Source organism: Physcomitrium patens, chromosome 7, assembly GCF_059467195.1.
Source record: "Physcomitrium patens ecotype Gransden chromosome 7, ASM5946719v1, whole genome shotgun sequence".
Taxonomy (NCBI): domain Eukaryota; kingdom Viridiplantae; phylum Streptophyta; class Bryopsida; order Funariales; family Funariaceae; genus Physcomitrium; species Physcomitrium patens.
In genome coordinates, this window is record NC_143416.1 from 14,452,271 (window position 1) to 14,523,608 (window position 71,338).

General features: G+C 34.5%; 8 protein-coding genes across 19 annotated transcripts; 2 read left to right on the forward strand and 6 right to left on the reverse strand.

Annotated features, from left to right (window-relative positions):
- Window positions 1-11,521: 11,521 nt before the first annotated feature.
- LOC112284541 (uncharacterized) lies at window positions 11,522-14,003 on the reverse strand. Of its 5 annotated transcripts, none has more exons than XR_012217867.2 (4): window positions 13,793-14,003; window positions 12,516-13,678; window positions 12,105-12,301; window positions 11,522-11,973 (listed from the first exon to the last, which is right to left on the reverse strand). XR_012217867.2 is itself a non-coding variant. In XM_090252078.1 (4 exons), exons 1-2 carry the CDS (start codon window positions 13,127-13,129, stop codon window positions 12,840-12,842), a joined length of 189 nt encoding a protein of 62 aa, XP_090108204.1. In that variant the 5' UTR covers window positions 13,130-14,003; the 3' UTR covers window positions 11,522-11,973; window positions 12,105-12,301; window positions 12,516-12,839. The 5 variants fall into 5 exon arrangements, 1 of the variants encoding a protein (XP_090108204.1); XM_090252078.1 differs by having other exon boundaries at window positions 12,516-12,998; window positions 13,100-14,003; XR_012217868.2 differs by having other exon boundaries at window positions 12,551-14,003.
- An 8,164-nt stretch (window positions 14,004-22,167) lies between these two features.
- On the reverse strand, window positions 22,168-25,063 carry LOC112284701 (chaperone protein dnaJ 49). The gene is made up of 3 exons (XM_024524792.3): window positions 24,879-25,063; window positions 23,849-24,766; window positions 22,168-23,514 (listed from the first exon to the last, which is right to left on the reverse strand). Exons 2-3 carry the CDS (start codon window positions 24,671-24,673, stop codon window positions 22,915-22,917), a joined length of 1,425 nt encoding a protein of 474 aa, XP_024380560.1. The 5' UTR covers window positions 24,674-24,766; window positions 24,879-25,063; the 3' UTR covers window positions 22,168-22,914.
- On the reverse strand, window positions 24,992-26,423 carry LOC149988572 (uncharacterized). The gene is made up of 3 exons (XM_090252083.1): window positions 26,103-26,423; window positions 25,863-25,913; window positions 24,992-25,047 (listed from the first exon to the last, which is right to left on the reverse strand). Exons 1-3 carry the CDS (start codon window positions 26,355-26,357, stop codon window positions 25,042-25,044), a joined length of 312 nt encoding a protein of 103 aa, XP_090108209.1. The 5' UTR covers window positions 26,358-26,423; the 3' UTR covers window positions 24,992-25,041.
- An 837-nt stretch (window positions 26,424-27,260) lies between these two features.
- LOC112285075 (uncharacterized) lies at window positions 27,261-32,222 on the reverse strand. 8 transcript variants are annotated; one of them, XR_016504236.1, is made up of 6 exons: window positions 31,651-32,051; window positions 30,693-31,065; window positions 30,170-30,259; window positions 28,661-30,011; window positions 27,951-28,025; window positions 27,261-27,398 (listed from the first exon to the last, which is right to left on the reverse strand). XR_016504236.1 is itself a non-coding variant. In XM_090252079.1 (6 exons), exons 3-5 carry the CDS (start codon window positions 30,970-30,972, stop codon window positions 28,693-28,695), a joined length of 1,689 nt encoding a protein of 562 aa, XP_090108205.1. In that variant the 5' UTR covers window positions 30,973-31,065; window positions 31,651-31,747; window positions 32,104-32,165; the 3' UTR covers window positions 27,822-28,253; window positions 28,661-28,692. The 8 variants fall into 8 exon arrangements, 7 of the variants coding, with proteins under 7 accessions (XP_090108205.1, XP_024381367.1, XP_090108207.1 ...); XM_090252079.1 differs by lacking the exon at window positions 27,261-27,398 and adding an exon at window positions 32,104-32,165 and having other exon boundaries at window positions 27,822-28,253; window positions 31,651-31,747; XM_024525599.2 differs by lacking the exons at window positions 27,261-27,398; window positions 31,651-32,051 and adding an exon at window positions 32,104-32,222 and having other exon boundaries at window positions 27,822-28,253.
- Window positions 32,223-35,303: 3,081 nt separating this feature from the next.
- Window positions 35,304-36,738, reverse strand: LOC112284392 (large ribosomal subunit protein eL42). The gene is made up of 5 exons (XM_024524142.3): window positions 36,695-36,738; window positions 36,386-36,497; window positions 35,953-36,020; window positions 35,600-35,674; window positions 35,304-35,429 (listed from the first exon to the last, which is right to left on the reverse strand). The coding sequence occupies exons 1-5, from the start codon at window positions 36,695-36,697 to the stop codon at window positions 35,370-35,372; spliced, it is 318 nt and encodes a 105-aa protein (XP_024379910.1). The 5' UTR covers window positions 36,698-36,738; the 3' UTR covers window positions 35,304-35,369.
- Window positions 36,739-42,385: 5,647 nt separating this feature from the next.
- Window positions 42,386-44,077, forward strand: LOC112284991 (uncharacterized). The gene has a single exon (XM_024525417.1). It carries the CDS (start codon window positions 42,386-42,388, stop codon window positions 44,075-44,077), a length of 1,692 nt encoding a protein of 563 aa, XP_024381185.1.
- A 3,023-nt stretch (window positions 44,078-47,100) lies between these two features.
- On the forward strand, window positions 47,101-48,820 carry LOC112284198 (large ribosomal subunit protein uL5). Its single transcript, XM_024523773.3, has 5 exons — window positions 47,101-47,149; window positions 47,643-47,750; window positions 47,939-47,981; window positions 48,138-48,333; window positions 48,545-48,820. The coding sequence occupies exons 1-5, from the start codon at window positions 47,147-47,149 to the stop codon at window positions 48,738-48,740; spliced, it is 546 nt and encodes a 181-aa protein (XP_024379541.1). The 5' UTR covers window positions 47,101-47,146; the 3' UTR covers window positions 48,741-48,820.
- Window positions 48,821-55,013: 6,193 nt separating this feature from the next.
- LOC112284328 (uncharacterized) lies at window positions 55,014-56,814 on the reverse strand. The gene has a single exon (XM_024524039.3). It carries the CDS (start codon window positions 56,435-56,437, stop codon window positions 55,388-55,390), a length of 1,050 nt encoding a protein of 349 aa, XP_024379807.1. The 5' UTR covers window positions 56,438-56,814; the 3' UTR covers window positions 55,014-55,387.
- Window positions 56,815-71,338: the final 14,524 nt, after the last annotated feature.

Sequence of the window (71,338 nt, forward strand, 5' to 3'; positions counted from 1 at the left end):
AATCGTGATATAAATTAAGTTCTCCTATCTGATATAATATCCTTGCATAATCCATAATAGCGATAGATACTGTCAAAAAAGAGCTTAGTTGTTTCTTCACCTGTAATAGATTTTGTACATGGTACAAAATGTGCCATCTTAGTAAAACGATCTACCATCATCAATATAGAATCATAAGAACCTAAGATTGGAAGATCCATGATGAAATCCATAGAAATAAAAGACCATGGTTGTTCTGAAATATGTAATGGTTGAAGAAGTCCATAAGGTCAATGAGAAAGAGTTTTCGATCTTGAATAAATGTCACATGACTGAACAAAGTCTTTCACACCCTTCTACATTTGTAACCACCAAAAATCTCTGGATATAAGCTCCAAAGTCTTATTGTATCCAAAATATCCTATTGTTGGAAAGTCGTGACATTCTTGAAGAATCAGTATTTGTATTTTTTCTTTTGAAACATATAATTGACTTTTGAAATAGAGTAGGTTATTTTTGAACTCAAACTTAGAAGTATCTTGATGCTTAGAAGAAAGTTTCTTGATATTGTGAACAAGAAGATTAAAAGATATACTTGATTAGATTTATTTCACAAGGGTTGAATCAATAGTCAATATTGATTTCATTATTCAAAGATAAAAATGCTCTGGCTTCAAGAGAATTGTTCTTTGTTGATCAAAAGATGCATCTCTTTCTTTTGGTGTAAGATAAAAACATCTAGAAAAGGTATTTGATAAACCTTTTTATTTTTTGGATTGATATGTGATCTTGAAATCAAATCTTGATAAAGACATGCTCCAACGGGCTTAGCAATGATTCAAAATACGTGCTGACATGAAGTACTCAAGATTCTTGTGGTCAGTATATATGATGACTGAATTGAAAGTGCCTTCTAGATAATGAGGCCATTCTTGAAATGAATCCATGATTGTAAGAAGCTCTTTGTCATGGATTTCATAGTTAATCTCGACTGCTGAAAAGTTTTTGGAATGAAAAGCCATTGGATGAAGTTTATCATCTGTTCTCATTTGTGATAATACGACATCTAAAGCAAAATCTGATGCATCTGTTTCTATAAAAAATGCCTTAGAAAATTTGACGTGATATAAGATTGGTGTAAAAATAAAGGCCGAATTCAAAGTTTCAAAAGACACTTCACCTTCTTTGCTCTACTCAAGTTTATCTTTGCAAGTCAAACGTGTAAGTAGAGCTGTAATTTGAAAGAAGTCTTTGATGAAGATCAGATAATAGTTGGCAAAGCCTAAAGAGCATTAGACATGTCTTATCGTTTTTAGAATCTTCCAATCCATAATTATTTGAACTTTTTTAGGTTCTATCATAACTCCATCATTTAAAATGATGTATCCTAAGAAGTCAACTTGAGTACTATGGAATACATACTTTTTTATCTTGGCAAAGAGTCCCGCATCTCTTAATTTTTGTAACACACGACAAACATGAAGTTCATGTGCATCTGTGTTCTTAGAATAGATCAAGATGTTGTCCAGATAACAGACAAAAAAACCATTGAAAAACTCTTGAAAATCATCATTCATTAAATATTTAAAAGTTGCTGGTGCATTTGTAAATCCAAAAGGCATAACATTGTATTCAAAATTCCCATACCTAGTTTAAAACATAGTCTTCCATTCATCTCTTTCTTTAATATGTATTAGATTGTATGCTCCTCATAGATCTATTTTTGTGTAGATATTAGCTTGATTTAGTTGATCAAGAAATCCAGATATCAAAGGTAGAGGATACCTATTCTTGATGGTGTTCTTATTGAGTCTTTGATAATCAACATACATCCATAATAACCTATCTTTCTTCTTCACAAATAAGATTAAAGCTCTTGTTGGTGATTTGGAATGGCATATGAAATTCTTGGCCAATTTTTCTTTAATATATTCCTTGAATTCAACCAATTTATTTTGTGATAAACCAATATTGGTCCAAATGGTGGTTGTATTCCTTTTTGAAGGTCAATTGAGTAGTCATAGAGATGATGTTCTGGAAGAGTATCCACATTCTTCTTCTTCAAATATATCTTGAAATTCTTGATATTGGCTTGGAATACCACTTGAAGTCTTCGCATGATTAGAAATAGGTGTGGCATAAATGACAAAAGGTGACCCTCCTTTTGCAGCATGAAAGAAAGCTCTTGTACCTATAAACATAGGTTTAATTGTATTAGACTTATGACTTTCTACTCGATTAATTTCACTCTTAATTATGCTTTTAAAGAAGCAAAGGTACAAGAATTCCAATCTATAGAAGTATTATACTTTTCTAACCATGATAAATCTAAAATGACTAGATTAGAGGGAGATCTAATTATATTAAAGATTACGCAACTACTATGACCATTTATTACTACATCTATAGGAAGTGTTTCATGAATAACATCTCCAGAAGACAATAGATGACCATCTACGACTTTTACATGAACATGTTTGGTTTTTTGTACCAACGGTATTTTATGACTTTTAACAAATTCTACGTATAAAAAATAAGCTGAGGTTCTTGAATCTATCAAGGTAGAGGCTTTATAATTATTAGGTCCTGAATACATATCTATTATAAAATAAGGAGATGGTTAAGACCTTCATTAAAAATTGTACAAGATTCTTGCCGCACTATCCCTATTGTAGCTAGACAAATTTGTTTTTTGACACATTGTCTTCTTTGACAGATGTGCTCTTCATTTTGTGATTTTGTCACTTCTTTGGACAATGTTGAGAAGTGTATTTAGGTTCTCTACAATATAAGTACAATCCTTTTTGACGGCAATGAGTCTTTTCTTACTCGATAAGAGGTTTAAAATGTACCACATCAATTTACATATCCTTTACTTTTAAAAATATGTGTTGAGGAGATGTTGGCATTACCTTTGAATTGTAGTAACATTGAGGCTCATTTGTGCAACTCTTACATTGAAATTCAAAAAGTCGATTGTCACATTTTACAACAAAGTCAATTGTTTGACTCAATGTTTGAGAATCAGGTAAGTTCAGCATCAATTTCTTTACTTCATCTTACAATCCATAGAAAAATTGGCTAATAAGTGTAGCATCATCCTACTTGATATCAGTTGCAAGTTGTCAAAATTGTGAAGCATATAACATTACAAATTGATTACTTTGTCGTAAAATACGGATCTTATTGGTTGCAACATGAAATATATCATGTTCTCCATATATGGACTCGAATTTCACCAAAAATACCTCCAAATTATCTAATATTAGATCTCATCGTTCAAGAAAAGATGAAAACCACAATAGTGCTGAATTTTAATATAGAAGTATACCAATGAATCTAACTTCTGATCCTGAAGTTGAATAGCTTTGATGTTGAAGTTCAATGACAAGTTGTACTTGATTGATAAATCCTCAAAATTTGGATTTTGTACCATCAAACTTCTCTAACAAAGTAACTCTTGGTTCTCTAATACTTGAAAGATGTTCTACCGTGGGTGGAAGGATATGATTTGGTGTAGATGTGGAAGCAGCTCTAATCATCTCTATATCCTCACTTCCTGCCATTCTTGTTGATCCTTGTGGTGGTAAGCTAAGTTGATGCATCGCAAGCATCAACTCCTATAATTATTCTTGCATTTGTGCCATTGCACTCTTCATTTCAACAAGCTTTGCCATAATAAGATTCAAAAAAATATCTAATATCACTCAAGATAAGTAGAAGAAAGGACTTGAGAACAAAGAAAATACTAGGAACAATATCGGTTTAGAAGAAGGTAATCCGCAACTTTTGTGAGTTAGTAGTAATTTTTTTAAGGAAAATAGAAAATAGATTGCTAAAAACAGATTTACAACTTAGGATAGAGTTTATTAAGACAAATTTCCATGATGAATATTTTTTTTGTTAACTTATACTAGATGATGGTTTAATAAGAGTAGTCCTTATAGTCAAAAGATAAGAAAAGAAAAATAAAGATTAATAGTTCTTAAAAAATATATAATAATAGGAAAAATAATTTTTTTACGAAAAGTTGAAAGCAAATCAAAGAATAGGAAAAGAAAAAATACAGTAGAAGAAATGAAAATCCAAAAGGAGAAGGAAAAAAAAAAAAAAAAAAAAAAAAATAGGAGAAGATGATGACAAGGGTAAGAGGGCTGCGGCAGTCTCTTTACCAATAGGGATAGGGGCCGCCCCGGATCCCCCCTCTCTCTCAGATTTTTTCCCGTGTTGAGTTCGGGAGCTCGGACTGCAACGAATATTTCTTCCTGTTCCTTTGTTTTTTCCACCTGTGTTTTTGTTCTCTTTGTTGCTGCAGGTTTGAGTTCAACGGCGACGGTTGCTGATTTCCTCTGGAAGTTGCATTAGAGCGACGGCGGTCAAGCGCACGCTCGGTTCGACTTGGAAGCTGCACTGGTGCTACGGTGGAGATCGGCGTTTCTGTTTTTCTTTTCTTTTCCCATCTGTGCGGATAGCTGGTTCAGAGGCAGTGCGCAGCGGGGACTTAGCTACGGTTGCTGTTGTCAGCGGTGGTGGAAGATCAGCTCTCTCCTTGTTTTTTGTGCTTTGCGATCTAGGTGGTCGGTGGTGCCGACGAAGGTTTTGTTTGTTGGAGAAGTTGCAGTGTTGGCACTTCGGTGGTTGTTACTGTTGGTGGCTCCTTGCGGTCTTTACAATGCCATCAACACATTATGAATTTTTTTGTGTGCGGCAGTGCCGTTGATTACTGGTGGTAGTTAGGCCTGTACCAGATTGTAATTGTGATGATCGGTGCTGCGGCTAGAGCTATTGCTTGTTTTTCAAGTTTCCAACTCGTTCTTGTCCCTGACTTCCTTGGCGTCGACCCTCTACCTAGCGTTTGGCATTCGGCGAGTATGAGTTCCAGCAGCACGAAGAAGAAAAACATGTATTGGTTGAGGAGATCTCACTCACTACATTAAGCTTTCATTAGGAGGCATATCGTGCATGCCATTGATCTACTTCTAATTAGTAAGGTGGTAATGCAGAACACCGGAAGGCATTTTGATTACCATTGCTTATAATAAGCGCTCTGTAGTAGTATAGGAGAGCACAATAGTCTGGAGAAATTGGGGTACTTGTTACAGTTTGGTAGGGCGATTTGATGAGTCAAATTTGGTCTATTTTTGGAGTGAAAGACTCGCTTGTAGCAAAACCTGCTGCAGCCAAGGTTGAACAAGGTTTTCAAAATAGACTAGAGAGACAGCTCGCAGCATGGGGATGGTATAGCTCTTGGATCGATGAGATTCTAATTCTGGAGGTGACAGTACCAAAAGAAGCTTTGTGCAAATTTGATTCACGTTTTGAACTTGGAATACCTCCAGATGCAGTATACAACATCCTCACTGATCTCAGCAATAAACGTGTTATAAAAAAAAATATTGAGGAGGTTAAGTACCGCAAGGTGTTACAAGATGATGGTCACCACGGCTTGTGGGATTTGAGCAACTTGCGAGTTGCACGTTTTTGTGGCTTTCTAGCACTTGAATGCCTGTGTTTTGGTGGATCAGGGTAGAAGCACACATATGGTGATATGTCAATACATTCGTAGGTGAAATACTAGCTTGCCAAAATAAGAATTGAAGGCACCTGGAAAATCGAGCCCCTATTATTTGATAATTCTGGCACTCAAGTTTGTCGGCTAGTGGCTGCGATTCGGGAGTTAGTGGCTGATCAGGCTCTCACGCGTGGTGGTTGCAAGCTCATATTGTTGCTGTATTCAACAGCGTTGGGCTCTTTGCTTGATTCGGTTGGTGATCTGTTGTGTTCGGCATAGTCGCGGCAGCCAGGGATCACCTTGGTTGCTGATTTGTTTTTTAGTATGTGTTCGCTCACTCGTTTGATTAACTCCGCTGCTTGGGATTCAATGGAAATTGCCTCCACCTCTGTTCTTCCTACAGCATTCAACCTAATCGTGTTGACTTTATCGAGGTCGGCTGCGGAATTCAAGTCTTCGTCAACATCTTCTCCGAGGTGGTGGAGCGGCGGTGCTGTCGTCTGCATAATTCTCTTGTTTTTTTTGTTTGCGGCGGAACGCTGTTATGAGGGTGCGGTGCTTCAAGTAGCGGATTACGGTTCAACTGCCACAAAGCAATCAGAGGCGAAATTCTCTCTTTCAGCAGTAGAACTACGCAGTGGCAAATTTCTCCATTTTTGTGAGGATTCCTGAATGGTGACGTCGCAAGTAGAGTAGGGTTGAAATTTTAGGTTAGGAAAATTTAGGTTAAAACAGATGGTTTGTGTATGAATTTGTTTATGAATGAATTTTCAAAAATTAGATGAAAACTGTTTAGATGAAAAATCACTTAGAGAGAAAACTCCACCACAAAGAATAGCTCATCTCTATCTTCTAAAGTTCATTATTAATTTTAACAATTAGATTTTATATTTTTGATCTATTTTAAATTGCAAAATGGAATTTTAACTTCAAAATCTTGAGATTAATTAGGAAAATAGAGTGATTAGGTTTGAGAGGTTTCTAACCATAGTAAAATTAGAGATTAGCCTTAAGATTGAATATTATGATTGTGGATTAATCCAAGATATAATCTCTACAAATTAAAAAAGAAATTCTATTAAAATATTAGTTTTAATTTTCAAAAAAAAAAATTAAACCAAATCAAGATAAAAAAAAATCATAAATCTTCTAAATTTATTATTTTAAATTTTTTTTATTAATCATTTAATCTAATAATTAGAAGTATCTATCTAATTATTAACCTAAAAAATACAATAAAATTTATCATTAAAAACTAATTTGGATTCATTAATTAATCATTTTAGCATTAAAATTAATAAAAATATGATAAAAATCATCCAAGTGATTACAACTAACCATTAGAGCTATTTAATTATACTCACACATAGTTCTTTGATGTTTGGTAAATATTCTTTCACATCCATTAACTTGTCTTCATAATGAAGTTCTTGCTCAAATAACTAAATCATCATGTTAATAAAAAAAAATACAATTTTTGTCATAGTTTTAATAATGTAATCTAATGACATCTTCATATTTTAATAATTTAATATCATTAAAAAATACATATTTGAATAAATAAATTTTAAAATCAAAAAAATCAAGTCAATATATACATCTAATAAAATTTCTAATATAAGACATATCAATAGAACATGAACTTATACATCTTTTGATATCTTCTTTTTCATAATCTTCTTTCTTAAATGCTCCAAAACAAGGTGTTTTTTCTATATCAATTCCCACAAAGTGTTTTTCTTCAATATTTCTTCAATATTTGAAGGTAAATATGGTCTTTTTTTTCTTCAAATCTTTTTAATAATTTTCCTTTATTCATTATACCATCAAATAGATCTTTTTTGAAAGAATCTTAGAACATGTGATTGCAAATGAATATACATCTACTTCAAAAGTACAAATCTTTATTAATTCCATTGTGATTTTTATTACCTTTGAAGCTTTGTAATTCAAATTTCCATACATATGATTATTTTCTTTAATTTTGATTTTCTTCCTACATTGATCTTTAACCAACCAAAATCAATCAACTTAGCAATTGCATATTGAAAACCATTGTTAAATTTACCATCATCTATAATATTGAATAGCATATTTTTGGCTTTAGATCTTGATGAGCAATTTTCATGTCATGCAAATAATACATCCCTCTTGTAATTTCATAAATAACATCAATAAGAAAGTAATATGGCATTGATCTTTTTTCCTCTAATATATTGTTTAAACTTTCTTGCATCAATTCCATTACCAAATATATTTTTTCACTTGAGTTATTCATTGTTGAAGACTCACCACTTTCATTTGTATTACTATTTGTAGCATAATATTTGATCAAGTTTGAATGGTTTGAATTAGCTAAGATATCTACTTCTTACATAAAGATTTCATTAAAAGCAACATTTATTATTTTTATTCTACTTGAAAGTCTAAACAACCTTGATTTATGAATTTTTTTATAAGAACCATCATTTATAGCTTTCACAAGCTCTAAACTTTTTATATCACGTGATAATTCCAAAAAATTCAATTCTCCACCTTCTATATATCATAAGTCCATTAACCTTATTAATAGATAGTTTTCTAATCCATGATCTTCAAATTGCACATCTTTACTTATACACTCTAATCTTTTGTGAAGTTCTTTACCATCATGTTTTACTTTTTCATAAGTAGAAACATCAAACAATATTGGTATAATGTCTTCCAACTTTTTTGGACTTTATTTTTAAAGTAGTTCAATTGTAATAAGTTTTTAAGTGCCACAATAACTCTCTAAACATTTCCTTGCTTTCCTTTTGAAAGATACTTACTTCACACCAACATTGTTGTATACACTCTTTTATCAACATGTATATCCTTAATGTTGTATATTAAAATTCACAAAATAAAATTTCATATATACCTCTTTTATTAATACAAGCTCTCAAGCCAACAAATACTTTGATAATATGGCCAAGCAGTTTGTATATATTTGCATGTTGATTTCTATTTAAAAAAACTTTGATCTTCAATAAAATTTCAATTTTTTTATTATAGTTTTGGTATTAAATAAGCATATCTCTTATGCAAACTTTTCTTGCTTTGAATACAATCCTAATATTCTCTACAAACTTGTTACAAAATTCCATAACTATTGCAAATTCTAATACACAACAAATAAATAACATCCATATTGTTGAAACATACTTTAAAAAGAACTTCACAAGATTGGACATAGTAAATGTTTGAATAATATGTGTAATTTGTCTACAATCACATGAATACAACCTCATTAAACACTTAACATCATTTAAATAAATTTTTATCACTAAAAATACTTATTAAGATAGCAAATAAATTTTTTAATATTTTATATATGAAAAAAAATAAAACAAAAAAAATAAAATAAAATAAAATAAAATAAGTAAATCTTTAATTAAATTTTTGATTCTTTCAATAAAATTTTACCATCTCTCAATGTTTTATGTATAATGAATGTTCACATATACAAGTGAAATAATTCATAATTGTTCATCTCAAATCTCTCATCATCTATACAAAATTATTATGATTAATATTCATACCTTAAAAAATTAGTAATATTTAATTCTTAAATATACTCTTTTGATTACTCAAATAACCATAGATTCTTGAAATCTTATTTGGTTACCATAAAACCCTTACAAAAAAATAATATAAATATTGATATAATTCATTTATATGTCAATCCTTCAATATGTTTTATACAAACTAATTCATATCTTTGATAAATATTAAACTAGAACATTTTTCTATAGCACCATGATAATTTTGTATCATGTTAGCTTGTTTCTCCAATTCATTGTATTTCCTTAATTACATATTATACCAATGACTCAATTACAATTTAAAACATGCTGAAATATATATATATATATATATATATCAATCAAGCTCTGCATCACAATTATATCAAGGCTTATTCTTTGAATAAACTAACTTCAGAATCCAACCTATACAATCAATTACATAAACTTCACCCTTCACCCAAGTCTTCTATGTTTTACAAATCTTTAAATATTATCTAAGTCTTGTGCTATACAAACACAATCATTCACTCCAACAATATTACACTCAATCAATTCATCCAAGAGGTTGGACACATCAACTCAATATGGAGTTGCAATACTTTCTCTATTCATATGATGATTTCATATGGAGCGAACTGTTCTATTTTACACGTGTGGCGGAAGTTAACCCTGCAAATGAAGGCTTAAGTAAAAGCTGCACATGAAGGCTTATTGGTACACGCCTTAACGGCAACAAGCAACTTCTTCTTCAGTGGAGGGACTGACCTGGTAAGTGTTCATCAAGACTCTTGCCTTTCTCAAAGGAGTGCCATCATTTCTGAAAGCGCCAGTTTATGTTGCCTCGTGTATACAATCTTGAATTCTAAGCACGATTATGCAATGCAACTTGTACATATTTGGGATCCAGAGAGTCTGGATTCCATTAGACATCAGTGCGATTACACGCTACGGGTGTGAGATCAATTTCCGCTTTCATTTCATCATCTATGCCACCACCCACGGAAACAATGGTGAACTCCACTATTTGGTTAGTATTAGGAGATGCCGAGGGTGAGGTTGTGCTATGGCGCCTTGTGTCAAAATAGTTGAATGTGTAACAAATATCAATAACATCGACGCTTTCAGTGCATCTACAAATTACTTCATAAATCAAATACTTTTGAATAAATATTTCTCTAGCAATGATGTGAATCTATGATCTTCTGTGATGGCATTCATTTCACTGTACAGTATGATTTCATGGCCCTTATCCACAGGATGCACAATAAATCTGCAACGACATTCATTTTGTCGTTCCAAGCATGAGTTGCTGAACGGATTGAGCGAAAGCTCACGATGCCATTGCGACTGACCGAGCACACTTGATTGTTCACGCACTTGCATGGGATACAACAAGCATGAGCTTATGCAATACGATTGTGCCGATCGAGCCTACTATCTAGCTTCCAAGCATAACCTCGAGCACTATATTCGAAACATAGAAAGCCATCGTAACAATCTCGGAACCAGAAAAAGAGAAAACCACAGGATTATTACCATCAACGGCTCCTCGATCTCAAGTTGCTTTCATGCGGCATAGCGAAGTCACGGCGTGTATGTCACAACAGCTTAAAGCAATTCGAAGCGAGGAGAGAGCACATAGTTGCGAGGGTTTCGCGGCGAGAGCGAGGGGAAGTGAAGGAGCAGGGGGGCCGAGGATGTGTGTTGGGCTGGATGAAAAGGATATTGATGAATAATACCATCCAATAGACCGTGTAGTTGTGTGCGGTGCATGCGTTGAACGGAGCCATCCTACGTGGCAACCAACGAAGCCCATGCTTCAGAGGGGAAGCTCGGGGACTTCGCCCCCAAGACCGTGCTGTCTGTCAGTGCCCCCTTCATCATGCTTCCGAGTTGCTGAGCTTTATGTGGCCTCCGTGGATGCGTTCAGGGCTGAGTTGCCCAGTCCCGGCTGTAAGACGTGTTGAAATCTCGACGTTAGGAGATGATCTCTACACCTGATTGATTAGTATTAGTTCCAATCGTAGTTGTAGAGTTTCTGCTCATTTTCGATCTATTCCCCGGGCTTAATGGGTGTTCCTTGAAGCACACCAGGAGTGGAAAGAGGGGGTGCACCAGTACGACTCCTGAGGGTGTGCTCTTGATCAAACTGTGATCGTCGCATAGCTCGAGATTCCGAGGGTGTAGTGGCAATCACTCCTATGCAACCCTTGATACCAGAGTCTAATATCAATATACTTTACCATGCATTACGTAACTATAATCATTCGATTATGTATCCACCATTGACGAGATGGTGTAGAATATCTCAGGGGAAAAATGTGGGAGGTTGTGAGCGACATCCACATTGCATCATATTTGCAAGCATTGGGCATGCAGTGGCAAAATTTGTAGCTGGAAATGGCAGGGCGTTGTAGAGACTCTAGCTGCAGCATTGCGGTAGAGACTACGCAAGCTAAGACACCACCAGTGCACTGAATCAGGCGATCGAATCATGACCCGCTGGCTGAATTTCAAGAGTGACGTTTCTGTGAGCATAAAGATGGTGAGAGTCATTCAGCAGGGCAAACGGCTACTCATATTTCTCTTAGCAAACTAGCAGAATGGTAGAGTGGTAGATAAATGCGGTCACTACCAGCACACGTTACTTCCTCGGAGTAGTATGAATGCCTCAAATCTATGTTTCCTGCGTGATGTTTTCTGTCATGCAACGTGCTCTTGTCGGTTGTAATGATCTCAAAGGAAGCTCCAGAAGCAGCCAACATTGTTCTACACTGCATCCAGTTGCTTACACGACTGGCAGATGCCTCACTTCTGCAATTGGAGACTTTATTTGAACTGCATATTCGAGGCCATGCCGTGTAACTGCGACGAGAGCTTTAAGATTAGCCCACTGCGCGTTCATGTACGCTTCATCCCGTCATCAGCCATTCGCTGCCACTAGCACCAAGACATCGTAATCGGGCCTCTGGTTAACGTCGCAGCGAAATGGTAATGGACGAGGCACAACTGATTGTAAAGAATTTCATAGTTTGCTTCAATGTTGGATTTCTGAGCAGGCTTACCTTCAGCTGTTCTTGCTGCTTGAAATAATGGGCCATCATTGCCTTGTGCGTATCTGCGTCAATTGGCTGCAATGGTGCAGCTAGAACTACGTGCCAGAAGCGCTTCACAAACCACAAATTCCATCTTCAGTAACAAGAGACAAATCTGACCTCGAGAGACGCTTACTGGTTCCCGTTCTGAGCAACTTCACAATTATCTGTTCCACATTCACCAGTCCTATTGATGAGAACTTCATACAGATTTCGCAATAATACAACAAATCCTGGTAGCCTTCTCAGATAATGAAGATGAGCATACGACCTTAATGGTTATCTTGTGTTGCACACTACGAAAAACAACGTAATTTGTGCCCAGCCTCTCGGAATATGCTTTGCAAAACGGTTCAAAGAGCATTTTAAGCGTTACTTTACAGTGGTGTGTCTCAGCAACAGGTGATTGGGGAAACCTTCGTCTTTTCATTCTGGCCAACGTAATCTTTTAAACACTTGTCTCACAATAGTTATTTGCCTGCCCACCATAAACCTGTAGTATCTGGATCCAGACTTTCCTTCACTGATAATTATCCACACGGAAGAAGAAAATTGGGAACACGAAGTTTTGGGAAACCACAAATGCTTGAGACTCCAACTCAATATCAACACATGGACGCAAATTAGGGTGCGTTCAAGCTCTCAACAGAATGTCCAATTTCATGCACAATGCTGATTTCATGAATACGAAGAGGAAGGAAAAGATTAGAAAAATGTACACGAGGATGTTCCAGAAATCGCTTGCTGGACAACATCCCACTTGGGTAATCCTAGAGGAAAACAAATCGTGATAGCACCACGGATGAGATTGAGTTGGTCTTTTAACATTTGTGAGGTAACATACGTCTTGGCCATTACTTTTTCCTGCCATCTTTTACAAATAGCTGAGAACAGTGTGATTATTCGTGAAATGATTTAAAGGCTGCTCTTCCAAACGAGATCGGAAATGAGACAACGAGGAGTACCTTGGAAACAAGAGCGACGGCGTCCGCCATCGTGTTAGTAATTTGCTTGGACACTTCAGGATCGCAGGCTGTTACAAATCCATAAAAATTCAAGTATACACTTCATTTCACATTACTTAGTTAAGGTTGAGCGAGGAATAATCAAGCAGGTTGAGGATGACCATTCACAACGCAGAAAATACACGTCCATCATTTCAAGTTCGATGGAACAGCGGAGTAACAGGCATCGCTAGAAAGATGGAACTTCTCAGAAGAGTACTTCGTGAAAAGGAGCAATCACGACTGCAAAGTGCCGACCGACTTTAGAATTTGAGAAACAGGGTCTCATCTCCTGTTCGGCGACAGTGAGGATCTTCGCTGTAGTGAGGACCTCGAATTTTCTTCCCCTTCTGTGTCTCATCATCGCTGGCCTCATCATCATCGGGATGTTTGGCGGGCCCATAGAGAGCAAGCCTCTTGACTTCACCTTGGAAGCCTAGGATTCGCACCTGCAGATTGTTAAACGACCACAAGCTCTCTTACGACACTGTCCACGGATGCTTTTGCAGAAGCTTCAAATAAAAACTGCATGTCGTCCTTCTGCTTCACATGCAGCAGCACCATTATCGAGGAATTTGGATGCGTGTTTGCCCTAAAGTGAGATGGAAATCCAAAATATATGGAAACGCTAGTCAAATGGGTCACGAGAACTACCGAGTAAATGCTACTGGAGACGAATCAAGGAATGGTGCTCAAGCCGATGTTAAAGAACAGATTTGGTGAAAACAAATTCGATTTTTTTAGAATGCAAGAATCATGCAACTGTGCAATAGTGGCAAGGTATATAATTCTCTATTGCATGAATAAAACCACCAATCATACAGTTGGTAATTAAATAACCAATTCCTTCTGTAGCAGGTATAAAACTGGCCAGCGCAAGACCTCGAAAAAGCAATTGGGGCTGGGAACTTCGAAGAAGACACAATACAACAAGTTCGCCAAATCTCTCTCTTGCAGTGATGCTTTGGCAAAAATAGACAGTAATAACAATAAATACCATCAAAAAGCATTCCAATCCAGTGTTCGACAATTTAGCACAGTAATTGAACTGTGAACAAAAATATTCGAATGCAAAGACTCCTGCGACAAGGAATTTATAAATTAAAGAACGCAGTCGCCAAGAGAATAGACGACCTGTGACTGTGCAACCATTGCTGTAGGCAGGTAACAACACAAAATAACGAGCACTCCGTAGGGTCCCCTAGGGTTGCCTCAAAACATAGGATTGTAGTTAAAATAAAAGTCGACAAATCTTATCATAATTGTGACAAACAACATTTGAAGATCCACCGTTGCTATCAATTTGTTGAAACCACCGCTAGTTATTGCATTGAGACAATGAAATGTAAATGATGGTAGAGAAAGCATTGTAAAACTTCTAATAACTATATTGTATAACAAAGCTTATGTAATTGCATAAAAAAGGAAAATAAGTAAATAAATAAATAAATAAATATTAAGAATTCTATAATAAAAAAATAAAAAATAAAAAAGTAATCTTGTATTTATTTTTAGTAATTACTGATAATAGTTGCATCACACCAATGAAATGCAATTGCAAATAGAGCCAAGTGATTTAAATCCACAACCAAGAAAGTCCTTGCTATCAATTAGTCACTGATTTTTGGAGTTGTAAACCAATAAATTGTATTAATTTTGAAGCTTCTTAATTAAGAAATTAATCAATGTTTTTATTAGAATGCTAATACCTCAAAGATCAACAAATCAAAAAAAAAGGTAAAAATAGTTTGTTATTGTCTTTAAAGTTTTGTCTTTTTAAAAAATATATGACTTCTATTAATTTTTATACAAACATATATTTTTATTGATTCAAATATCAATAGGTTATGGATGGATGATAATACATGGATTATCAATAGATTAAATATACATAGAGAAACATATATATATATATATATATATATATATATATTCTAAATAGATAAATTATATCTGATTCTAAATTTAATCTAATTTGCTATAAAATAAAGATATAATAAATTATATTGAATATACTTGATATAATAGATGTCTTTGATATCATTATTTAAAAGTATATATATTTTAATAACTAAAAATAAGTAGAATTAGGTAGAAGTAAGTTAAAGTGAATAGTATCTTATTAAAAGTGGACTTTATAAGTATTTATAAGTAATTGGTAGACTGAAAAATTGGCCAAAAAGTTGGCTATATTTTGCATATGTTAGCCTTTTGTATTATAAATTGGCCATGTAGTGCACATATCAAAAACTTATTCTACAAATTAAATTTGTGTTATATGGTCTATGAAACATTGTCATTTAATTTTTTACTAGATAGTATATGTGTAGAGATAAAGATAAGGTATTTTTTACTCTTATTAATGCCTTTCTTCTATTCTAGTCATAGTTCAAACTTCTTTAGTCTCTTTATATTTGGCTATAGTCATTCTACCTTCTAACTTGTGTATATCTTTTAATTATCTATTTTCTCTTTTAAAGTAATACAAGAGTGTATTATTTTTTAAAAGTTTTTAAAGATTTATATCCCTAATATTTAAAGTATTCAATTTACATAAAATAATATATATTATATTTTAAATTATTACAAATAGTAAATTTTAATTATTAAATTAATATATTTAATAAATTATTTAATTTAGTATAATTTTATCAATTATATTGATGTATATATATATATATATATATATATATTAGTGCATGGAAGAAGACAAAGAATATAAGAGCTAAAGATTTAAAAAAAATCTAGTTTTGTATATTAATTATTATAATTCAATTCTATTATAATTTCTACAAGATAAGTTATATTATTTTAAGAATAAAATTTATCCTTTGATCCAAATTATAATATTTTTAAAATTAATATATTTTGGTAATTAATATATATAATAAATAATTTAATATAAATAAATAGTAATAATAATAAAAGTTATTAAAAAGCATTCGAATACATTGTATGTCACTTAAATATAATAGCTGAATTGTTAAAAAGAATATTTAAATATAAAGACTGGTGCATTAAGTAATTTTGAAAATTAAAAAATACAATTGCTAAGAGAATAGATTACTTATAATTATACAACCACTAATGCAAGCAAATAAAAACACAAAATAACAAGCACTTAGTTGGATCCCTTAGAATTGCCACATATCCATTATTACTAAGATCTTAATGATTTTTTGATTATATTTTAGTCTACTTTATAGACTCAAAATTTTAAAAAGATCATTTATAACACAATATTAAGTTACTTAAAATCAAGATTTCAAAAGGTTTACCCACATGTCAAATATTTTGCTATTATTTATTAGAAGCAATGATTACTATTTAATATTTACTATTACCAATGAATAATATATCCAAATATCATATGACTATTTTTATTATTTAAAAATTTATGGACAAATAATGCATTGCAAAGACTTAATGTAATCATATTTTAGAAACCTAGTCTTTAGGTGTATGTTTGTTATAACTAATTTAGATCTCATGGTGTCAAGTAAGTTTATCTAGATTTCTAATTTAGTTATATATCATATCCAACAAGGCTACTAAGATTTGATTAATTTCTAAGATAAGTATCTTATTTTTTCTCCTTCTAAGCATCAAAAGAAAGAATTCTAACTTTGATGAGGTTGTCAAGTATAACAATGCTGAGTGCACTTGCCTGCTTATTTGTCATTATAAATTAAATATTTCTTTGGAGCTTATAATTAATATAAAAAATAGATTGAATATCATTTGTTGCTAAATTAAATTGCACAAACTCAAACAAGTAATCAATCACAAATAATGTGCTAAATCTAACCTTCTCTAAATTTAATTTGTAACCAAAATTCTTATACTTGACTATACTCAAAATTCTTTCTAATTGCCTTTACTTCAATCTAAAACCAACCAAAGAACATAGAAACAATGACGATAGATCTTGTTGAACAAAGTTTTTCATTAGTAAATTTTTCAACTGTAAAGTTTTCTTTCTAACTCTAAGTATAGTTGAGATTTGTTTCATATAACTCTATAATGTAAGCATTATGATATTTAATCTATAGTAAGACATAGATCTTTTTTTTCGACACTACTGCAAAAATTCAAAACCAAGGTTGGTATAATTAAATGATTTAGAATGACTTATCTAGCAATAGAATGTAAAAAAATATGGTAGAATTATGTAATTAATATTTTCCTCATAGATAACTTAAATATGTAGTTAAGTATTTGAGCCTCATTAAGACTCACAAGTGGTGTATAGGATATTCTAGAAAGGCCATGAGCCTTTTTCTTAACTTTTAAACTACCTCTAAGGTACTACAACCCAAATAAAACAAATATGTTTAATTTTATACTTCCACTACTACTACTACCACAACTGCTGGTTGTTGGTCATTCTAGTTTTTCTTAATTTATTTTTTATTTTTATTTTTATTTTTTAAAAATTAAATATTACCATCATATTCAAAAAATAATCAATTCCTATAAACATGGAAAAAGGCCTTTAAATCTTGTTTAGACTCTTTATAATTGCTTCCAATAATGATAAAATAATTTTAATAAAAATCTTCAAAAAATATTCTAAGTTTTATTAATAGAATCTAATTAAATTCTAATAAAATCAGAAAGAATATTTTAATATTTTTAAGATGGTAATATCAAATTTAAGCTACTTTTTTATATCTTATAAGGAAATTTTAATTTAAAAAATTAATTAAAATCAACAAAAAAATCTATTTTTTTACATAACTATGTAAAAAAATCATGATGTTTTTTATTTTTTATTTTTTATAATTATTATTTATTAATTTCTAAAAATTAATAAATATAAATAAAATACCATTTTAGACATTGATTTCAAAAACTAAACACAAATTATTACAAAGAAGTAAAATCACTACATTAATTGGAATAATTACTTCCAAGACTAACTAAGGTTCTATTTATATAATGTTTTTACTTATCAAGACTCTTATAACTTACAAAACCTTCTAAATTTTAATTATTTTGTAAAAAAATTATTTAAATCTTATAATTTGATATTTTTTATCTGAAAAATATTAAAACATTATTTTTAATAAACATTCTATTGATAGGATGTATTGATAGAATTTATAATTATTAACAATTATTTCTATAAATATATGTTTTTAATAGTCAAAATTAATGTTTAGTTAGTTGGACTAGTATCTATATTGACCTTTTATCTACATGTATTATTCATTCAAAATCTATAAATATTAATCACTGGATTGGAGAAGCTTAAGAAAGAAACTTATATCTTTTAGTTATTTATGTAAAATATAAGATTTTTTTATTGATTTAAATTTATTTTTTAAAAAATCATCAAAGCAAGGAAAATTAGTCTTAAACTAATATTGTAATTACAGGAACATTTATGAAAATTTCAGAATTTATTTTTAAAAAATTAGAGCATATTTTAAAGACTTTGGTAAATATAATTTTATCACCTTATGAGTCTATTATGAAGAATTTGAGCAAGAATTGAAGGCCCTTTAAGGTGCCTATAATAATTGGATTTTTTTGAATACCATAGTAAATTTGAAATAAATAAATAATGGTATAAAATAAGACAATCATCGACTAATATATTAGTTATAAGAGGCAAAGTGAAAATATTTCATATAAGTTTTAGTACCTTGATTTTTACTTTACTAACATTATAAAAGCCTCTAATAAGACTTCTATTTAGTAAAAGAATTCTACTTTTTATTCTTTTATGGGGTTCAATTTTATTTTTTGGTTTAAAAGATTAATACCATAATTGCTTTAATTTAATTTCTTTTTAATTTTGGTCTCTAAAACCTATGGAAACAAAAAATAAAAAATAAATGGTCACTAGCTTTAAAAAAATGATTCTCTCATAAATAAATGACATACCTTTTTATGAGCAATATGACAAGTATTCACCACCACCTTTTAATAATGGCAAAAACATCAAAGTATGATCTAAGACTTAAACAATTTTTTTTTGCTACTTGATTCAATAGTTTTATATTGAAATATGGTCTTTTATGGTCTTAGATTGCTTAAAGAAGATCATTTAGTTCATTATTTTTTAGGATATTAGGAAAAAAAATCTATTTATAAATTCATGAAACAAGTGTCATCAATCAATATTTGTACTATTATTTATATAAATGAAATCATTTGTCTCAATTTTTAAACTTGGATATATATTATGTATTTTTTGAGTAAATTATATTATATTTTATTGTTTGGTCATAATCAAAAAATTTCAAATTCTTATATGGCATCTTCAAAAGACATCTTTATTAAAGGATTCTTCATAGATTCTATAAGAAAAAATATTACTTTGGTAGAGAATCAAAAACTATTTTTTCTTTCCTTCAAGAACTTAAAGAGTCTCCCATTGAACTTAATTTAAAAATCTAAAATTATTACTCTAAGATTAAGTTTTTTTAAACAAATAATTCAATATAGCACATATAATTGTAAAAAAAAATGGTATATAAAGAATAGTAATATTGTCTAATTATATTTGACAATTCAAACTTTTATAATTTATTACAAAAATTGATTATTATAGAATTCTTTTATCCATAAAATATGCAATGAATAAAGATTCTATTTTTCTTAAAACAATATTTGTATCAACTTCTATTTCTATAAATATTTATTTTTAGAAAATAACTTTATATGAAATTATTATTTATTTTTAAAAAATAGATTATAACTTTATATATAATTAATAAAAAAATATAAATAATATTAAGTTATTATTAGGAAGAATTTACCTTCTATTTTTAATACTTCTTAAGTTCTATACATTGTTTATTTTTATATTTTCATTAGAATTTATTTTCAAAATTAATATTATTTTATTTTTGATATCATTGGAACTTAGCTCTACTTTAATATGCACAATTTTACATGTTGTCATATTGTGGTTCACCTACCATGTGAAAATAATGCATATATATATATATATATATATAATTTATTATGTAATGTAATGAGAGCCATGTTATTAGATTTTAGTTGATTAGAAAATATGATTAAATTGCTATTTTGAAGTAGTTAGTTTAAAAAGGCTATTATTGAGGTTGATTTTTATGTTGATAATATTTTTATATATTTAGAGCCACCTTTATTAGACATTGGTGACTCCTAAAATCTTGTTTTATTTCTTTAATTTGGTATTTAAGGCACATACAATGTAAAACTTATTTGAAAAAGGATTAGAGGAGGATTTTTTGTATAAAAAAGGATAATTAGGCCATCCATATGGATGAATGAAGATGGATGATAAAAATCTCCATTCTTATTGGCCAAAAGTCATACCCAATGGACTTCAAAGAGATTGCCTGAGGCCTTATTAGGAATTAAGGTTACTCTTTTGAGGACATTTGAACATCAAAGGTTAGGATCATTAAATTTAAGATTTTGAAAATGGTTTTGGTATAGATTTTGTGCGATTTGGAATTTTTGAGAATGAGATATAGGCGCTTAAAGTCAAGGTATTAATTTTGTACCTATTGTCACTCTTTAGGGCATAGCATACACATATGAAGGACTTTTGAAGATTAAATTAATTAATTGAAAATTGATTTAAAGGACTACATTTTGCATACAAAAAACAAAAGGTTTAGAATTGATTTAGAGGAGCAATGACTACTTAAAGACAGTGCTTCCAAATTGAGATTTGTCAATGAACCAATTTCATGAAGGGTTCAGTTCTAGCCATATCTCAAGCATTTGGATGAATCTTTGGCTAAAAAATTTCACAAATGTGTAATACTATGTTATAAAGCTACATACCAAATTTTGTAGCATTTGAATTTTGGATTTTGAGATATGAAAAAAATAGTATTCAGGTGCTTGTAAATTAAAGTTTAGAGCACCTGCTAGGGTTTCTAAGATACTAGATGATTTGTAATAAATTTATGGTTCATTTTTTTTTGTGATAAAGCTTAAGAATAAACGCTACATTATCTAAAAATTTGAAAAAATTGAATGATTGGATCAAGAAATATGAAGTTTAAAAGTTTGGAGAAAAAAATCTTTTACAACTATATATATATATATATATATATATATATATTGAAAGGATTTTGCTACAATTTGAACATTTTATGCAAAGTAAAAGGGTTTTTGAAAACCAAGACTTTATATATATGTTAAAGATAAAGATATGAAGCTATGACAAAATTATGATATAAAGATGAATTTTTGAAAGGAAATTATGGATTTTCTTTGAGATTATTGAAAATCTAATTTATTAGTAAATGATTAGTTACGACTTGATATAGCAAAAGATAAGGCATTTCTAAATGTTTTAAAAAGCCTTATGCACGAACCTTCTTAAATATAAAGGATTTTTACTAGTATAATATCGTTTCATATTGTTGTGTTTATTTGTCTTCTATATTAAGAATAAATCACTTATTAGAGCTTGGTCAATAAGTTAATGTTAAACTCTCTATAGCTAGATACCCCGTGTATTCCCAAATCATAAATCACACCATACAACAACATTCAACATTAATTCTTATAATGTGTGAAATTCTAAATTTTACAAATAATATAAATAAATAAAATCAAACAAACTAATTTAAAATTATTTACAACCATATTCTAACTTGTATTAGATGAGACTAAAATTGCAGCTAAAACTAATTAGACTTATTTATAGCTTCACATTCAAATTAAATAGATACAAAGCTATTCTTTTTGCCCATAATTATGTACCATTTTCATGTATTTGTAAGACATCAATTTGTACATATATACTCATATTAAAACATAAATTTTTAAATATTTTTTAAAAATAAAAGTTGAATTGAATGTTATTTAATTTTAAAAAGACAAATTTGAATTGTTTTACTAATAAAAGAAAAATAAATCAATCTCACTCAACAAACCTCAAATAGGAGTGTTAATTGCACCATTTAAATTCTTTGAATGAACTTTCTTCTTCTTCAAGTACATACTAAAAAAAGATTCAAAAGGAAGAAAAGCTTTTGGTGGTGTCAACTCAATGCTCAACCCGACAGTTGAAAATAAACAATGTAAAGAGGCTTCATCTGCCACTTGCATTTAGGTGGGTTGCTCAGATAGTTTGAGACTACAATGGTATTTCATATTTCAAAACACTAGAGAGTATATGACAAGTAATCCAACCAGAATTACGCTCAGAGCTTCTACCCATAAGATTAAAACCTAAAATACCTGGTGAATGAGTCACACTCACCTTCGAGAATCCGGCCTTACTCCAACCATTCAGATTATGGTCTGATCAGCCCATGGTGACCATCTCAATCTCCAATATTCGGTATACAGAACGCTTCCTCCATACGAATTATTTGAAGACTATCAGGCTGAACGCCTACCGACAACGTCATTTGACACAAGTTTCCACTAAACAATCCATCAGGCTTTACCGCTAAAAGCTGTCGATACAGAATGCCACCTGAGTATCGAGGCAAAATGTTCAGTAGAAATTGCAGTTTGATGCTACCCATTCGATCACTGAAGAAACCATCACCATCGTAGAACGCAAAACAGTCCGACGAGCACGGACCTGCTATGGTTTCCACAAGGGCCAAAACGTCCAACATTCACTGCATCGACCTGGTGCGCTGTGTAGCAACACCCTCAGAGATCCGTCACTGACGGAAGGCGGGTCGAGCAGAGTCTTTATTCCACCAAGTGCTCCCTACGCTCTGGTGTGCCATGCAGAATAATCTCAAAAATGACCGTCATTCCTTTAGTTGCTAAAGCTTACCACATACATGTACATGTCACGACCTATCGAACCGTTTCAGTCGGTCGCAGTTCGGCGTCTCCGACGATTGACCCCACCTTCTCATGCCCAGCTCCATTCGACAATTCTGTACAAGTATGTCTCTGTACTCGCTCTCTACCTGCCCTTCCACTTTGCGTCGCGCCGCACTTCCCGGTGGGTACTCCTTGTCGAAGTTGTGCGACTTCACGTAGTAATGCACCTCATGCTCCGCCGTCTTGCGTTGGATCTGGTACGGAGCTACTGACATCAAGTTGAACACCGGTTGCGAGAACGGGAACAGAGACACGATCAACAGAATCAGGATCGGTAGAAGCTGTAGCAGGCTCAGCAGGTTGATGGAGTGCGCCTCTCCTCGCTGTGCCTGTGTGAAATGGGGGGCCTGTGTCCGCACGAATTGTGCCCTGCGGGAGTTGCCGTTCGGTTGTTGCATGCCGAAGAAGAACGAGTTGAATATGTCATTCGCATCAAACACGTCCTCGTAATAAACAGGTGCTCCTCCGTACTGCCTAGCGCTATGTCTGTGCCTGACGTGCTGGATATCTTCGTCGGGCCCATCCCTGTCAAACTTGTCTCGAAGATCCGCATCGCTCAAAACCTTTCTCATACACCGATGCAACACAAACACAACGTCACGTTTCGATGAACATCGTACGGAACACTAATTCTCTCCAACCTAACACCCTCACTAAATCTTCAAATACGAGGCGTCACATGCTCCCAAACACGACACACTCTTGAGCTACCAGCATCAAGTTCAAAATTACATACCATACAGAGTAGGGTATTCGTCACATCATACAACTAAAGAAAGCACGACCAATTATGCTAACGCCAGCAAACTGCATTGCAAATGTACTCGTGGACCAAGCGCACACAAACACGCTGTCAGAATAACCAGCCAGTCCGTACGCAGCCCCTTCTGCACCAACCTGAAATGCTTTCGACACTGATTTGAATGCCTCCTCCGCTCCTGGTGCGCTGTTCTTGTCCGGGTGAACCTTTAGCGACAGCTTCCGGTACGCCTTCCGCACCTCCCCTTCCGAGCACGTCTTCGTCAACCCTAAAATCTCGTAGTAATCCTTCGTCCTCCGAATGCGACGAACGATCTCGATCTGTTCGGGCGTTGCATCCGACACCGACGTGGTCGACCTACTGCGAGGAATCCCGCTCCTCCTCCCTTCCTCATTTCCATTCGCCTCGCCCTCCGCGTTCACCGATCTACTCCGAGGCACGCTATTCGCCCTCCCCTTGCCATCGTGCACTCCGTTGCCTGCTCCTGCGGGGAACTTCGACTCCCTTTCGCTCCCAGAGTTCTTCGCCGCAGCAGGTTCTTCTCCTTCAGCCAACTCCCGCAGGAATGCATCCACTTGAGGATTCGGATATATCCGCTTCGCCATGTTCAAAAACTTCAATGCGCGAGCTTTCTCGCCCGACTTCATTGCACTCTCACCCATCCGCATGCATCGCAAACCCTCGTCCTTATTCCCCTTACCCTCGTCCTTATTCCCCTTGCCAACGTGCACTCCGTTGCCTGCCCCTGCGGAGAATTTGGACTCCCTTTCGCTCGCAGAGTTCTTCGCAGCAGCAGGTTCTTCTTCTTCCTCCAACTCCCGCAGGTATGCGTCCACTTGAGGATTCGGATATATCCGCTTCGCCATATTTAAAAACTTCAATGCGCGAGCTTTGTTGCCCGACTTCATTGCACTCTCACCCATCCTCATGCATCGCAAACCCTCGTCCTTATTCCCATCCATAGCTGGCCCTCCGCTCAGAGCCAACTGCAATATCTCTTGAACGAACAGTTCTCAAAAAAAATCCACGAAGCTTTCTCTCGACCGCTCTTTAACCTGCACGACACCGCAGCCATGTAAGGGCTTAACACCTTCGCCGACCTACAACAAGCCACCAAGAAGAATTGCACGTCACGACTAACCACGAGTCTAATTCACGAAGCAGTACCTTTGTCTTCCCCTACTCGTCCATCAGTGGAACGCATCCATACCACGGCAGAACTGATGCCCGCACTTTGCTCTGCCGGCCGGCTGTTGACAAGAGCTGTGCTTTCTCTGGTCTTCAGTGCAAAATTTCGATCTATTGATGAATTCGCTCACCAAGGGGGCACTTACCCCTGTCACCAGAACACCCTACATGCAACAATGTTAAGCAGATGTGATGACACGCATCGCAATTAGCAATCCCAAAGCATGTAGTAGCAGATTCTGATTTCTCAGAGCGAATTTTATGTAGTGTTCGGAAGAAAAATGTCAACTTTCCAATCTGACAGAGGAACTGAAAACTTAAGAAGTATAGGAAGATGTAGAACATGGTGAAACAAGCAGCGACACAAATAAAACTGCAAGAATGTGAAGCACTCTAAATGCAAAGACGTGAGACATTACATGAAGACCGAGATTGTGACCAAAACCTCGCGAACTCTGATATCGGATTGGAGAAAGGCAGCGAAGTAATTGTGAAAACAGTAATCCGCTGTGGATACAGGAGGATAGGGAAAATCCTCTGATGATTTAGTTTCCAAAAAGCCTGCTGGAATAGGTTGATGCCTTATGGAAGGCCATATTTCTTACTAACAAAGAATATTAAAGCAGAGAAACTTCTCATTCGGGCAGTTCAAGATTGAGCACTTCCTAGATCTAAAAATCATGAAAAAAAAAATAGATAAAATAATATTGAAAAAACAATGACCATAAAATAGACATCTATAAATCCCTAATTTCACGAATTGCTACACCAGTTTAGAAGAATGAGATCGAAATGAACAAGTATGGAAACCATGCTACACATCATGCGCAACATGTAGCTGAAACAATATCCTCCACCAACTTCCAGAATCTATAATCCACAACTACAAACACATTCAGTGTATCCAAAGTGCAACTCGGTATTTGCAATCCAGAAAAAGAAGGCAGTACACACGAATCGTACCTGAAGCGACCGCAAAAGGGCGGCTGCGTCTACAATCAGTGGATTAAACATCTGCTCACCGCAACAATCACGAATCTGTAAAACATTCTCAAAATCTCACCACGAATCGAAACCAAACCCCTCAACAATGACCAAAATACTGCCTCCCTAGCTTAAAAAATAATTAAATTAAATTAAATTAAGCCCTATGAAAACGAAAATAGTAGCTTCCTTCATATTCGGGACAATTCGAGTCGAGACCTGGAAAACGTAAATACCAAGCGAATACTGAGCCAAAACGGGCGCTGAAAAGCTGAAAGGGAAGCATGCACACTGTAGGAAACGAAATCGCGAAGCAGCAGGCCTCACCACTGGTGCTATCGGGAGCGTTCCTGCGCTCTGCTCCCCTTCGACGATGGCGTGCGAGGGGCAACGCAGCCGCCTGGCGCGTCCACCGCAAGCCCAAGGAGAGAGACGAGTTACCGGGCCTGGACGGTTCAGGTTCGGGCCAGGCATGGCAGTCGAGACGCACAGTGGGTTGGTAGGGTCCAGACCTACTTGGACGCCGAGGTCGGTGTTGTGTGGAGGAGCCGTGCAGGTTCGAGATTTTTGGGTTCGGATCTGGAATCCTGGAGCCAAGAGGTTCGGCTAAAGATTCGGAATTGCCTTCGATGGGTTTGATGGGGAGCCGAAATGCGGTCCGACTATTGGTCTGGAATGGGCCAAATTTCTATGGGAGAGTTGCACTTTTTTAATATTTCCATGTTGATTGAAATAAAGAAATTTTTAATTTTATAAAAGAATATAATACAAATAGATGCAAAGTCCTACATTCAAGAACCAAGGATTATGTGGCTATCTAAAACATGACACTAAGGTTGAAAATTTGATGATTGGATAAAGTGCATTGTAACATCCGAAATTAAAAGTGAAGAAATAATATACAAACATCAATTACATTACATCATGATCCTCTCTTAGGTCTAAATTGAGTTTAATAAAACAAGCATGATTATACACTTCATTTGCCATAACAATACTTTACTAATTAGTAAATATTTTTATTATGGTTGATTTTTTAAAGGAGAATATAAAATCAACTCAAGAAAAATATTAATTCTACCCACTTTTACTCTCATTGTCAAGTTATGTATTCCTCACCAATCACTCAATTTTACATCTTTTGAGTTTGTTTCCTCATTCACAATTTACAATTATATTATGTGATTCTAATGCATATCCAATGAGTGGCCAAATCAATTGAGTTTTTTTCTCTTTTTGTGACCTTGTTAATCAAAGAGAGTGATTTTTGGAGTGCAGTGAATGAGCAGGATGATAAAAAGCAGTAAATGCAAAGGTGGGTCAATTTAAGATTTACTTGGGTCGATTTAATATTCCCCTTTTTTATTTAACACTATTGGCGGTTACAAAAAATAAATTTGGTTCTTCTATACATAATACAAGCCTAGTAATAATGACAATAAGCAAAACAAAATTCCACTTATTCGTGCGTGCAAAAATTGTCTCTAACCGCTAATCTAGCCAAATTTACAGCACCTGCATGCACTTTCATGTTTTTAGCACTAAATCATATTACTTCCAAATTGAATTACTGTTACAGATTCAACTTTGGATTCAAACTACGTTATTGGCAATATTAGACTCAAGGATATTGTAATAAAACTTAAAAGAACCTAAAAACAAACTATGCCATGTTTATAAATTTATACAAGTAGAATGCTAAATCTGATACAACATAATGTTACATGCTTTAACTATTGTTATCAGCTTTTATCTTAATATATTTAGGAAGTTTATATCTAACGTAATATATTATGCACGGATTTGATAAGATTTTTACATACAGATCACGTTTCTGAGAGTTTTTTTTGAAAACGTCTATGAACTGTCTATATTTCCCTCATAAGAATGGTCTCTAAACATATCAAGCACAAAACACACAAATGATTATCAAACAAATTGGGCAGTAAACTAATTATTTGCGGAAGCATTGATTGATGAAAAAAAATTGAGCTAGAAGTATGAGTTCATAAACTCAGGGATCAAGCCTAAGAAATCTATAGAAAATGTGGAAGCAATGAGCATCACCTCGTAAGAACAGACTGTTGAAGTAGATGAGGATTGACGCCTTGCTGGAAAATGAATAGAGGAATCCAACTTAACCTGTGATATAAACTGGAGCTTTCAGCTGCAATTTGAACTGCAGAAAATCAATGCTGCGCTGTATCTTTGTGTGATTGAGTCTCCCTAATTCTCTGTTTCTGTTCTATAGACTTCTAAACCGTGTCTGAAATGCTTCATAATCATCATTAAAATACTCATCATTCCTCCTAGGTCTTGCGGTCTTTCTCCAAAACAGGTTGCTCGATTGTAAGGAGACTTAATTTTAAGCTACATATCAAATGCACAAAGTTAAAATAAGCAAACTGAAGGCAAAAAAGAAAAAAGAAGAAACTTAAACCAGATAATGAAACATATGTTATCAAAAAAATTGATGTATCGATTTTTAGAAGACAAAAACAATTATAATGTAGGAAGAAAATTAACAATAGCACACAGCTTCCACTTCATGCAGTGCTTAAGTATCAGTCTATTTTCTAACGTCTACTGATATGTGGGTGCCTTGAACCCAATCTAGCGGCAGATATAGTATAAAACCGAATTTAGAAAGAAGAAGCCACGTAAGGTGAAAATTAGGTTGAAAGCCCAAGTAAGACACAATTGCCTTTCTTCAAAACCAAGGCATCGGCCTCAAATCATTAAAATAAAAATAAGAGGTGGCATTCGCACAAGGTTACCTTCTACTGCTTGTGCATTAGTGTCCCTTTGATCAGACGTTAGATTCCTTGGTGAAATCCCCACTTCCGGCTGTATTACTTTCAGTCACTTGGTTCAATATCTCGTTCTTGGAAACTTCATCTTCTATCTTAGATTCCTCCACTGTAGACGCATCCATATTTGCGGTCACTGCACTGTCATGTTTTTCCCTACGCTTCACCTCTTCGCTAGAAGAATCACTTGAATCTTCAGCATTTTTGCTATCAGTTTCCAACTCTGGCTCTTGTTGCTCTGCTTGCTTGGTTTCTAGAGAGCTATCACTCTTCTGCTCAGTAGTTGTTTGTAACTCAAGGTCCTCAACCTTATCATTTTCCTTTTCTTCATTATCCTGATCTTGTGCCTCCTCCTTTTCATTTGCTGTATGCTTCAATTGGGAGGTTTGAAGCCTCTCTGCATCTGCCACCTGATCCTGATTATCACTCGTATCCATTTGGTCAGCATCATCTTCTTTCGGTTGCACATACTTGTTGCTCTCATCCTCAGACACTAGAGTTGAACTGTCACTTCCATTAGCAGCCTTCTGAGGCTCCTTCAGGGTTTGGGTAGCATCAGCCTTCTCCAAATCCTCTTCGTCTTTTACTGCTACGTACTTCTGAGTTCCAGACACAGTGTCATTTAAATCTAAGGTCTCCTGTATTTTCTCTTGTTCTTGAGAAAGTGTATGAATTTTGACCTCGGCCTCATTCTTTGATACATTTTGCTCTTCGGACCGAGGCAAAGTGCCGTTCTGCTGGTCCAACTGTGCATCGATTTTCTCTTCTGCCTTCTCTTCTTCACCTTGCTTCTGAGTCAAAATGTTTTCTTCCGTCGGTTCATAGCGAAAATGTTCTCCTTGTGTTTGCGTATCAACCATCTTCTTCAATCTTTGTTCCTTGGCTTCAACTTCTAGAGAGCCCTTATTCTCCTCCAAGTTGTCTACATTCAACTCAGGGTGCTCTTTAAATTGAGCATTTGGATCCACTTGTTCATCCTCCACTTCATCTTGAGTGCTCACGTTGCTCTCTGTAACTTCCTGGTCAGAGATTCCGTCGTCTTCCTTCAAGTTGCCTGTTGCAGGGTTATCCCTCTCCTTCAAACGACTTCGTGAAGTGTCATCAGCTTCAACTTCATCCTGTTTATCAAGCTTGGCTTTGAGACCAGAGTCAGCATTATACGCTTCCATATATGTGACCTCCTCAGTTTCCTCCCCTTTCTTGTCCTCGTCACCAGCCAAGCTTTCCTTATTCTTGGTGTCTGCAAAATCTGTTCCCACATCACGACGCCCATCTGCATCGTCGTTCGCTTGTGCTTCCTCCTCGAGGCTCTTTTCATCTGCCACACAATTTTACTGAGACACTCTGTGTTTCCTACTGAAGTGAGACCTAAGCTATAAATAAATCTTTCAAAAACCAGCAAGAAACACATACAGTGATACTACATACCGTCAATGACCTGTAAGAGGAGTTTTTCCACAACATTATATATATTACCTTTGTCAGTGGTTTGACCTATATCCATTCCATACAAGGCCTGCTCTTTGATCGCGGGATCCTCCCCAGATTTGGACCAAACTAAATTCTCTGCTGACAACCCCCCAGCATTTAATTCAAGATTCGCAAACTCAACTAAAACGAGAGATACAAGCCAATTACGGAGCGGAAAAACTTAAATAACAAAAACCAGTAAGAATGTATAGTCGACTCGAAACAAAAGCAATGTAAATAACGTAACGAGGCAATAGGGATCCCGGAGGAATTCGCTCACAAACCACCAGCGATAAAAGCACTCTATACTGAGCAATGAAGGCTCAAGCTAACCATAATGATTAAATCAAATCCCCTAGAAAGACAGTTTGAGTCTCTACTCAAACGCTACTGAACCCCTATCCATGCTGCTCATAAGTGGTAAATTCTTCTCCAATTCATAACCTCACCAAAAAACTTGGACGAAGTGATAGTGAGATAAAACTATCTCTGAGTACTTGGTGATCAGGTGAAGAGCAAGATGCAGCACCTTCAGATGAAGACTTCGTCGTTGTGTCATCTATCTCAAGCTCCCAGTCTAACTTCCCAGGTTTGTCTCTTGGTTTTAGCACCTTCCGCCCTGAAAGTGGCTCTGGAATCGTAGCCTGTAAGGATGATCTGTCCTGCCCATCGGAAGGTGAGGATTTCTGGATGCGGCTCAGCTCATACACCACCCAGGTCAATATAACTGTAAGTATGGCGATCTGTAGAACATGCTTTACTTTCAAGCCCTTCGCCCCTTGGTAGCGCGGAGAGTGGTGACGATACATTTTGAAGTCAGAACTCGAAAGAGTCAGGCGATCCTCTGCGCACTCCTAAGACTTTATGGTATCAGCGAGAATGCGAACTTTGTCTCATAGTCTCTGTAATCGCCAATATACAAACCCATCAGCTTCAAGCTATGAAATAGCCACAACTTCTAAGACTTACAGACTAACTTCGTGTCACAAACAGGCTCCATTTTTGTAGCAAAAGGCCCTTGGATATTCACAGAAGTAGAAAAAACTAGCGATCTATGTTCCAACCGAGCACCACGATTTCCTACCCTAAGCAAAGAACATGGTCCCCAAGTCCCCGGAGATCCCTTTCAGTAAACACAAACCAACTTTCATGATTGCGCGATTTGAATAGCAACTAACAACCACAGCGGCAGAATCACGCGAGGCATCTCCGCAACTTGAGAGCGACAACTCACTCAAGTCTGTGCTTCGCGCATTCAGCAACCGCGTCGACGGGTATAATGTTCAAACCTACAGAAACACTAAACCTAAGAGAAAATCCTCAAACTGAGTAGCAAGTCCAATCATTGCTTCAAGCTCTACCTCTGGATTCGAGAAACGCTTGCAAACATGGCACATTTTTAGGAGAAAAAAAAAAAAAAGTGCTCAAATTCTCTGCATCATTTAAAGAGCATCCTCGACACCCCACAAAACCGTGATGGTATTTACCGCCCAGATGGCTCATTCAAATGCTCCAAGCTCACGAAAGCCAAACCGACGGCTAAAACGTAGTAAGTGTACTCGATTCGCACAATCTCCACACAGCCTGAGATGTGAAGGCACACGGTGAGGAGGAGTGAGCCACCTTCTCAAACCGAAGTAGTAACACAAAGAGGGGTGCGCACGATCTACAAAGAGGTGACAAAAAGCCAGCCTTAGAAAAAGCAAACCGACTTAACAAGTGGCACTGCACAATCCGACGTGCACTGCTCACTCCCCTAATCTTGCACCACACCAGAAAAATTAGGGGACTCCGAAAAGTGGTCCGCATTGGCACGATACATGCAAACTTGGGAGAAAATTCGGAACCACCGTAGCCATGATAATGCAATTCCAAATCCTAAAACTCAACCCGAGTGTCTAGATTGCCAAAACAGAAATGGGCTAATGTAAGCAACCCACCCTCAGAATTAGCCGGGAAGAGATCCAGCATTGGAGTGCTAAACTCGCTGCCTGCGCTGAATTCATTTCACTGGGCGTCACGAGGTGGGACACTGGTCACGGGGTTGTGTTGGTACCCTGTTGTCTGATGCTTTAAAGTAGAAGTTGGAGAAGGTGATGCCGTGGTGGAGGGACACTTTGTGATCAATGGCATGGGGTTTTGCTTCTAACCACAGTTTGATTTTTTTTTTTGGATATATATATATATATATATATATATACATATAATTTATTTTTATTTTTTTTTGTTATTTTCTGGATTATGGTTGCGTGCAATCTCCACTGCTCTGCTCCATACTTTCAGTGAGAGGCATGTCTTTCTGTGTTCGCAAGTTGCCAACTACTGTCTGCAGTTGTTTTCATTGATGCTCAAGCTTATTCAATTAATCATTTAACTCCAAAGAAGTGTTGTTATTACAACTAGTTCTACAGTATTTGTACACTTCAAAAATTCATGCTACTTAGAATATTTGGTTCTATTCTCTTCTATACAGTCCTATCTTTGAATTTCCATTCCATTTAGTATCTTTCAGTTTTATTCTAGTGTGCTTGGTCTTACATTGTGTTGAGATCTTTGTTGCTATGGATTTAGTAAGGTTTTAGATCTTAGAAAATCTGGTCTTGTTTCAAAGGAGGTATTGGAGAGTGTGTTGGTTATGCATTTGTATTTGATTTTGATTACATACTTTGTGATTGGTTTGTAGTACTTGATGTGGTGTGTATACCAATCATGCTTATATAACAACTATCATGTGATGTGGTATCACATGCCAAATCTCATTGGATGTATGTGATTTGGTGTTTTTGTTTTTGTTTTTTTCTTTTTTTAAACAACATTGCAATAGCGAGATCACAATGCAAGGGTGTGGAGTGCACACTATCACCTTGCAATGCAATAAGCAAATTCAATATAAAAACCAAAACACAATGTTTAAATATCATGCATTATATGCATTAATCATAATAAATGTATGTATGTATGATTATAATATTAAAAGATCATTGATTTTAAAAATTCATATATTCTTCTTTTTTTCAAATATAAATATATTTTTTATATTAGCAACAACATATCTTTGTTCTATAAAAAAAGTAGTTTCACTTTGTGCTTTTCAACACAAAATAAGACAAACATGATTTAATTTGCAAACAATGTGAATATTTTTGTGGAAATATTCTAAGTCTTGAAAATTTTAATCATAATATTTCATTGTAAATATCCAAATTTTAGTAGTATCTTAGAGATTCTAGAGGTGGATCCACCATGATAATTGCCCTAAGTCTTTCTTGAGGATTCTATGGTGGATCCCACATGAACCACTACCTTAACCTAAATTCTAAAAAAAATCCAAAAACGACTCCATCTACATATCTCTATATGCAAATAATACAAATATCCTATCCATGCCATGTTATATCCTTTTCTAACTAATTAGGAGCCCCTTTACTTAACTTAGATTATAAAACACATGTAATTGAAGACGAATGCCATAATGATATTGTTGCAAAATTATACTCATCCAAGTTGATATTATTGTAATTAGACTACTAAAATGTATGACAAACATAAGAGTCAAAATCTTCAATCCTTATCAATAGATAAGACATAGCTAGAAGACTTCTTACAACAAGAACAAATCCAAACTTTTCAAGGAAGAGTTGAAAGAGGTGGCATCAAGTATGCCATATGCCACTTACGTTGGCATTAATTACACAAAAACATGGTAGCAACCTCTTTCTTCTCACCTCATACAAAACAAAGAAGACCAATTGGTACAAACATAATCCCATGACCAATATCCTACCTCATGACTAATATCCAATCATGTTTATATAACAACTTTTGCTTTAGTGAATTGATTGTAATTTGTATTTGGTTTAGATTATATACTTTGTGATTAGTTTTTAGCACTTGATATATCAATGTTTATATGAAAAATCATAAAGAACTAATTTTTTAGTAAAAGAAAAAGAAATAAAGTTTCAATGAAGTATATCTTTAATATTTTTAAATTGCTTAAATAAGACCACAAAAATGGTGACAAGTGAAAATAAATAAATAATCAATAATATATTTTTACATTACTATTATCAAAGTACTTCAATTTATATCAACTATTAATTTGATATACTTAGCAAAATTATTGCACAATATTTAGGTGTTCATAAGGTCTAATTTATTAAAAATATCTTTATATATACATATATGCATACATATGTACATATGTTTGTATTTTATTTAGTGTCATTTTCAGGTATTGCTAATCAAAAAAATTTCAGCAATGTATGTTGTGTGCAAAGCAATATACATTTCTTTTACTCCAAACATTCAAAAACAAATGATTTCAGCAAATATCCTTTTAAATTTACCAAAATAGAAATCACAAATATTAAGTGTCAAGATGCAGCTGAAAGATTTAGTTCCTAGTTAGAAGAAACTTCATCAACCAAGTTTCTACAATTAGTACAGAGCAACATTCTCTTATTTACCGAACATGCTAAGGTTTATTCCTGACTTCAACCAACTAGAGTGACTTGCAATGGTTGAAACCTGAATGATCAGAATCAGTCCAACTTGCGGCGAAGGATCACACTCCTGAAGCGTGAGTCTAGCAGCTATGAATACCCACAATGTTGGTAATACAATATTCAAAACTCTTTGCACTGTTCTGAAAAATGACCAATACTCCACAAATCGACCACAGAATGAGAGGTCATCGAATACAACGTAGGGATAAGCAGTATCATGATAACTCATACACTAGGAAACAACAAATGGATGACGTGAAATCAAGAAATTGTGAGAGGAACAGTTGCCTGACAATGTCCTGGACTAGACTCTCTCGGGGCGTGGAGCACACAAAACAATAATTCTATTATTCCATTATTGCGAATGTGACAGTGGCATCTTTGTCCAGTGTTCCAGAACTTACTCATTTCGTACGGCTCAATAAGGCTTGGGGTTCGTCAATGTCTCCTTTCTAGGCTAGCAAAGAACTCTACGTTGTTTCAAAAAGAACGAGAGTCCCGTAAGCTCTTGGATTTGATACTGAAGGTTACCCATTCGATGCAAATCAAATCAAAGAACGCATAAAAAATTTCCATCCTTCTCACACCAGAAAATGATACACACGTGCTTCAAACACAATCTGAAAACATAATTTGCAACTACTGAAAAGTATGTTCCTGCTTCATAATTTCTCGGAATACAAAGTAAAGCATTATATCTAAAAGAGTTGTGTTCCTTTCCCCTTCTTGTCTCCACCAATCTCGAAGTGCTTGCATCGCTGTTGATTACATAAAAACGTGCGCGTCAGGCTAGTGAATAGCGAGGAAGAGGCAAGAGATAATAGAATGTGAATAAAATAACTTGAGTCCCAATTATGCATAGAAGTCGGACACTTATTCCTAGGCAAATGTAAATGGCCGAAAACTAAGATAAAACGGATTAAATCACCTTAATGGGATGTTGTGTCACGTGCTTGCAAGCCTGACACTGCAACCTCAGCACAATCTTCTTGGTAGTCTTAGCCTGAGATTCCAAGACAACATAAATCGGTAAAAAGATACACGAAAGCATAGTCCAAATATAACAACATTTGCCCCACATTTGAAACCCCGAAACTCCAGGATTATGAGATAACCGGCGCTTTATCCGAACTATTCAAAAGCCTTTAAACCAAACTGGACTGCAATACCTCATGCTTAAAAAATTGCAAAGAAGACGAATTATTTTGTAAAAACGAAAATCAAAATAAAGAAGCCACGGAAATGCATCGGGATACATTGCGGTTGTGAGGCAAAACAAACCTTCTTGTGAAAGACTGGCTTCGTCTGACCTCCATACCCAGATTGCTTCCTGTCATAACGCCTCTTACCTGAGCAGTCCAAAAAATATAAATATTGATCATTTCACGTTACTTGAGCCTACAACCTCAATGGATCACATTCGCGAAATTTTATCAGCAGATGGTGACACATGACACCTCCTTCTGACGCACAATCGAACATCTAGAACAAAAACCTTTTACACTGCAGCGACTAGACAAAGTTGCCCCTGTCTCTAGCAAATGGGTTGCTTCATCATATCTGTACTCCAAACGAAAAACGATCTCCTACAAGTGATCTAAAGTCTTCACAAAGTGATATAATCAAAATGCAGATATCACCATTGCACCCGCTGCATTGAAGGCTAACAGATTGAATTTCACTGTAAATGGCGAGGACAAAATCAACCACCAACCTTGTGCGTACAGACTATCCTTTCCCTTCTTGTACTGAGTGACCTTGTGGAGGGTGTGCTTCTTGCACGACTTCCCAGGACAGAAGGACTTCTTCGTTTTCGGAACGTTCACCTAGCAAATCATGCAATCCTCAGTGAGGATCATCAACAGTAAAACCTAACAATTGCCAAAAACAACTATTCACACAGCTGACATTGCATGTCCCATCCAAATCACAAGGAGCAGCATCGAAGATGTAACACCTTTGAAATAATCCTAACTAACAAATGCACTGAGTCCGGAGCAGAAGGAATGGATGGAATGCTAACCATGGTGACCGCCTTGCCTCGCCAACACAGAAGCTTGACGTGCAGTCAGCCAAAGAGAAAGACAGTGACTGAGGTCTGTGGTTTGAGGGCCAAAGTTAGGGCAAACCCTTAATGATTATAACCGGACCTCACACAAATGTGTTGATCCGGGTATCAAGCCACCTCGTTTAACGCAGTCTGGGAGCCCTCAGACTTCAACGTTTTTCATCCATTTCGTTTTTCAGCTGTCTGGCCAGCCCTAAAATAATAAAAATAAAAAATCCCCGGTCTCTGGGTATAATGCTCTGACATATTGAAAAAAATATATTTTTTGAATAGATATCTATTACATATAATAATAATAATAATAATAATAACTTTCTATATATTTGCATTTTAAAAACTCATATTGGAGTGTCAATTTTCAAATAATAGTTTTTTACAGGTTTTTAAATATAAAAATTATTATTTTTTATTAATATTTATTAGAAATTATTTATTTTTTAAAACAAGAATAATGATAATAATATTTTTAATCAATTCTTAAATAACCATATTATTATTGATATTTTTAATACTTAAAAGATATTGATACATTACTTGTTTGCAACAAAAAATATTCACAATTGAAAATTATATTAAATATATTTTATAAAAAAATTGGAAATAATAAATAAATAATAAGTGAAATTTTATTCTTATACTTGCTTATAATCTTAATATATATTTTTTTCTTATTTTTTTATTTCCTCATGTAAATAGTCTATGATTGGATTTTTAAGACAATACATAAATAAATTTTTATCTTATAATATCATTTTTTAATTAAAAAGTATTTCAATTATATTGCATCAAAAGAAACTAGTATATTGACATTTATATAATACATATATTATAATAAGTTTGATAGACGTAACATTAGAAGAAAAAAACCATAGCTAAGAACGTATTTGAATGACCTTATTACATATGTAGAATTTTTTTTAATATATATACATGTTTTTAAAATTAAAGAAAATAAAACCTTGCAATAATATTTTTAAAGAGTTTTTTTTTTTTTTTTTTTTTTTCCTATTTTATTTGATAGCCATATAAGTGTTGTAAAAAACTCCATAACTTCAAGGTGCAATAAGATTGTCATGTTGTTATATAGTACATCATAAGTTCTAATTGAGATCTAACATATTTAGATCATTATATATCTATTAATTGTATTGTTCAAAATTATACAATCAAAATTAATATATTATAATTGATCTTTTAGCAATGGTTATTTATTATTTAATAATTCAATTTCTTTCTAAATTTGTAAAATTATAGAAATATATTTAATTATATTCTCACAATATTTTTCTTGAAGAATTTGTTTATTTGATGTTTAAAATAATTAAATTGGATTACCAAGATTTTTTGTGATTTTGAAAAATTAACCTCTTTTTATTTCCATAAATTCAAAATCATCAAAAATATTTTTAACTTTGAAAACTCTCAAAAATTCAAAAACAATTCATACCACTTCAAAAAAAATACTCAATTTTTTCCCTAAAGTCTCTTCTCTAATTTTATTCTTTAATATGCAAACAAATCCCAAAATTTCCATACATTTATAGTTTTATATCTTAGGATCTTATTTCAATTCTAATTTATAATTGATCCTCTTTTAGTATCAATTCTTAGATTTTACTATAATTTTTACTACAAATTTTTATTAACTTTCTTTATAAAAATGTTATAATCTTTTTTTTAATCTTATATATATATATATATATATATATATATATATATATATATATTTATGATCCTACAAAGTAAGTAAAAGCTTTTTTTACAAAAATACAATATTAACACTAAATGATTTTACTACCTTCTTATCTTTTTACTTATGTTTTATTACAATATTTTTCAATTAAGCTCTTCTATAATAGACCCTATTTTTTTCTCTTTTACCATACAATTGTGTTACTACACAATAGTAGGTGGCTTCAAAGATGACATAATATTCAACTTTTATAGAAGAGAGTGCAATTGATGATTAAAGTTTGCATGATAAAGCTATTGATATTGATCCCAATTTATAAAGGATTTCCAACATAGATTTGCATGAGTCAACATCTCTTGCCCAATTTGCATCAAGAAAGATGACGAGACTTCTTTTATCTCTCATAAAATAAAATATTTTATAATCCATTAAATCTTTGAAGTACTTTGAAAAAAAATTGCAGCTACTAGATGAATAAATTGAAGGATGTTCATGTATCTTAATATCTACCACTACAAATCATATGTCCTATCTATTGTTTATTATATAGAATAGTCTCCTAACAAAACTTTAATAAAATTTTAGCTCAACTACATGTGTCCCAATTTTGTGTTGGTGTATTGTAGCTAAATTCTCAAGTACAATCTTGTATCTCTAAGGTCTATCATTTCAAAGGTGTTTATTAATTTTTCTTTGAATTTTTGAATGTCAATTGTGTCATCACCAATGATGATGATGCCACTTTTATAGAATAATATTATGGTATGTTTTCTATTATGTATAGTGAAATATACATTAGAGTCCTTATTATTCTTTTGAAAGCTTTGAATTCATATATAATTGTTTATTCTACCATAACTAGCTCTAAGAACTTGCCATAAGTTGTACAAGTCTTGTTCTAACTTGTAGACTTTGTCTTTGACTCCCTTTTCTTTGAACCCTAGAGATAATGTTACATAGACTTCTTCTTCAAGTTTGACATTCAAGAATATTGTCTTTATATCTAGGTGTTGTAATTTCTATTATATTTCAAGTGGTTTTTGACATGATCAAATCCAAATAGTATTTTGTCAAATATAAAGTCACATATTATGAATATCTTATAATACAAAGGATCAAAAATCCTATCAAATTTTGTTTGGTCATCATATCCTAAAAATATACACCTAGCAATTTTACTCTTAAGTTTTGAGTGGATTTTCTTTGAAATGTGTAAATAGGAAATAGAGTTGAAAACTCATAAGTAGTCTACATATAGTTTGATTTTACTATAAATTTGTTTTAGAGTTATACCATGATTGGCTCTAATAGAACTAAAAGTAATTAAGTGGTTAGCCATTTGAATGGGCCTTAATTCACAAATATCTAAGCAATTAGGAGACAATTGACATTTGGTGTGTTCTTTCTATCAATGTTATATTTTAACATTTATTAACTTCATTTCATTGTAAAATACAAGTCATGGTAAGTTCTTTTACTATTTTGTAATTAATTAAAAATTTGTTAAATTTGTATGACAAATATTCTCTATCTCTATTTTCTCTTAAATTGCATATTCAATTTTTTGTCACTCTTTCTACTTATACTTCAAATTCTCAAAATTTTCCAAAAGTTTTATTCTTACTTTGTATAAAGTAAATCCAAATTTTAGGAAAGTAGTCATCAATAAAAACAACAAAGTACTTAAAGTCTCCTATAGATAGTATCTTCATGAATCCTACTAAATCAAAGTAAATGAATTAGAATATATTTTTTAATATGATGCATTGAAGCTTTTGAAAATTTCTCTTAGTATTATCATTTCCCTAAACAATCTTTGCAAGTTTCTTAGATTGTATTAAAGAATGGCAGTCCTTGCATTTAATTAGTTTGTAAAAAATATTATAAATTGATATAATGCAAGTGATCATACCTTTTATCTTGTAATTATATATTTATATTTATAGTAATTAAAATTAGCTTCAAATTTTTTTATTTTTTTGTATAATTAATAAAGCCTTTTTTTATATGTTCCTTATTCTTGTAGCTATCACTTTCTTTTTGTGCTCATTATCTAATATCAAACATTATTTATTAGTGAATACAACTATTGTGCCATTATATATTAATGATGCTATTGATATCAAGTTTTGGATTAATGTTAGTATATATATAATACCATATAAGCTTATTGCTCTAAATCTTAAGTTTATATTTGTCGATCCAATAGCTTTGGTCTTGTGGGATTTGTTGTTTGTTGTCTTTATTAATTTATTTGAAGTTTTTTGTCTATCAATTAGAGATTTGAAATTTTTGCAATAAAGTGGTTGCTAGTTCTTGAATTGGCATATTAATTTTTATTTTGATATTCAAAAAAATTGGCCTCAATTGTCTTGTCAATATAACTTGTTGATGTTGTGACTATAATATTTATTCTATAGTCAATTGTGGCCAATATGATTTGGTTTTCTGCAAGTGTAATAGTAATATGGTCTAACATTCTTATATTATCCAAATTTAGGAAGCTGAGTCAAAAATTGATTGTATTTTTGCTCCCAAATAGCTAGATGGTCCTCTTGGCTTGATTTTGAGTTGATTGATCATCTAAAGACTTGGTCTTCCAAAAACTTGTAATATTCCTTGAACAAATCTTCTTCTTCTTCAACCACCTACTTGTCCTCATCTCTCAAAGAAAGTGTGGTGAAGTTGTGCTTCCAAAGCCTCCTCTTGTCTTAACTTTTGTCTCTTTATTGCCATTTAATGTATGTTTTAGCTAAGAGCTTATCTATAATTTCTTCAAATGTGGGTTGTATCTTGTAGGTAATGCCCTTCAGCTGGTTGTTACACAAAAAGTCACACAAAAGGGTGGTGCAGGTTGGGTAGCACCAACAAAAGCCTGTAGCATTCTATATGATATATGTGTGATACTCAGCTGGGCTCTCGAAAATGCATGTTTATCAACTTCACATATAGCACAGTGCCTGTTTCTGCAAAACGAATCAAGACTGCTCATAGCGATCACGCTGAACCCACTTGATGTTTGAATCTCTCGCAAACTGAGATCGTAGCTTTCAATCTTAGACTGAGCTCTGAAAGTAACACTGGATGATACCCCACATAGTATTCCAGCATGAAAGATGCGGTTTGCTTGGCTGATGACAGTCGGATGATACACTCAGAGAGATCCAAATTGTGTGGCTATTGCGTTTTAGGGTACAGCGGTCGTCACCGTTCTCCTTGAAGTTCGTCATCACGCATTCCTTGGATGATTTTCTTTCGTCGCATCTGGCAACACTTTCCGATTACCGACAACATACCTTGGGTGTAGCGGTCACGAGCATCGACCAACAGACACACAAACCAATGTCGTCTCCACCCGCGATTGGAATCCTAAGAAGCATTAAAACGTCTGGGATCATGGTGTCGCAATTCCACATATCTACCAACACGCCTTGTACTAGGCACGGCTTCGCAGACGCTGAAACGAATTTCACTGGCATGATCAGTCGTTGACAATTGGATCAGAGATATTCCGCAGCAAGCTAAGGCCATGAGGGATCACTTGGCCAATCGTTAGAATGTCTTCAATAACAATAAAGAAACACGTTTTTCTTGTGTGTAGCGACCTGCGTGCGCCTGGCAGTTCGTGAAGCACAAGAATCCTAACAATCCTGTGCATATATTTAGGAACGATCAGTGATCTCGACAACTCAGCGTCTGTTGCCGTCCGCAGACGATCGAGTAGTAGTTGAGTAGAACCCAGATTTGCATTGTGTTTACTGGTCGACTAGGACTGGATTAACCAGCTGAGACAGATCCGTTTCATAGCCGCAGTCCAGACAACCTCGCATTTTGCAGTTCTGCTTGTTTTCAGCATTTGAACCTTTAGTTTACTAGAATCGGAGTGGCATTTGTCGAAAGCAATCTTGACACAGTGAGCAGTACTAGTGGCTTCCCCTGATAAGCAAGGAGCCATGTCGGGTTTTACGGAGACAACGTACAATAATCTGATCACTCAACAGAGCGAGACGCAGCAACGGCTGTTCGCTGAGTATACCGGCAATGGGCAAGATTTTGACATAGTGATCGTGGGCTCAGGGATTGGGGGCGGAATACTAGCTGACGATATAGCGGATAACAGCAATAGATTACGCATTTTGGTGATCGAGGCCGGCTCCTATCTCTTCCCCACCCACGTTTACAACGTCAGTCGATTTCCAAATGCATCTGTGGCGAGCAAGTATGGCGTACAGAATTTCACGCAGACGGGTGACGACAATACCCAGTACTACATTGGCGAGCAGCCGCAGCTTAACCTTGGTGGACGGTCAATCTTCTGGTCTGGGCTTATCCCCTCGGTGCAACCGTGGGAGCTTCAGTTCTTCCCCCCGAATGTGCGATCGCGCCTCAGTGCAGACCTCAAGGAAGCTCAGAACAAGCTCAATGTCTCTGTGACGATGGGCAACACGGCACAGAACATTGTGAAAGCTCTTCAACAAAGCCCGCTCGCGGAGCACTTCGATATCAGGGAGACACCGCGAGCGTTGCATCAACCCTATCTGACACCATCCGGCGCTCCAGCGAAGGAGTTCTTTCTTGAACCAACCGGGGTATTCAACACCGCGGAGCTTCTCATCAACCAAATTGGCCTCAAACCCCAGGACCCCAACGCCGCTAACCAGAATCGCCTTCAGCTGCTACTAAACCACTACGTCGAGTCTGTGGAAAAGCGAGGTGATGGTCGCTGCACATTGCAAGTGAAAGACATCATCGGAAAACGAATTCGCCAATTCACAGCAAGAGCCGTGGTGCTGGCGGCAGGTTCACTCGAAAGCCCCAAAATCATACGCCGGTCGCCTGTTTTCAACTCCTTATCGCAGGCCATTAAGGACATCGTCGGGCAAGGATTGACAGATCACCCGACGACGAACTGGATTCAAGGAAATGTGACGCACATCGGCAACACTGAGATCCCTCGCAACGGCCATGCGAAGATCGTCTTCTACTCGAGAGGCTTGCGGGAAGCGGGTCCTGGGAGCCCCATCCGGTACCCATTCAACATTGAGATGAATGTGAACCACGAGTACTGGCATTTGCGTGAGAATGATCCCACCAGCCCAGAAGTCTCCGTGGGCATCAAAGAGTCCGTCGTTGAGATTAAGTTCAGCTTCGGCAACCTCCTCGACGACGAGAACACGCTAAACCTGTCCTCAGGAACGACATATGTCCCCCAGATCCAGTTCAAAAACCTGAAGTGGATGGACGACCTCTCCCAAAACCGGTTCAGGAATCTAGCAGGATGGAGGAAGACTAACCCGGAGATATTCGCAGTGCTCAACGACCTGGTATACAAGATCTTCTCGCAATTTCGCAAAGACGGCGCACCAGCGTCTCCTGTGGGATACTTGGGCCAAGACGGTCGCGGGTTCGGCTATGGCACGGTCCATCACTCAGTCGGCACGCTGCGCATGCCGGCGACGAATCGGCTCGACAGCGGCGATTTCAGCGCGCCGTCGGTGGTGGACGAGGATCTGATGGTGCGCGGGCACCCTGGCCTGTATGTGTGCGATATGTCCGTGCTACCCTACAGCTCGTCGGCGAATCCTGTGCTGTCGCTCGCCGCGTTGACGTTACAGTTGTCGCGGCACCTGCGCAACACGTTGTAGCACTTGGACCCTTCACCGAGCTTCATTTCAACATCGCTAGCATCCCACTGCGAAAACACTGCAAGTAGTGAAAGGAGGCATCGGGAAACATCCAAACCCAGTTTCGGATTCACAGTTCTGGTTCCATTGACAACGATGCCTTCAATGAGCCCTATGAATTAGCCTTTCCTGAATGCCAGTTTTCTTCCACAATTTTGTGAGCTCTTTTTTGTTGCCATGGAACAGAAATGTGGTACATTACATGAGGATTAGCAGCATTCAATGTGGCGGGTTGAAGATTTGTTTGTCAATTCTACATTAAGACATGCCATGTAGACATATCCATTTGGGTTTTGGTTTTTGTGAAAAAAATGTTTTGACCTTTGCGTTGCATTTGCGTGAAGCACTCGTTGAGCAGATCGATCAGCAATGTTTTCGGTTGGATGGTTACTTGTGGGAAAAGAGCTTGCTTTTAACCATTTCTTAAAAGAAAATGATATCAAAGTTTTGAATTCTTTGAAAACAATATGGCTGTGTTTTACTTGTATGTTTGTCAGTGAACAAATCATTAACAATAAGGTAAAGCAAAACATATAAACTATCAAAATTTTGTTATTTGAAATGCTGTATTTTCTAGAAAACTCTATTGAATATTACAAATGCAGTCTTTAAAAACTACTTGCATTCTAAAATACAAAATTAATTACAAAAAATAGTATTATAATTTTCAAGAAATTTAAAAACATCAAAAATACTAACATAGTCCTTAAAAAAAACACTTGAGAATTGTCGCACTAATGATATGAATTCAACAAATGCCCTTTATCTTAATAACAAAATTCAATACAAGAAATGTTTTTTTACTTATATAAATTAGAAGTTATAGAAATATATTATAAGATAAGGAAGGTAAATAATATTCAAATGTTAAAAATAATTCTATTTTTAAATACATACAAATGAAGTTATAAATTATAAAACATAACAATGTTTGAAATTTTAAAATTTTGAAGAAACATGGTTTCATTAACTTTTCTACAAAAGAACTTGCCACATATTTGTATGCACAATAAACACACACACACACATATATATATATATATATATATAGACATACACACATACATATATGATGTGATAAACAAAACTTGTCTTATATGAATTCAATAACAAGTAAAGAGTGCAAATTATTATCTAAACAATTCTTTACATTACACAATAGACAAATACATGTATCAAATATTTACAGTATTAGCAATATCTTATATTTTTGGAATAGCATCTCTTAAATTTTTATTTACCAATAAAATAAAGTAGTTAAAAAACATAATAGTTGTAAGAAAGTTTGAAGTATGTAAGTTTAAATTGGCTATGTAGTATGGAATTTTGCTCAATTTTGAATGACCATGCTCATACTAAAGACTTAAATTGTACTTGGAGAATGAATAGTAATAACATGAAGTAGTTTTTTGCACCAATGTTTAATGATTAATGTAACTTTTGTAGTCACAAGTGGTAAGCTATTGACATAAGAATACTTATTTATATTAAACATAGTGTAAATACTACTAGAAATAATTTTATTATTATATGTTTTAAATAAGTCTTTATGATTCATCTTTATGATTTACTCACAAACAAGTACATTGACAATAAATTTTTTTTATGTTTATACAATTAAAATCACTTATATAAATAATTATTTCATTTTTTTTTTTTACATATTAGAAATAGTTGGTATAGTATTACATTTATCATAAACATTACTTGATTATTTTTGAAGATATTCTGGATGTTATAATTTTAATTAATATTATTATAAAATTTAAACTTTTAATAGCTGTATTGTATGCTTAGTGAATATATTTTTATTTAAAAAGTTATTTTTTTATGTTTGAATAGATATGTTCTATTTCCAATTGAGAATATTAAATCAACCCATCTAAATCTTAAATCAACTCATCTTTGTTGTCCCACTACATCTTTGCAAGTATGGCTATAAGGTCATTTTCTCTCACCAATCCCTTAATTTTGGTAGTGGTGGTGTGTTGATTGTGCAAGGGCATAAGAGATGTAGAGAATGGAACTCCTCAGAATATGTATGCTAGTGAAGAATGGAGAACAGTTGTAATGGAGCAACTCCGAGAAAGTTGAGTTTTGAGAGGTCATATGTAAATGTAAAAACATGTAACATAAAGACTATTTTACATTGGAGAGAAGTTATGGAGACATTGGAGGTAAAATGTGCAAGTATTAGGAAGACAAGTATAGCAAGAAGAGAAGTTTCTCAAGATGTCAAATGATAGAAATCATCTACAACTGTCCTAGTAGAAATATCAATTGAATTTTATTGCCAATAAGTTGATTTAAGATTTATGAGGGTTGTTTTTATGTATTTTTATATAGGATGTGTAACTTTTTGACATTTAAAATTATACTTTTGTATGTATTATTCTAATCTGAACATCTTTCAAGTGAGCATCATCAAAACTCGATTTTTCTGGTGTTATAGTTATCGATGTTAACATTAATACTAATAATTAGTGTTGCCTCTAATTCGAATATTATTAGTACCAATACAAATCAGAAAATCACAAAACCACAATAGTAGTATACTGTTTGAAGCATGCATTAATTTTTTTTTCCTCCACTGCTTCAAAATATTTAATGTTTTTTCAGTGCAAGACATTTTTATCAGTTAATTTATCTGCAGCATTTCAATCTAAACCACCAATATCTCTACAATCAAACAGTAACTTAAAACACCAATATGATTATCATGATTTATTTCAAGAAAAAAATATTTTAAAAAAGCAAATGGAGTAGTCTCCGAGCATCTGAATTCTACACTAGATTTGCAGAACCTTAATAATTCCCATTTTAAAAAAAATTTGTGGACTCTGTAGCAACTGGGGAACAAATCATTTTCAAGAAAGCGCACAACCTTGCTATGATTAATCGTTCATTAGTTGTAATTCATTCATCCACCACACTTGAGCTTGTTAAGAACAGGAATACAGATCTGTTGTTTCTCTTTCCCTTGCGTTCGGGTCGGCCGCCATCACCTGTGTTGTGAGCAAATCGGCCGCAATGGTATGTCCCCAACTTTCTCTAAAGCGTTTCGTATGGTTTTGCGAGCATCTCCCCAGTGTTTTTTTTTTTTTTTTTTTTTTTTTCATTTTGTCAATGGGGTTTTTTTGGGTTCATTTGAATTTTGATGTTTTAGGGTTTATTGCAGCTCCTTTGGATGGCGTGATTTTTTTTTATCATACTTGTGTCTGTCGGAACTCAAGAGCGATTCCTCTGTGTGTATCGAACACTTTCTTCGACCAACTACCTTTGTCGTTCTCCGGTTTGTGGTCGTGGAAGAGCGTTTGGATTAGGGTTTAGTTTATTTTGGGCGTTCGACTGGTCAGGCCATGCCCTAGAATGTCATCGTTGGGCAGTTACATTGCATTTTGAGCCTGTTTTGTAGCAAATGCAAGGATGGTTCTTGTTGAGCGTTTTTGGGAAATGTAATGTTTCGAATTCTGGTAGCCTGTATTTCAGGTAGTAAGGAAATGACGTGGTTTTTGCGGTGGTCCAGGCTTCCGAAAAGAAGTCACAGAACTCCATGCGGGAGATCAAAGTGCAAAAGCTTGTTCTCAACATTTCCGTGGGGGAAAGTGGAGACAGATTAACTCGTGCATCCAAGGTGATTAGACAATTTTGTGTGTTTTTGATTTTGGAGCCGCTTTTGACATAGATCAGTAATTAATACAATTCTTATTTTATTTTATTTTATTCTTTTATTCTTTTAAGTTTTTGGTGTGTGTGCGCATGTGCGCGTAGTCTACAGGTTGCACTAAACTGTCCTTAACCCACGATTCCTTGCCTGCACAGGTGTTGGAGCAGCTGAGCGGTCAAAGCCCTGTCTTTTCCAAGGGTACAGTGACAAAGTACCTATGGCTTCCTGTCGTATATGACTACTGCAGTGATACATTCGGAAAACTGTCCCTAATTTGGGTTGTTTTGATGACGTATTTGTAAATATTTTTAGGACCAGCTTGATCTGAGTATGTTTTCTTTGTCCATTTTCCAGCTAGGTACACTGTGCGTTCCTTCGGCATCAGGCGTAATGAGAAAATCGCATGCTATGTCACCGTACGTGGTGAGAAGGCTATGCAACTTCTCGAGAGTGGGTTGAAGGTTAAGGAATACGAGCTGCTGCGTCGCAACTTCAGTGAATCTGGTTGCTTTGGGTTTGGTATTCAGGAGCACATTGATCTCGGCATCAAGTAAGTCCTTGTCCTTTTGCACGGCACAGCCTTTATACCAGCACCAAACTGCTATCGTGCGTGAAATTCAATCCTAACAGAGTGAATATTGGATGTTTACGTTATGTCAATTAAGTTGACTCTTCATGATACCTTTCTGTTGAACACAGTAATCGAAATTTGTGTGTTTTTTCTAGCACGGACTTGAAATTTACCGCCAATCTGCCTACAGGTACGATCCCTCCACAGGTATCTACGGTATGGACTTCTACGTCGTACTCGAACGCCCTGGGTACAGGGTCGGGAGAAGGAGGAGGGCTAAGTCCCGTGTTGGTATCCAGCACCGTGTGACTAAAGAGGATGCTATGAAGTGGTTCCAGGTTAAGTACGAGGGAGTTATCCTGAACAAGTCCCAGCAAATCGCTTAGGTCCTAGTCTTTCATCCTTCGGGGGAGGGCAAGGAGGCATTGTATTTTGAAGCAATTAAACCGGGCTAAGCTTGAATTGACGTATGCCTCATCTGTCTGAACACTGGACCTTCTCCTTTGTGCTAGTCTGTAATGACTGTTTCAAACTAGTACATTGTTGGTATGCAATGTACTCCGAACTCCTGACGCTATACTGGATCTTTTCTGGGGATTGTTTAACTTTTTTCACTTAGACCATTGTTTTTCAGGAATGATCAACTCATTCTGGTATGTTGTGCCCTTAAAACCTTCTTTTGGAAGAGCTGTTACAGAATTGGTAGTCAATTCTCTACTCTGCTGAATGTCGGTCCCTAATTCGTTTCCATTAACCTACTTGTTACATTCAATGAGGGCATCCAACCGTTAGAGTGCCCCGTGAAACAGTTTGTGAAACAAATTATCATCTAGTAGACAATACGGGGTGATTGTCTTGGTAAATCCACTTTAGTTGGAGGTCAAACTCCGACAACTCTTTCTAAACCGTGAATTGGTGTTTGCAAAGTATGTTTTCTATGTTGATTCCAATTCCCAGTATTTTATGATAACCTACTTAACCCATCCCTCTGTCACTTGGACTGTCGTCTGAGTTGCAACGGGAAGGCAGGACGACAAAATGTGTCGCTGGTGAATGACTCAATGTTTAGTTCACTCCTGGGGCACGGTTTCTCTATAAAAGCTAGAATGTTATTTATCTTGTACATTCTAAATTCCGCTATGTCAACAGAGTGCAGACTTCTGGGTCTAAAAAGTTGGAGTCCACAGATAGCCGTACCCCTTCACTCGCTTAATCCTCGACGCTTATGTGATCGGCGCCCCCTCAATGGTTGGAAGTTAGAACCAATACCCTCCTTTGGGACGTTAGTCCAAGCTTTTCGGACTGTGCAGAATGAAGATGTTGATGGATTCTCTCGGATGCATGATCCTCAGAGCCCAGGGACTTGTCCTCTCCAGTGAGTGCCGACCTGAGCTCGAATCCATCTCGTGTTCATCCTGTAGGTTTTGATCTTGCAGCTTGAAACGCTTACTCAGATCCTTGATTTACCCCTTTCAATGAACCTTGTAGCTTATTGTGCTGTAGAGATCGAGTCCCTTCTGCAGTAATCTTGACATCCGAAACGATCTATACAAATTTTACCCATGTCGTTCGTGTCTAGCGTGCGACCATCTTGCAACCTGCAGGATGACGAGATCAAAGTGTTACAATCACCTCCGATGTCTAGTAAGAGCCATCTTTGGCGTTTGCGTGCCGTCATCGCAGTGCTCCGGAGACGAGGGTGCTCTCTATCCTTCAACTGTCTATCTTTGGTCACCATACTGATGCTTCACTACTATCCCCCCATTTCAAATTTCGAAGAAAGTTGTAATCTTCTATAAGGTCGTCGTACTATGTGCAAGCAATGCTAAGATTGTTACACAGTTGCACATACACAAGTTACAAAATCTAAGCAAAAATGGCATGTTCGATTTTTTTTTTGTCATTTTATGCTCTAAGTCTTGAACAATTTCTGGTAGTTGAACATCCGTTTCACCTAGATCTATGGAGAGGGAGAATATGATTGTATCGTTTGTAGTTCAAGAGTTAATTCATCACAACATTCTCTGACGAGTACCAAAGATGAGCGGTAGAACACCACACTATGAAGTGATGGGCACTCAAGGTTACTTGCAAGTCTTTCGATGTATAGGATGTGAATTTTCATAGATCTGCATCTGAACTTGCTTACCATTTATGGACTTTTTATGTTGTGATGTGCAAAGACATAATTCTACAAATGCTTTCTACTTCTTACACTCAACTTTATTCCCTGTAAACCATGCAATTCTATTTCAAAACCAAAGGTTAACAAATCTTCTTTGTCTCTTGAAGATATTGTTGTTGTTAAAATATTATTTGGTATGATTATAGAAAATTAGTATCATGTTTCTTAAGCTCTTAAATCTTTTTCATAACTAAGATTTTGATTTCTTTTAGCTTAAAGTAATTCCGATTGTTCCTAATGTATTTTAATATATTGTTTTATAACCATAATCAGTTTAATTTTATTCTCTAGCAACTCATTGGAGTAGAAAAGCAAGACCAATTAAATTATTTATTAGGATTCTAATTAATTCAATTAAGTTGGTTTTAGCTAATTTTTAATTAACTAAATATTATTAGGATATAAATCAATTCTTTGATTTCACATAAACAAAGATCAAAGATTGTACACTCAATTTCAATACAACATGGATTCACATGCAACCATAGTTATAGCATGGCACATATATAGTAGATATTAAACCTATGTAGTTGTAATCCAATTAAGAAGCAATAACTAAGTAGAAACATGACATTAAAACTCTAAATAAAAACAATATGTATTAAATTAAACTACTTAGTTTGATACCATGAAAAGATCTAATAGCTAGTTTCTTAAAGGCCTTCAAAGGTTTGTTGCTTTGTAAGTCTAATTGCATTCTTGATGTTAATATTAAAATAATGCTATAAGATATATTATATTTAAATTAATATATCATTATTATTAGAATTATAGATAGTAAATCTTCTAACATAGTGCATAAACAATGGTTTCTAAATCAATAATAAATAATAAGTAATTTATTGATTATAGATAGGTCATTCTTAAAAAGGTTATTTCTTAATGATGATAAGTTTTCTAGACATTGATGAAAAGATTCTACTACTCAATTCTAACAAAAATTCTTTTGGCAATTGTATTATGCAAGAATACATGCCATTTTTATTTTATTTTTCCTTCTTAATGCCTTGAGTTTCTTGTACATTCAAAAGAAACCATTTAAAATATTTAGTCTACCTTTAGAACTTCTCTATATGAAACAAAAAAACATTAAATATAATATGTCAAATCAGTTTAAAAAATATATTTTATTTGTTTCTACATAGCAAAGAGAGTTATTCACATATTGTAAAAATGTCCAGCTCTAAATAATCATAGTAAAACCTAAGAAAAAAGAAAAAAAAAGTTCAAATGGATTTCTCCAATATTATCTTATGTAAAGTTGTAGATATAAAGGTTCCCATCCTACAAAACATAATCTATTTATCTTCTTTGGTCTTGTAGTAATGTTAGGTTTTAACTACATAAACTTCTTTTAGAATGGTCACTATTCTTTAGAAGAACATAGTGCACAAAATGAAAGAAATTAATTTAAATACATGTTGCTCTAATATGTATTTAGATCACAAAATTAAATAGATTAATTCTTTTAGATTTTACTACATAATGTTCTTTCCTTTGGAAAAATATTAGATTTATATATATTTATATATATATAGCTAGTCTTGCTCAAAGAAATAGTATTAAATTCTTGGAGGAAAAAAATTGGAACTAGAATTGATGACAATTTTCTTTTTTATGCTCTAAAGCCAATTGAATGTATTTATACAAAGTATGGGAGTTTTTTTTTATGTCACAACATATATAGAATTAGAGAATCATAAATCTTTATTTTCTTAAAAAATTAGACTCTAGAAATGGACCATCACTAATATTCAACATCTAGCAATCAATTTTTGGTGATATTCTTCTTCACATCAATAACAAATTTTTTATGGCTTCTAATTGTAAATAGATGTTACTCAATAATATGAAAATAATAAAATAATACTATCTTTAGATAATACATATGATTTGATAAAAAGTTACATATAATTATTTGGTTTAGATTTGTAGACTATGATAGAACTTACTAGGTAGAAATATTAGCCTTAATCTATATAAAAAGAAAAAATTAGAATAAATTATGATATATGAAGAAGTTTAAAAAGATATAGATAAAAAAATAAAAAATAATTATAAATATAGTTACTTCTATAAAATGTAACAATATCTCTTCTTCTAATAAGATAAGTATCATACATCTTGTAATATTGCCTTAAACTAAGGTCCTTATAATGTTCAAAAAGCTTCATTAATCACAGAAGGGATTCAAACTCTTATTTTTCAAGAACATGAGAAGCAATTAATGTGTTATATCTACATAGTAGATGAAGCTCCTATTTTATTTAAAAAATAAGGTTACATCTTCATGAGTGGATAAGTAGTTGATCCATTGTCAACCACCTCTCATTTTAAACCTATAGGGTAGAATATTTTCATTAGTTTGGCAACCTATTTTCAACCAAGTCTAACATTTGTTGGTCAGAAATAGGTCGGGGGCTCGTTGGAATGATGTTAAGTTGTAAATAATAAATAAAATTTATTGTACTTGAAATGGATATGCATGAACTATCAATATAAGTGGCAATTGTTGATTGATTGGAGTGGAATAATATATCATAATCAGATGCCACATTTCTTGGTTTTGTAAGAATTAGATTCTCAATTTTGTAACCCACCACTAGTTGGAATTAGGTTGGCCTATATGTCAAAATTGGGTCATTTCTATCTCCCTACATGGGATTTTTTTATTTTTTTATTTTTTATACTTATTGCAAATATGCTGAAATGCTTAAGTTATCAGTCTATCTTACTGCCTGCCTTGAACGGTACTCCTTTTGATAGTATTTTGCAGAGTGTTGAGGGTTATTCAAAATTCCTGAATCACGCACAAGTTGCCTTCCATTTGCTCGTGCAGGTTTAAGTCAAACATCAGAACTTTTTGATGCCAGCTTGTTAGTGTTCTAGGAAGTAAATATTCAGTGGTCAATTAATTAGCCACCATATATGTTATTTTTGTGGTGGAAGCATTTCACAGTCGGTACTCTTGATGTGTTTAATGCTCATTTTGCACTTGTGCGAGTTATGAATTGGCTGACCTGTCTTGGAATGTATCATGGGACATAAACTTGGACTAAAACTGCACTATTCATGGCTTTGATGCCTGATGGTACGCAACCAATGCCTTCTGTGCAGAGAAGAGACTGATTTGCACCATTGCTTCGGTGTAAAGACCACCAACTGCCACCTCATCGTCCACTTACCGCCACCCCATTTTTCAGGATGCTTTTATAACTTGTTGGGAGATGTGGGTGAAAGGTAGGTGGAATGATGATAATTGCATCCAAAGTACAATATTTGTTTAGCAACATTCACCATGTGTTTGATTATACTCCAAAATTTGCACACAACTTGGTGGAGATATTCATTGTATCATGCTGACTAGGAAGTGTGGGTTTCTAGACATCCACGACCTTCAAATGCGGAGCTAATTCTTAGGATGAGCTTTGCTGCTACTAACCCACACGTCCAACGCACTGTTAACTGTTATCCCTTAGAACTTGATAAGATCCAATCCAGTCTGCCTTTACTCAGTATATTCTAACTCAGGAGACTCGGCTCGAGACCAAACTCCATCATTGTTCAGCGACTTTGAATTATGAAAAGAAATTAAATGGAAACACGCTACAAGGATCAGGTCAGCCAGGGAACCACACGCTCGACGCCAACGGAAAGTCAAAACGATCCGCACACAGAGAACAATTTGTAAATTAAATAACCCAAATATTCATGAATTCGTAACAAGTCTAAACTTCTGAGACTCCTGAGCTTCCATTCCGTAACTACACTCTCTCAAATAAGCACCTCTTGAGGCACAAATACAGTTTGAGACTGTCGTAGTTTCACAGGATCTTTAGAAATGTTCACAACTTTCAGTAGGTATTTTGTCTCATAGCAATTTTTCTCACCAGTGACATTTTGGTGGCAGTTTGATGATGTTGAATCTCCTAGCCCAAAAGTTGAAACTGTCAACCATGAAAGGCTGCTGAACAGTGGACTCTCGTGGAGCTCTGCATCTGTGGTCTGAGACGATGAGTCCCTTCAGTTCAATGCAACCATTGTCTATTCAGACTAATCTTCGTGACACGTTTTCTTCCTTACAGCATGTGGAACCTCATTCGACGAGCTCAGTTGACTGGCAGCCAGTTGCAGCATTACAGACAATGCTCAGCCGAGTGGATCGATATACCATGATTTAATGCTTCTGATTGCTTAGGTTTTAGACTTTCGGACTTGCAATTAGAATTTTACGAATAAAGCTTTTCAAGTTCTTTAGAACAAAGCAACATCAAGCGAACATTATCAGCGAATCATGTCATTCGATGAATTTCAAACTTGGATTTTTGTGGCATATTCACTTGTAAATCATAATCAACACACCCAGCTTACGAGTTATCAACGTTTCGTGTACCATGATGTGCCCTGCAGTGAGCGCAACCTCTGTCCTGTTGGTTCTTGTGGGAACAGGAATATGGGTTGAGATAAAATAAAATACTAAAAAAGAATTGCGCAAATGGTGCACAAATTGCTTGTATTTTACTGGCACCTTAGTGCAAATGTACATCCGGACTGACGGTCGATCGAACTATTGTACACAAAATCCATCTAAATGAAAAGAGCACTTTGGGAGCAAACTAATCATAGGGGATGCAGCCCGGACAACCTAATTGCCTCATATCTGGATCGCGAAGTCGAATCGACAATCTGGCAGCCGCAGGAAAAATCAGGCTGTTGCTAATTTACTTTACAATGTTCAAAAACCTCCTTTGTTTTGTATCACACGTGATATCCCAAGAGGAAACAAAGAACTTCTCTTGATGCATGCAGCTGCTCACCATGGGTTTTCGATCCATCCTTCGCACATGATCACGCCTCAGCTCGCAATCTCTTTGCTGTTTCAAGACGCACGCTGGAGCAGAATCGCTTGTTGGATCCAGTCAGTTTCTTGCAGGGCATTTGTGAGATGCTTTCGCTGGTTGGTTGAGTTATTCTGGATGCATTGCGGCTGGTGGAGGAAGGCTCCGGAGCAGGAGGGAAAGACTCGGGGTTGGACAAAGCAGTGGTTGCCTTGAGGGGGAAATTCAAGAGCGCCTTGGAGCCACGCATCTGGAGCGCTGCTCGGTCATATGCCAATGCCGCAAGCTCCGCTGTATCGAAAGTCCCCAGCCATATCCTTGAGCCGTTCTTCGAGGAATCTCGAATCTCTGCAGCGAATTTCCCCCATGGGCGTTGCCTCACGCCTCTGTAATGTGGTTGCAATGTTTTAGGTTGCTTTGCAAGCTTCTTATCAGCCGTCGCGTTTAACTTGGGCTGAGCAAGCGGCTCCACCTTGTCAGCAACTTCGATCATGGCACTATGTGCTGGTTGCAATTTTGAATCAGGTGCAACGAGAGGCGCCAGTGTCACCCAGTTTCCGCATAAATCTCGATTTGCGCTCATTGCATCCTCCGGCTCAGCGGTAATGTAATCATCCACAAGCGCTCCAACTATCTGACGAATCTCCTCCACGAAGTTGCCCCCCAGTCTCTTCTTCAAGTTCAATGAGATTAATGTCAGCCGGCTGGGTTTACGGCTTTGCAATAACCTGCTTCCGGTACTGCAATCTTCGCTACTCACTTCCAAGGTGCCGGTTGAGTCACTTTGTTGGCTTGATGACTCCAAGTAACTCCCTTGAGCGTTGATGGCTTGCATATCCGGCAAACCGTCGTCGAAGGGTTGCGGAGTGAAGAGACTTTCAGGAGCCACAAAGTTGTCGCTTTCCGGAATCAAATCCGAGAACTCCAACTCCTCTTCGTTCTCATCAAGCAAGAATCCTTGCAAATATTCCAGCTCATTCCACATCTTAGTGCGCGGGGTAATGTCGCAACCTAACGCTCCGAATCCCCCCCATGGCGTCGATAACAGTGAGACTGCCATTCTCTTTCCACAAATGTGTCCCAACAAAACCTATTCAACCACCACAACGTGATCCTAACCCTTGCACACTTCGACGTCAATGAAGGCTTCTCAAATCCTTCCAACTCCTCCAATGAATACTCCACCTTATCTATTTAGTAAAACTGTGCGAGTTCGACACTCGTTTTCAGATAACAATACCTTCCACCTTGTTACGTTCTTGTCACATTGACAGTGAGAGCTTCGGGAAAGGAACTTATAGAAACAACAAAGCAACTCGTAATCCTAATGAGAACTGTTCCAGATGCTTCTAATCGAGGTCTCGTGCTGCCCTTAGTCTAGCATGAGGCAGCTCTGCACACTGTTTGCTAAAAAGGGACTGTCTGCAATGCGAACGCATCGTCTATAAAAACATGAGGACACTAAAGGCGAGTCCGGCCGTTGACAAATCCACTCCACGTAGCCAACGTGCTGAAAATTAACGAGGTGACGTGTTGATGGTCAAGGCGGATGCATATCTTTTCAGTTAATCCTCCAACGCCAACGACAAAATCCTCAGGGATTTGCTGTTGGAAAACTTTCGGTATCCAGAAATATCGACAGTACATTCGGCATTCCGATGCGGAGATTCCTCGTTGGGGTCTTGTTCACAATAATGTTAGATTTCGTCACTCATTGGACGAGCTTGGATTCAGACTCATGGAGTTTGATCCTGTCAACGCTACTCTAACTGATCCAGATTCATGCTCCCGGTTGACTTGGAAAGACGAAAATGCTCAACCATTGCAGTTTGACGAAGCTTCTTCTCATTTTTTTTAACCTTCTTTTTTAATAACATTTCGACACAGCAGAGGTTTATATATATATATATATATATATATCTATATATATATTTTTGATCCTGTACAAGAGACATAAAGACACAGTTGGGATTTGACAAGAGAGATTTGAACAGAAAATAATTATTTTTAGTGCTATTTATCTATTCTTTGATTGCAACCTACCATTCTTTGGGTGGTTGACATTCCGTACCAAGTTTGACGAAGCTAAAAAGATTTGACGAAGTTATGATCCTTGTAAAGATCTTAATCTTTACGTCCTGCTACTCTCAACTATTGTCACGGACATATATTTATTGTAATTGTTACTTAGGTGATATGAATAGGTAGAAGTAGATAAAAGTAGATTAATGTCATAATATCTTCTAGAGAAGCTTTCTAGAAGCTTCATAGACGCTGCTTTGACTTTACATGTATTTATACTTGATTGGTAGGTTAGAAATTTGGTCAACAAATTAACCACGTGCCACACATGTTGGTAGCTTGCGGAACAAGCTGACTATATAGCGCCCACATAGAAAACTTGCCTTGCAAGTTAAGATATGTCTTGTGCAAAGTCAACACATTTTTGGAGGTCATATACAATATCGCCACGTAGCTTCTAGATAGATAGTATATATAGAGGCAAGAGTGAAGCCTTCTTCACTCTTATCAATTCTTTTTTTGCTTCTAGTCTAGTTTCAAGGGTCTCTGGTTTTCTTGTCCTTGGCAATAGCCATTCTGATTTCTTTTTTAATATATACTATTAATTATTTCTATTTTGTCATTTTTCTTTGAGAAAAATCTCACTTGTTTATTTATTTTTATCCAGTTCTTGTCCTTGAGAGATTGACAAGAGTACACTTACAATATCAGAGCTTTGTCTAAGCTTGATTAAGAGTAGATTATCCCTTTCTCTTGATAAGACATAAGCATATTAGAAGTTATGAATTATCCTCTTCTAAACTGATATTCTTCTTAGTATTTTTTTTGTTCTCAAGCCCTCTCTTCTATTTGTCTTGAGCAATATTAGACATCTTCTCTTTTTTAAGTGTTATCATGGAAGAACTTGCTAAAATAAAGAGTGCAATGGCACAAATGCAAGAGCAATTGAGGGAGTTAATGCTTGCAATGCATCAACTAAATTTACGACTACTAAGAGCAAAAAGATTGGTAGGAAGTGAAGATATAGAAATGATTGGAGCTACTTCAACATGTGCACCGAATCATGTCTTTTTTTGTATGGTGGAATATCCTTCCAGTGTTAGAGAACCAAGAATTACCCTACTCAAGAAGTTTGATGGCATCAAATCAAAGTTTAGAAGATTTATCAATCAAGTACAACTTGTAATTAAACTTCAACTCCAAAGCTATCCAACTCCAAGATTGCAAGTTAGATTCATTGATATACTTCTTTCAGGTTTAGCATTATTATGGTTTTTTTTTTTTTTTTTTTGAATGATGAGATCCAATATTAGATAATCTGGAGGTATTTTTGGTAGAGTTTTGATCCATGTATGGAGAACATGATGCAATTCGTGTTGCAACCAATAAGATCCATATTTTGTGATAAGACAATCATTCAGTAATGTTGTATGCTTCACAATTTCGACAACTTACAACTGATATCAAGTGAGATGATGTTGCTTTTGTCAACCAATTTCTCTATGGATTACAATATGAGGTAAAAAAAATTAATGCTCAACTTACTTGATCCTCAAACATTGAGTCAAGCAATTGACTTTGCTGTGAAGTGTGACAATTGTCTTTTTGAATTCCAATATGAGAATCATACAAGTAGACTTCAACGTTATTATAATTCAATGGCAATACCAACATCTCTTCAATACATACATTCAGAAGTAGAGGATATGTAAATTGATGCAATATGTTTCAAACTTCTTATTGAGTAAGAAAAGACTTGTCGTCGTCAAGAAGGATTGTACTTATATTATCGAGAATCTAAGCACACTGTTCAACTTTGCTCAAAAAAGTGATGCAACTCTAAAATAAGGAGTACAACTATCAAAGAAGATAATATGTCAAAAAATGAGTTTGTCTAGCTATAATTGGGACCGTGCAGCTAGAACCTTGTACAACACCTAGTGAAGGTCCTATTCTCTCCTCAGAACCCTCTCCTTGTTTTACAATAAATGTTATTTTAGGACCTAAACATCACAAAGCCTCTGCCTTGTTAGATTCAAGAGCCTCAGTGTGTTTTTTAGATGAAGAACTTGCTAAAAGACATAGCATACTTTTAATGAAAAAAACTAAACCTGTTCATATAGAAGTCATAGATACTCGTCCGTTGTCTTCAGAAGATGTTATTTATAAAATCTTTCCTATAGAAGTAACAACTAATGGTCATAGTAGCTTTGTAATATTTAATATTATTAAATCTCCTTCTAATCCAGTCATTTTAGGTTTATCATAGCTAAAAAAATATAATCCTAAAATACATTGGACTTCTCGTAGTCTTCACTTTTTTGAAAGTATAACTAAGAGTATAGTTAATTAAGTAGAAGTCATAAGTCTAGTACAATTAAACCTATATTTGTAAGTGCAAGAGCTTTCTTGCATGTTGCAAAAGAAGGATCACCTTGTGTGATTTATGCTGCACCTATTTCAACTAGTGAAAAGACTTCAGGTGGCATTCTAAGCCAATATGAAGATTTTAAAGATGTATTTTAGAAAAAAAATGCAGATACTCTTTCGAAACATTGTTCCTATGACTACTCAATTGACCTTTAAGAAGGAGCACAACAACCATTTGGACCAATCTATAGTTTATCACAAAATGAGTTAGCTGAACTCAAAGAATATATTGAAAAAAATCTGGCCAAGAACTTCATACGCCATTCCAAAACTCCAACAAGAGCTCCAATTTTATTTGTGAAGAAAAAAGATGAATCATTAAGGATATATATCGATTATCGAGGACTCAAAAAAATCACCATAAAGAACACATATTCACTACCTTTCATATCTCGACTCCTTGATCAATTGAATCAAGCTAAGATCTATACAAAAATAGATATATGAAGAGCATACAATCTGGTATGCATCAAAAAAAGAGAGGAATGGAAGATGGCGTTTTGAACAAGGTATGGACATTTCGAATACAATGTCATGCCTTTTGGACTTACAAATGTACCAACAGCATTCCAATATCTAATGAATGATGTCTTTTGGGAGTTTTTAGATGATTTTGTTGTCTCTTACCTAGACAACATCTTAATCTATTCTAAAAACATAGAAAAATATGAACTTCATGTTTGTCATGTGTTACAAAAGCTAATAGATGTGGGATTCTATGCCAAGAATGCTACTTCTACTTCTTAGATCTACAACAAAGAACTACTTATAATCGTGGATTTGTTTCAAGAATGGTGCCATTATCTAGAAGATGCTTCTAATCTAATCATCGTGTATACGGATTACAAGAACCTTGAATATTTTATATCAACACATGTTTTGAATCGTCACCAAGCCCATTATAGTATGTCCTTATCAAGATATGAATTCAAAATCACTTATTGATTAGAAAAACAATTAGGTTTCTCAGATGCACTCTCTAGATGATCTTACTTTGTACAAAAAGAAGGAGATGCTGCTTTTGATCAACAATAGATAATTCTCTTGAAGCTTGAGCATCTTCATCTTTGAGCAATGAAATCAACATTAATTGTTGATTCAACTTTCATTAGGCAAGTTTATTCAAGAATGTCTTCTGATCCTCTTATTCATGATATTAAGGAAAATCCTTCAAAGTCTCATAATACTTCCAAGTTTGAATTCAAAGACAATCTATTATATTTCAAAGGATGCCTATATATTCCAAAAGGAGAAGCATGATTACGTATTCATTAAACACGTCATAACTTTCTAGCAATAGGACATTTTGGATACAATAAAATTTTAGAACTAATATCCAAAGATTTTTGGTGGCTACAAATGTGGAAGGATGTGAAAGACTTTGTTCAGTCATGTGACATTTGTTCAAGATGAAAAACTCCTTGTCATCGATCTTATGGACTTCTTCAACCATTACCTATTCTTGAAGAACTGTGGTCTTCTATTTCTATGGATTTCATTACAGAACTTTCAAACTCAAGTATTTATGACTCTATATTTGTGATAGTAGATCGTTTTACCAAGATGGCACATTTCATACCATATGTAAAATCTATCACAGGTAAAGAAATAGTTAAGCTTTTTCTTAACAACATCTATTGCTATCATAAATTATCCAAAGATTTTATATCAGATAGGAGAACTCAGTTTGTATCAAGATTCTGGCGGATTTTTTTTTAAGTTTCTAAAAGTAGATATAAAACTATCTTCAACATTCCATCCTCAAACTGATGGAAAAATAGAACGTATTAATCAAATTTGGAGCAGTATTTAAGATGTACCATCAACTACCAACAAGATGATTGGACAAATCTTTTGCCATTGGCAAAGTTTGCTTATAATAATATAGTATATTCTTCTACAAAACAAATACCTTTGTAAATTATAGTTATCATCTACAATTTGATATTTTTGACTTTTCAAAAGCTGATAATCCTGTGGCAGAAGATTTGACAACTCATTTGTCAAAGCTACATGCAACAATGAAGGCACAGTTAAAAAACTTCAAGAATAACAAAAGATCAATGCAGATGTCTATTAAAAGGTACAACCATTATTCTATGCAGGTGACAAGGTATAGTAACTTCATCATAATATCAAGACCACTTGTCTTTGTGACAAGTTCGACTATCATAAATTTGGACCATTTTCTATTTTTATACAAATCAATCCAGTTGTTATGGATATATATATATATATATATATATATACCTCAATAGTTACTTATATGAGTAAGTAGAAGTAAGTAAATATAAAATAATTTTATAAAGTCTTCTAGTGAAGCTTCCTAGAAGCTTCGTAGACATGGTTTTGACTTTAGATGTGTTTGTAGATTAGAAACTTGGCTAAAAAACTAACCATGTATTGGTAGCTTGTGGAACAAGTTATCTCCGTATAGTAGCTTATAGAACAAGCCAACTAAGTGGCGCATACATAGATAACTTACCTTCTAAGATAAGACATGTGGCTAGCAAAGTCAACACATGCTGGAGGTCTTGTAGGACATCGCCACATAGCTCTTAGTTAGATAGTATATATGGAGGCAAGAGTGAAGCCTTCTTCACTCTTATCAATGCCTTTCTAATCTTACTCTTGTTTCAAGACTTTTTAGTCTTCTTGTTTTTGGCAATAGTAATTCTAGTTAATATTACATCACCTTTTGAGAGACTTTCTAGTTCTCTTCAATGATAGAAGAGTATACTGAGGATTCTTCTTCTTTGAGATTCATGTCCTTGATAGTTTGATAAGAGTACTAATATATTATTTCTGTCTTATTTTAGAAGTGAGTGGATTATCCTACTTCTATTATTATATTTAGAAGGTTGTGGACTACACACCTTTAAACAAAAAATCTTGTTTTCCAATACTGATCTTTTTGTTAAAGAGAGTAGATTATTCTTCTTTGTAGGATTTATTTTTAGAGGTTGTGGATTATTCTTCTCTAACTTAACTTTTGAATTCATTTGAGTTGTCTATGGAAGGAAAGATTATGGATGCTTCTCTCAACAAAAGTGAGATTAGATTTACAACTATGGCAGATCTTCATGAGCTTGTCAACACTCTAATGTGGAAATCTCATGTATTTTTAAAGTGAATCAGGGAAGTACTATGCCTATGCATTTGAAAGAAGTTTAGAGTCTACAACAAGAAGTTGTGCAATTGAAAGAAGCAAGTAGATCAATGTCACAACCAAATCTAGGGACTTTTGCTTCTACAAGTATGATAGGAATAAGGATTAGTATGCTTGAGAAGTTTGATGGAACAAGATCAAAATTTTGAGAATTTTTGCAACAAGTCAAGTTCTATCTAAGGTTGCACCCTTTCCAATATCCAGATGGATTTATCCAAGTCGGATTTATAGGCACACTATTATCAAAAAATTCTCTCTCTTAATTTGAACCTTTAATGGAAAAAGATTCACAACTCCTTTATGATTTGAATTTATTCCTAGAAGTGTTTATGGCTACATTCGAAGAAAGTAATCGAAAACAAGTAGCAGAAATCAAGCTTTTATCCTTATGGCAAGGATCACGATCAGCCACTATATATGTTGCCAAATTCAAAAATCTTGCTTGTGACATAGACTGAAACGACAAAGCACTTATCAACCAATTTTGATATGGATTGAAGAATAGCATCAAAGATTTGTTATTAATAATGCCAAAAGTAGAATCTTTAGAATAATTTATTACTCAAGCCATTGCATGCTACAATCGTTTATTTGAAAGGCATCAAGAACAAAGATTTGGTTAAAAAGGAACAAGTCAAGTAATGGCAACACCTCCCAAGTTTTTTGAAACGTATTCATCAAAGCCAGAACCAATGCAAATTGATATGGTGCATTTTAAACCTCTCACGAAGCAGGAAAAGACTCGACGTTGCTAAGAAGGGTTGTGTTTATATTCTGGAGAAGCTAAGCACACTGCTCAATATTGTCCAAAGAAGCAACACAATTACAAAATGAGGAGCACAATTACCAAAGAAGATAGTGTATCAGAAAACAAGTTTCTCCAACTACAATAGGGACCATGTGGTTGGAATCATATGCAAAACATTTAGTAAAGGTCATATCCTCTCTTTAGACCCCTCATCTTATTTTATATTAGAATTATATTTAGGACCTAATAATCACAAAGTCTTTGTCTTGTTAGATTCAAGAGCCTTAGCATGTTTTATAGATGAAGGTTTTGCCAAAAATAAAAAAATACCTTTATTGAAGAAAATTTAATCCGTACATATAGAAGTCATAGATGGTCATTCGTTGTCTTTTAAAAATGTTATCCATGAAACTATTCCTTTAGATATAGCAATTAAAGATCATAACAGCGTAGTAGTATTTAATGTAATAAAATCTCTCTCTAATCTTTTACATCCAAACTTTTACTAGTAGGTGGAAAAGCTTTCATGCATGCTGCAAAAGAAGGATCATCTATTGTTATAAATGCTACACCTATTTCTAATGGTGAAACAACATTGAGTGATATTCCTAAGTAATATCAAGAATTCTAAGAGGTTTTTGAAAAAAAAATATAGATATTCTCTCTAAGCATCAATCTTACGATAGTTCAATTGATCTACAGGAAGAAGCTCAACCACCATTCGGACCAATCTATAGCTTATCGCAAAATGAGTTGGCTACATTAAAGGAGTACATTGATGAAAATTTGATAAAAAACTTCATATGCCATTTTAAATCTCCAACCGGGGCTCCAATCTTATTTGTGAAGAAGAAAGACGGATCTCTACAAATGTGTGTGGATTATCAAGGACTTAACAAGATCACTATTAAAAATAGGTATCTTTTGTCTTTGATTTTAGGACTTCTTGACCAATTCAATCAAGCAAAGATCTATACCAAAATAGATCTACGAGGAGCATACAACTTAATTTGTATCAAAGAAGGAGATGAATAGAATTCTGGTTTTTGAACTAGGTATGGACATTTTGAATATAATGTTATGCCTTTTGGACTCACGAATGCACCGACCGCTTTTCAACATCTAAGAATGATATTTTTTGGAAATTTTTAGATGATTTTATTGTTTATTATGTAGACGACATTCTAATCTACTCTAAGAATATAAAAGAATATGAACTTTATGCTCGTTGTGTATTACAAAAACTTAGAGATTTAGGATTATATGCCAAGTTAAAAAAGTGTGTATTCCATACTACTCAAGTTGACTTTTTAGGATACATCATTTCCAATGAAGGCCTTATGATGGATCCTAAGAAGATTCAAACTATCATAGATTAGAAGATTCCAAAAACAGTACGAGATGTGCAGTATTTTTTGGACTTTGTTAATTACTATAAAATCTTCATCAAGAATTTTTTTCAAGTTACAGCTCCACTTATACGTTTGACTTCTAAAGACAAACTTGAGTGGAATAAAGAAGCAAAAGCATCATTTGATGCTTTAAAGAAAGAATTTATTTCTGCACCAATCTTATATTGCGTTGACTTTTCTAAGGTATTTTTTTATAGAAACAGATGTGTCAGATTTTGCTGTAGGTGCCGTGTTGTCACAAATGGAAACAAATGATAAACTCCACCTAATAGTTTTTCATTTGAAGAAATTTTCAGCAATCGAGATTGATTATGAGATCCATGACAAAGAGTTCCTTACAATCGTGGATTCATTTCAAGAATGGTGTCATTATCTAGAAGGCACCTCAAATCCAGTTATCATGTATACAGACCATAAGAACCTCGAGTACTTCATGTCAACACATGTCCTAAATTGTTGTCAAGCTCATTGGACCATGTCTTTATCTAGATTTAATTTCAAGATCACTTATCGACTTAAAAAACAACAAGGTCTATCAGATGATCTTTCTAGACATTCTTATCTTGCACCAAAAGAAGGAGATGCACCTTTTGATCAACAAAGATCAATTCTCTTGAAGCCCAAGCATTTTCATCTTTGAGCTATAAAATCAATATTGATTATTAATTCAATATTTGAGAAACAAATTCAATCAAGTATGTCCTCTGATCTTCTAGTTCAAGATATCGAGGATACTTCTTCTAAGTCTCATGATACTTCCAACTTTGAATTCAAGAATAATCTATTATATTTTGAAAGATGCCTATATATTCTAGAAGGTGAAGCTCAATTACATGTTCTTCAAGCATGTCATGACTTTCCAACAACAAGATATTTTGGATATAATAAAACTTTAGAATTAATATCAGGGATTTTTAGTAGCTGCAAATATAGAAGGCAATCAAAGATTTTGTGCAATCTTGTGATATTTTTTCAAGATCAAAAACTCCTCGTCATTGATCTTATAGACTTCTTCGACCATTATCTATTCCAAAACAACCATGGTCTCTTATTTTTATAGATTTCATCATGGATCTTCCAATCTCAGATTCTTATGACTCTATATTCGTGATAGTAGATTGTTTTATCAAGATGGCACATTTTATACAATGTACAAAATCTATCACAAGTGAAGAAACAACTAAGCTTTTCATTGACAATATCTATCGCTAACATGGATTACTAAAGGATATTATATTAGATAGAAGGACTCAATTAGTATCAAGATTTTGGAAAATCCTATTTAAAATTCTCTAAAATTTATATCCATATTAAGTTCAAGATTCATTATATCCACATTAAGTTCAAGTATGACAAAAGACCAATACGGATGCCTATAGCAAGGAGCAACCACAATATAATATGGATGACAAGATATGGTTACTTCATCATAATATCAAGATTACTCATCCTTGTGATAAATTAGATTATTGTATGCTAGGACCTTTTCCTATTTGTGAACAAATCAATCATGTTGCCTATTGATTACATCTACCGAAGTCTATGAAGATCCACCCTGTATTTCATGTGTCTCTTATGGAGCTGTATAAGACAGTGAAAATCTTGAGAAGAAGACAAATGCCACCTCCTCCTATAGAAGTAGATAATAACCAAGAATTTGAAGTGGAAGAAGTCTTAGATCCAAGGTAGCACCGAAATAGGTTGGAATATCTTATTCATTGGCGTAGATATGATATTAGTGAACGTACATGGGAGCCATCAAAGAATCTTACAAATACAGCAAAGAAAGTTGAAGACTTTGATCAATGACATCCATCAAAATTAAGATGAAGAATAACAAACCTTTGCTATAAAAGAAATAAGATCAAAGAAAAATAACATTTTACCTTCTATTTTTTATTGTAACTTTTGTGTATTTGTGATGAGATGGAGTACCAACAATCAGCAGATTCAACTCAAAAGCTTTCGTTTGCAGACTTACTAGATAAAACATTGCCATTATCACAACCTTCAAGACGACAAAATCGAGATGAAGATCCTCAAGAATGATATGTCCTTCTTCGAATAGATGGCAAGATACAACGTGTTTGAAATCACAACCTTGAAATAGACTCCTGATGTTTAGTAATTTTAATAGAGGTAGGAACAACTCCTGATAGTGTTCCAAATATTTTATTTGAAGGAAGTTATGAAGGCCTCAATAATGACCAAAAACAGGTTGGTCTTCTCACCCTGGTATGGAACACTATAGATGGTTGAGAGGACCTATCAACTATCTTTAAAGAGAGCAAAGATCAAAGTATGTAGCAAATATAATTCGTTGCATCTTGAACTTCCTCAATATATGAAGACTGCTCTTCATGGAACTTGTCCCTAGAAGGAGAAGTAATGTCACGGACATATATATTTATCTCTATAGTTACTTATATGAATAAGTAGAAGTAGGTAAATATAAAATAATTTCATAAAATCTTCTAATGAAGCTTCCAAGAAGCTTCATAGACGTGATTTTGACATTAGATGTGTTTGTAGATTGGAAACTTAGCTAAAAAGCTAACTATATATTGGTAGCTTGTGGAACAAGTTATCTCCGTGTAGTAGCTTGTAGAATAAGCCAACTAAGTGGCACATACATAGATAACTTACCTTCTAAGATAAGACATGTGGCTAGCAAAGTCAACACCTGCTGGAGGTCCTATAGGACATCACCACATAGCTCTTAGTTAGATAGTATATATGGAGGCAAGAGTGAAGCCTTCTTTACTTTTGTCAATGCCTTTCTAGTCTTAGTCTTGTTTCAAAATTTTTTAGTCTTCTTATTTTTGGCAATAGCCATTCTAGTTAATATTATATCAACTTTTGAGAGACTTTCTAGTTCTCTTCAATGATAGAAGAGTGTATTGAGGATTCTCTTTGTTTGAGATTCATGTCCTTGACACTAATTGTGTATCGTTCATACTTACTGAAGTTAATAAAAATCCATCCAATATTCTCCGTGTCTCTTCTTAAACTATACAAGATAGTGGACATACCAAGAAGAAGATAAGTTCTACCTCTTTCTATAGATGTGGATAATAATGAAGAGTTTGAAGTGGAAGAAGTCTTAGATTCAAGGCGACACCGAAATAAATTAGAATATCTTGTCTATTGGTACAAATATGATATTAGTGAATGGACATGGGAGCCAATAAAGAATCTTGTAAATGTAGCAAAGGCAATAGAGGCTTTTCATTGATGACATCTATCTAAATCAAAATAAAAATCTTTCCTATAAAAGAAACAAGATCTAGGCAAGATAACATTCTACTTTCAATTCTTGTTTGTAGCTTCTTTATAGTTGTGACACTAAAGAGATGGAGAATCAAGAACCAGTGGATTTGACTAAAGAACCTACATTTGTTGACCTACGGAACAAGACATTATGATTGTCATAACCTTCAAGACAACGTAATCGAGATGAAGATCTTTAAGAATGAAATATTTTTCCTTGAATAGATGACAAGATACAATGCATTTGATATCATGACCTTGAAAGGGACTTCCGATGTTTGGTGATTTTATTAGAGGTAGGCACTACTCCTGACAGTGTTTCAAATATTTTATTTGAAGGAAGTTATGAAGGCCTCAACAATGATCAGATAATAGGGTGGTCTTCTTGCCCTGGTATGGGATACTATCGATGGTTGAGAGGCCTTATCAATCATCTTTAAAGAGAACAAAGATCAAAGTATGTGATAAATATAATTTGCCACATCTTAGACTTCCTTGACATGTGATCACCACTCCTCATGGAACTTGTCCCTAAAAGGGGAGATAATGTCATGGACATATATTTATTGTAATTATTACATATGTGATATGAATAAGTAGAAGTAGGTAAAAGTAGATTAATTTCATAATATCTTTTAGAGAAGCTTCTTAGAAGCTTTAAAGACACTACTTTGACTTTACATGTGTTTATACTTGATTAATAGGTTAGAAATTTGCTCAACAAATTAACCACGTGGCACATATGTTGGTAGCTTGCAAAAGAAGCTAACTATGTGGCACCCACATAGAAAACTTGCCTTGCAAGTGAAGATACATGTTATGCAAATTCAATACATTTTTGGAGGTCCTATAGAATGTCGCTACATAGCTCTTAGATAGATAGTATATATAGAGGCAAGAATGAAACCTTCTTCACTCTTGTTAACTCCTTTCTTGCTTATAGTCTAGTTTCAAGGGCCTCTAGTTTTCTTATCTTTTGGCAATAGCCATTCTAGTTTCTTTCTTAATATACATATTTAATTATATCTATTTTTTCATCTTTCTTTACAAAAAATCTCACTTGTTTATTTATTTTTATCAAGTTCTTATCCTTGACAACTACTCTTAGTCACTTACCTGCACAAGGTGGAATCACAAGTTATTATCAGTTCACTCTTAGTTAACAACTATACTAAGTCACTTAAAAGTACTTGTGGAATACTCACTTCACTCACCGACAATGTGTAGCATCTTTAGCAACTATGCTAATATGGTGGTGTGGTTTTTCCACATCCTTATAATGTAGGTGTATTTTGAGTTATACTTTTGTTAATTCACTATATTGAGCCTTAACCTCATCACGTTGCAATCCTCTTTGCACTTGAACTTCTTAGATGTAGAACATCCTATCAACTACTAAGTCTACATGTCTTAGTAGCACATCCAACCAAGTTCATCCCATTCTTTCAATCAATGCATAATATCATCTAATGCTATATTCAACTCTTCAATGACTTTCTTTACTTAAGAGGGCATTACATCCTCCTTCACTTACAAAACTAGATGTTCTCATTAAGTTAAGTAAGGAACCAAGAGTAGATTCTTAGAAATGATAAGCTCTCTTTAGTTTTTTTTTTTTTTTTTTTTTTTTTTTTTTTAGTAAAGATACATATTTTTATTTTTATTTTTTATTAGCACTATTATTTCAAGTTTGACAATCCTATTGTATTTGGAGATAGATATGGATCATCTTGCCTTAAGTGTAGATTTTTATCATCCTTCTTGAATCTTTTGAATATTAAAACACATAATAAAGGGTACTAATTTCTTCTTAGGCATCTTTTGTCAAGGACATGAACTAAAAGATGATGCATAAATCAATGAAATCCTTGTCAAAAAAAAAGAGTAAAAAAATAGAAATAAGGAAGTATGTATATTAAAAGAAATAAACAAGGCTTATTGCCAAAAGACAAGAAAATTAGAAACTCTTAAAACTAGACTAGAAGTAAGAAAAGAGTTGACAAGAGGGCTTCACTTTTGTCTCTATATATATTATCTAACTAGGGGCTATGTGGTGATGTTCTATAGGACCTCCAATATGTATTGACTTTGTAGCATACATGTCTTGATTTATAAGGCTAGTTTTTTTATATTTGGATCACATAATTAGCTTGGTCTTTAAACTAACAGCATGTGTGGTACATGCCTAACTTATTGAACACATTTCTAATCCAAAATATCAATTAAAGACACATATAAAGTCAAAGCAACGTCTACAAAGCTTCCATAAAAGATATTATAGTATTAACTTACTTTTACATACTTCTACTTATTTCTACCTATTTATACAAGTAATTACTGACTTACATGCGTATATCTATGACATTACCTCCCCTTCTACAGAGATGTTCCATGAGGAGCGGTCATCAAATATTGAAGAAATCTATGATGTGACGAAATGTATTTGTCACATACTCAGATCTTTGTTCTCTTTGAAGATGGTTGATAGGGCCTCTCAACCATCAATAGTATCTTATACTAGGGTGGAAAGACCATCCTATTATCTGTTCATTGTTGAGGCTTTCATAACTTCTTTCAAATAAAATATTTGAAACACCATCAAAAGTTGTTCCTACGTCTAATAAAAGTATCAAATATTGCGAGTTTCTTCCAAGGTCGTGATACCAAACGCGTTGTATCTTGCCATCTATTCAAAGAAAATTATGGCATTCTTGAGGATTTTTATCTCGATTGTATTGTCTTAAAGGTTGTGATAATCGTAATGTCTTCTCTAGTAAGTTAGCAAATATAGGCTCTTCAGTCAAATCCGCTAGTTGTTGGTTTTCCATCTCCTTACATCACAACTACAAAGAAGTTATAAACGAGAATTGAAAGTAGAATGTTATCTTGCCTAGATCTTGTTTCTTTTAT

Excerpts from the sequence above, each read along its gene's own strand:
- LOC149988572 (XM_090252083.1), bottom strand. The coding sequence starts at position 26,357 with ATGCCTGGCCCGAACCTGAACCGTCCAGGCCCGGTAACTCGTCTCTCT. Across the intron at positions 25,914-26,102 it reads TTGGTATTTACGTTTTCCAG|ATGTTTAATCCACTGATTGT; the intron begins GTCTCGACTCGA and ends TGCGGTGAGCAG.
- LOC112284392 (XM_024524142.3), bottom strand. Across the intron at positions 36,021-36,385 it reads GGATAGTCTGTACGCACAAG|GTAAGAGGCGTTATGACAGG; the intron begins GTTGGTGGTTGA and ends TGGACTGCTCAG. Across the intron at positions 35,675-35,952 it reads AGCCAGTCTTTCACAAGAAG|GCTAAGACTACCAAGAAGAT; the intron begins GTTTGTTTTGCC and ends TTGGAATCTCAG.
- LOC112284991 (XM_024525417.1), top strand. The coding sequence starts at position 42,386 with ATGTCGGGTTTTACGGAGACAACGTACAATAATCTGATCACTCAACAG.
- LOC112284198 (XM_024523773.3), top strand. Across the intron at positions 47,751-47,938 it reads GATTAACTCGTGCATCCAAG|GTGTTGGAGCAGCTGAGCGG; the intron begins GTGATTAGACAA and ends TTGCCTGCACAG. Across the intron at positions 47,982-48,137 it reads AAGCCCTGTCTTTTCCAAGG|CTAGGTACACTGTGCGTTCC; the intron begins GTACAGTGACAA and ends TCCATTTTCCAG.
- LOC112284541 (XM_090252078.1), bottom strand. The coding sequence starts at position 13,129 with ATGGCGGACGCCGTCGCTCTTGTTTCCAAG. Across the intron at positions 12,999-13,099 it reads CCGTCGCTCTTGTTTCCAAG|GAAAAAGTAATGGCCAAGAC; the intron begins GTACTCCTCGTT and ends AAAAGATGGCAG.
- LOC112284328 (XM_024524039.3), bottom strand. The coding sequence starts at position 56,437 with ATGGCAGTCTCACTGTTATCGACGCCATGGGGGGGATTCGGAGCGTTA.
- LOC112285075 (XM_024525599.2), bottom strand. The coding sequence starts at position 30,972 with ATGTATCGTCACCACTCTCCGCGCTACCAAGGGGCGAAGGGCTTGAAA. Across the intron at positions 30,260-30,692 it reads GACGAAGTCTTCATCTGAAG|AGAATTTAGTTTGGTCCAAA; the intron begins GTGCTGCATCTT and ends GGTTGTCAGCAG. Across the intron at positions 30,012-30,169 it reads AGGTCAAACCACTGACAAAG|ATGAAAAGAGCCTCGAGGAG; the intron begins GTAATATATATA and ends ATTGTGTGGCAG.
- LOC112284701 (XM_024524792.3), bottom strand. The coding sequence starts at position 24,673 with ATGGATGGGAATAAGGACGAGGGTTTGCGATGCATGAGGATGGGTGAG. Across the intron at positions 23,515-23,848 it reads CAGTGTCGAAAGCATTTCAG|GTTTTGAGCGATGCGGATCT; the intron begins GTTGGTGCAGAA and ends TGTATGAGAAAG.